Genomic DNA, 67890 nt, shown 5'->3' with positions numbered 1-67890 from the left:
GGGTGTCTGATGGGGGTGTGGTACATTGTGTACTGTCAGTGGTGTGCGGTGTGCTGGGTGTCTGATGGGGGTGTGGTTCATAGTGTACTGTCAGTGGTGTGCGGTGTGCTGGGTGTCTGAAAGGGGTGTGGTACATTGTGTACTGTCAGTGGTGTGCGGTGTGCTGGGTGTCTGATGGGGGTGTGGTACATTGTGTACTGTCAGTGGTGTGCAGTGTGCTGGGTGTCTGATGGGGGTGTGGTACATTGTGTACTGTCAGTGGTGTGCGGTGTGCTGGGTGCCTGATGGGGGTGTGGTACATTGTGTACTGTCAGTGGTGTGCGGTGTGCTGGGTGTCTGATGGGGGTGTGGTACATTGTGTACTGTCAGTGGTGTGCGGTGTGCCGGGTGTCTGATGGGGGTGAGGTACATTGTGTACTGTCAGTGGTGTGCGGTGCGCTGGGTGTCTGATGGGGGTGTGGTACATTGTGTACTGTCAGTGGTGTGCGGTGTGCTGGGTGCCTGATGGGGCTGTGGTACATTGTGTACTGTCAGTGGTGTGTGGTGTGCTGGGTGTCTGATGGGGCTGTGGTACATTGTGTACTGTCAGTGGTGTGTGGTGTGCTGGGTGCCTGATGGGGGTGTGGTACATAGTGTACTGTCAGTGGTGTGTGGTGAGCTGGGTGCCTGATGGGGCTGTGGTACATTGTGTACTGTCAGTGGTGTGTGGTGTGCTGGGTGTCTGATGGGTGTGTGGTACATTGTGTACTGTCAGTGGTGGGCGGTGTGCTGTGTGTCAGATGGGGGTGTGGTACATTGTGTACTGTCAGTGGTGTGTGGTGTGCTGGGATTCTGATGGGGGTGCGGTACATTGTGTACTGTCAGTGGTGTGTGGTGTGCTGGGTGTCTGATGGGGGTGAGGTACATTGTGTACTGTCAGTGGTGTGCGGTGTGCTGGGTGCCTGATGGGGGTGTGGTACATTGTGTACTGTCAGTGGTGTGTGGTGTGCTGGGTGTCTGATGGGGGTGTGGTACATTGTGTACTGTCAGTGGTGTGTGGTGTGCGGGGTGCCTGATGGGGCTGTGGTACATTGTGTACTGTCAGTGGTGTGTGGTGTGCTGGATGCCTGATGGGGGTGTGGTACATTGTGTACTGTCAGTGGTGTGCGGTATGCTGGGCGCCGGATGGGGGTGTGGTACATTGTGTACTGTCAGTGGTGTGCGGTGTGCTGGGTGTCTGATGGGGGTGTGGTACATTGTGAACTGTCAGTGGTGTGCAGTGTGCTGGGTGTCTGATGGGTCTGTGGTACATTGTGTACTGTCAGTGGTGTGCGGTGTGCTGGGCGCCGGATGGGGGTGTGGTACATTGTGTACTGTCAGTGGTGTGCGGTGTGCTGGGTGCCTGATGGGGGTGTGGTACATTGTGTACTGGCAGTGGTGTGTGGTCTGCTGGGTGTCTGTTGGGGGTGTGGTACATTGTGTACTGTCAGTGGTGTGCAGTGTGCTGGGTGCCTGATGGGGGTGTGGTACATTGTGTGCTGTCAGTGGTGTGTGGTGTGCTGGGTGCCTGATGGGGCTGTGGTACACTGTGTGCTGTCAGTGGTGTGTGGTGTGCTGGGTGCCTGATGGGGCTGTGGTACCTTGTGTACTGTCAGTGGTGTGCGGTGTGCTGGGTGCCTGATGGGGGTGTGGTACATTGTGTACTGGCAGTGGTGTGTGGTCTGCTGGGTGTCTGATGGGGGTGTGGTACATTGTGTACTGTCAGTGGTGTGTAGTGTGCTGGGTGTCTGATGGGGCTGTGGTACATTGTGTACTGTCAGTGGTGTGTGGTGTGCTGGGTGTCTGCTGGGGGTGTCGGACATTGTGTACTGTCAGTGGTGTGTGGTGTGCTGGGTGTCTGATGTGGGTGTGGTACATTGTGTACTGTCAGTGGTGCGCGGTGTGCTTGGTGTCTGATGGGGGTGTGGTACATTGTGTACTGTCAGTGGTGTGTGGTGTGCTGGGTGCCTGATGGGGCTGTGGTACACTGTGTACTGTCAGTGGTGTGCGGTGTACTGAGTGTCTGATGGGGCAGTGGTACATTGTGTACTGTCAGTGGTGTGCGGTGTGCTGGGTGTCGGATGGGGGTGTGGTACATTGTGTACTGTCAGTGGTGTGCGGTATGCTGGGTGTCTGATGGGGCTGTGGTACATTGTGCACTGTCAGCGATGTGTGGTGTGCTGGGTGCCTGATGGGGGTGTGGTACATTGTGTCCTGTCAGCGGTGTGCGGTGTGCTGGGTGTCTGATGGGGGTGTGGTACATTGTGTACTGTCAGTGGTGTGCGGTGTGCTGGGTGTCTGATGGAGTTGTGGTACATTGTGTACTGTCAGTGGTGTGTGGTGTGCTGGGTGTCTGATGGGTGTGTGGTACATTGTGTACTGTCAGTGGTGTGTGGTGAGCTGGGTGCCTGATGGGGGTGTGGTACATTGTGTACTGTCAGTGGTGTGCAGTGTGCTGGGTGTCTGATGGGGGTGTGGTACATTGTGTACTGTCAGTGGTGTGTGGTGTGCTGGGTGTCTGCTGGGGGTGCGGTACATTGTGTACTGTCAGTGGTGTTTGGTGTGCTGGGTGTCTGATGGGGGTGTGGTACATTGTGTACTGTCAGTGGTGTGTGGTGAGCTGGGTGCCTAATGGGGGTGTGGTACATTGTGTGCTGTCAGTGGTGTGCGGTGTGCTGGGTGCCTGATGGGGCTGTGGTACATTGTGTACTCTCAATGGTGTGCGGTGTGCTGGGTGTCTGATGGGGGTGTGGTACATTGTGTACAGTCAGTGGTGTGCGGTGTGCTGCTTGCCTGATGGGGGTGTGGTACATTGTGTACTGTCAGTGGTGTGCGGTGTGCTGGGTGTCTGATGGGGGTGTGGTACATTGCGCACTGGCAGTGGTGTATGGTCTGCTGGGTGTCTGATGGGGGTGTGGTACATTGTGTACTGTCAGTGGTGTGTGGTGAGCTGGGTGCCTGATGGGGCTGTGGTACATTGTGTACTGTCAGTAGTGTGTGGTGTGCTGGGTGTCTGATGGCGGTGTGGTACATTGTGTACTGTCAGTGGTGTGTGGTGTGCTGGGTGTCTGCTGGGGGTGCGGTACATTGTGTACTGTCAGTGGTGTTTGGTGTGCTGGGTGTCTGATGGGGGTGTGGTACATTGTGTACTGTCAGTGGTGTGTGGTGTGCTGGGTGCCTGATGGGCGTGTGGGACATTGTGTACTGTCAGTGGTGTGCGGTGTGCTGGGTGTCTGATGTGGGTGTGGTACATTGTGTACTGTCAGTGGTGTGTGGTGAGCTGGGTGCCTGATGGGGCTGTGGTACATTGTGTACTGTCAGTAGTGTGTGGTGTGCTGGGTGTCTGATGGCGGTGTGGTACATTGTGTACTGTCAGTGGTGTGTGGTGTGGTGGGTGCCTGATGGGGCTGTGGTACACTGTGTACTGTCAGTGGTGTTTGGTGTGCTGGGTGTCTGATGGGGGTGTGGTACATTGTGTACTGTCAGTGGTGTGTGGTGTGCTGGGTGCCTGATGGGGGTGTGGGACATTGTGTACTGTCAGTGGTGTGCGGTGTGCTGGGTGTCTGATGTGGGTGTGGTACATTGTGTACTGTCAGTGGTGCGCGGTGTGCTGGGTGTCTGATGGGGATGTGGTACATTGTGCACTGTCAGTGGTGTGCGGTGTGCTGGGTGTCTGATGGGGCTGTGGTACATTGTGTACTGTCAGTGGTGTGCGGTGTGCTGGGTGTCGATGGGGGTGTGGTACATTGTGTACTGTCAGTGGTGTGCGGAATGCTGGGTGCCTGATGGGGGTGTGGTACATTGTGTACTGTCAGTGGTGTGCGGTGTGCTGGGTGTCTGATGGGGGTGTGGTACATTGTGTGCTGTCAGTGGTGTGCGGTGTGCTGGGTGTCTGATGGGGGTGTGGTACACTGTGTACTGTCAGTGGTGTATGGTGTGCTGGGTGTCTGATGGGGGTGTGGTACATTGTGTACTGTCAGTGGTGTGCGGTGTGCTGGGTGTCTGATGGGGGTGTGGTACATTGTGAACTGTCAGTTGTGTGCGGTTTGCTGGGTGTCTGATGGGGGTGTGGTACATTGTGTACTGTCAGTGGTGTGCGTTGTGCTGGGTGTCTGATGGGGCTGTGGTACATTGTGTGCTGTCAGTGGTGTGTGTTGTGCTGGGTGTCTGATGGGGGTGTGGTACATTGTGTGCTGTCAGTGGTGTGCGGTGTGCTGGGTGTCTGATGGGGGTGTGGTACATTGTGTACTGTCAGTGGTGTGCGGTGTGCTGAGTGCCTGATGGGGGTGTGGCACATTGTGTACTGGCAGTGGTGTGTGGTCTGCTGGGAGTCTGATGGGGGTGTGGTACATTGTGTACTGTCAGTGGTGTGTGGTGAGCTAGGTGCCTGATGGGGCTGTGGTACATTGTGTACTGTCAGTAGTGTGTGGTGTGCTGGGTGTCTGATGGCGGTGTGGTACATTGTGTACTGTCAGTGGTGTGTGGTGTGCTGGGTGTCTGCTGGGGGTGCGGTACATTGTGTACTGTCAGTGGTGTTTGGTGTGCTGGGTGTCTGATGGGGGTGTGGTACATTGTGTACTGTCAGTGGTGTGCGGTGTGCTGGGTGTCTGATGTGGGTGTGGTACATTGTGTACTGTCAGTGGTGTGTGGTGAGCTGGGTGCCTGATGGGGCTGTGGTACATTGTGTACTGTCAGTAGTGTGTGGTGTGCTGGGTGTCTGATGGCGGTGTGGTACATTGTGTACTGTCAGTGGTGTGTGGTGTGGTGGGTGCCTGATGGGGCTGTGGTACACTGTGTACTGTCAGTGGTGTTTGGTGTGCTGGGTGTCTGATGGGGGTGTGGTACATTGTGTACTGTCAGTGGTGTGTGGTGTGCTGGGTGCCTGATGGGGCTGTGGTACATTGTGTACTGGCAGTGGTGTGTGGTCTGCTGGGTGTCTGATGGGGGTGTGGTACATTGTGTACTGTCAGTGGTGCGTAGTGTGCTGGGTGTCTGATGGGGCTGTGGTACATTGTGTACTGTCAGTGGTGTGTGGTGTGCTGGGTGTCTGCTGGGGGTGTCGGACATTGTGTACTGTCAGTGGTGTGTGGTGTGCTGGGTGTCTGATGTGGGTGTGGCACATTGTGTACTGTCAGTGGTGCGCGGTGTGCTGGGTGTCTGATGGGTGTGTGGTACATTGTGTACTGTCAGTGGTGTGTGGTGTGCTGGGTGCCTGATGGGGCTGTGGTACACTGTGTACTGTCAGTGGTGTGCGGTGTACTGAGTGTCTGATGGGGCAGTGGTACATTGTGTACTGTCAGTGGTGTGCGGTGTGCTGGGTGTCGGATGGGGGTGTGGTACATTGTGTACTGTCAGTGGTGTGCGGTATGCTGGGTGTCTGATGGGGGTGTGGTATATTGTGTACTGTCAGTGCTGTGTGGTATGATGGGTGTCTGATGGGGCTGTGGTACATTGTGCACTGTCAGCGATGTGTGGTGTGCTGGGTGCCTGATGGGGGTGTGGTACATTGTGTCCTGTCAGTGGTGTGCAGTGTGCTGGGTGTCTGATGGGGCTGTGGTACATTGTGTACTGTCAGTGGTGTGCGGTGTGCTGGGTGTCTGATGGAGTTGTGGTACATTGTGTACTGTCAGTGGTGTGTGGTGTGCTGGGTGTCTGATGGGTGTGTTGTACATTGTGTACTGTCAGTGGTGTGTGGTGAGCTGGGTGCCTGATGGGGGTGTGGTACATTGTGTACTGTCAGTGGTGTGCAGTGTGCTGGGTGTCTGATGGGGGTGTGGTACATTGTGTACTGTCAGTGGTGTGTGGTGTGCTGGGTGTCTGATGGGGGTGTGGTACATCGTGTACTGTCAGTGGTGTGTGGTGAGCTGGGTGCCTAATGGGGGTGTGGTACATTGTGTGCTGTCAGTGGTGTGCGGTGTGCTGGGTGCCTGATGGGGCTGTGGTACATTGTGTACTGTCAATGGTGTGCGGTGTGCTGGGTGTCTGATGGGGGTGTGGTACATTGTGTACAGTCAGTGGTGTGCGGTGTGCTGCTTGCCTGATGGGGGTGTGGTACATTGTGTACTGTCAGTGGTGTGCGGTGTGCTGGGTGTCTGATGGGGGTGTGGTACATTGCGCACTGGCAGTGGTGTATGGTCTGCTGGGTGTCTGATGGGGGTGTGGTACATTGCGTACTGTCAGTGGTGTGTGGTGAGCTGGGTGCCTGATGGTGCTGTGGTACATTGTGTACTGTCAGTAGTGTGTGGTGTGTTGGGTGTCTGATGGCGGTGTGTAACATTGTGTACTGTCAGTGGTGTGTGGTGTGCTGGGTGTCTGCTGGGGGTGCGGTACATTGTGTACTGTCAGTGGTGTGTGGTGTGGTGGGTGCCTGATGGGGCTGTGGTACACTGTGTACTGTCAGTGGTGTTTGGTGTGCTGGGTGTCTGATGGGGGTGTGGTACATTGTGTACTGTCAGTGGTGTGTGGTGTGCTGGGTGCCTGATGGGGGTGTGGGACATTGTGTACTGTCAGTGGTGTGCGTTGTGGGTGTGGTACATTGTGTACTGTCAGTGGTGCGCGGTGTGCTGGGTGTCTGATGGGGCTGTGGTACATTGTGCACTGTCAGTGGTGTGCGGTGTGCTGGGTGTCGATGCGGGTGTGGTACATTGTGTACTGTCAGTGGTGTGCGGTGAGCTGGGTGCCTGATGGGGGTGTGGTACATTGTGTACTGTCAGTGGTGTGCGGAATGCTGGGTGTCTGATGGGGGTGTGGTATATTGTGTACTGTCAGTGCTGTGTGGTGTGCTGGGTGTCTGATGGGGGTGTGGTACATTGTGTGCTGTCAGTGGTGTGCGGTGTGCTGGGTGTCTGATGGGGGTGTGGTACATTGTGTACTGTCAGTGGTGTGCGGTGTGCTGGGTGCCTGATGGGGGTGTGGTACATTGTGTACTGTCAGTGGTGTGTGGTGTGCTGGGTGTCTGATGGGGGTGTGGTACATTGTGTACTGTCAGTGGTGTGCGGTGTGCTGGGTGTCTGATGGGGGTGTGGTACATTGTGTACTGTCAGTTGTGTGCGGTGTGCTGGGTGCCTGATGGGGGTGTGGTACATTGTGTACTGTCAGTGGTGTGCGGTGTGCTGGGTCCCTGATGGGTGTGTGGTACATTCTGTACTGTCAGTGGTGTGCGGTGTGCTGGGTGTCTGATGGGGGTGCGGTATATTGTGTACTGTCAGTGGTGTGCGGTGTGCTGGGTGTCTGATGGGAGTGTGGTACATTGTGTACTGTCAGTGGTGTGCGGTTAGCTGGGTGCCTGATGGGGGTGTGGTACATTGTGTACTGTCAGTGGTGTGTGGTGTGCTGGGTGTCTGAAGGGGTGTGGTACATTGTGTACTGTCAGTGGTGTGTGGTGTGCTGGGTGTCTGATGGGGCTGTGGTACATTGTGTACTGTCAGTGGTGTGTGGTGTGCTGGGTGTCTGATGGGGCTGTGGTACATTGTGTACTGTCAGTGCTGTGCGGTGTGCTGGGTGCCTGATGGGGCTGTGGAACATTGTGTACTGTCAGTGGTGTGTGGTGTGCTGGGTGTCTGATGGGGCTGTGGTACATTGTGTACTGTCAGTGCTGTGCGGTGTGCTGGGTGCCTGATGGGGCTGTGGTACACTGTGTACTGTCAGTGGTGTTTGGTGTGCTGAGTGCCTGATGGGGGTGTGGTACATTGTGTACTGTCAGTGGTGTGCGGTATGCTGGGTGTCTGATGGGGTTGTGGTACATTGTGTACTGTCAGTGGTGTGTGGTGTGCTGGGAGTCTGATGGGGCTGTGGTACACTGTGTACTGTCAGTGGTGTGTGGTGTGCTGGGTGCCTGATGGGGGTGTGGTACATTGTGTACTGTCAGTGGTGTGTAGTCTGCTGGGTGCCTGATGGGGCTGTGGTACACTGTGTACTGTCAGTGGTGTGTGGTGTGCTGGGTGTCTGATGGGCCTGTGGTACTTTGAGTACTGTCAGTGGTGTGCGGTGTTCTGGGTGTCTGATGGGGGTGTGGTACATTGTGTACTGTCAGTGGTGTGCGGTGTGCTGGGTGTCTGATGGGGGTGTGGTACATTGTGTACTGTCAGTGGTGTGCGGTGTGCTGGGTGCCTGATGGGGGTGTGGTACATTGTGTACCGTCAGTGGTGTGTGGTGTGCTGGGTGCCTGATGGGGGCGTGGTACATTGTGTACTGTCAGTGGTGTGCGGTGTGCTGAGTGCCTGATGGGGGTGTGGTACATTGTGTACTGGCAGTGGTGTGCGGTGTGCTGGGTGCCTGATGGGGGTGTGATACATTGTGTACTGGCAGTGGTGTGTGGTCTGCTGGGTGTCTAATGGGGGTGTGGTACATTGTGTACTGGCAATGGTGTGTGGTCTGCTGGGTGTCTGATGGGGGTGTGGTACATTGTGTACTGGCAGTGGTGTGCGGTGTGCTGTGTGTCTGATGGGGGTGTGGTACATTGTGTACTGTCAGTGGTGTGCGGTCTGCTGGGTGTCTGATGGGGGTGTGGTACATTGTGTACTGTCAGTGGTGTGCTGTGTGCTGGGTGTCTGATGGGGGTGTGGTACATTGTGTACTGTCAGTGGTGTGTGATGTGCTGGGTGCCTGATGGGGGTGTGGTACATTGTGTACTGTCAGTGGTGTGTAGTGTGCTGAGTGTCTGATGGGGCTGTGGTACATTGTGTACTGTAAGTGGTGTGTGGTGTGCTGGGTGCCTGATGGGGGTGTGGTACATTGTGTACTGTCAGTGGTGTGTGGTGTGCTGGGTGCCTGATGGGGGTGTGGTACATTGTGTACTGTCAGTGGTGTGCGGTGTGCTGGGTGTCTGATGGGAGTGTGGTACATTGTGTACTGTCAGTGGTATGCGGTGTGCTGGGTGTCTGATGGGGCTGTGGTACATTGTGTACTGTCAGTGGTGTGCGGTGTGCTGGGTGCCTGATGGGGGTGAGGTACATTGTGTACTGTCAGTGGTGTGCGGTGTGCTGGGTGCCTGATGGGGGTGTGGTACATTGTGTACTGTCAGTGGTATGTGGTGTGCTGGGTGTGGTACATTGTGTACTGTCAGTGGTGTGCGGTGTGCTGGGTGTCTGATGGGGGTGTGGTACATTGTGTACTGTCAGTGGTGTGTGGTGTGCTGGGTGTCTGATGGGGGTGAGGTACATTGTGTACTGTCAGTGGTGTGCGGTGTGCTGGGTGTCTGATGGGGCTGTGGTACATTGTGTACTGCCAGTGGTGTGCGGTGAGCTGGGTGTCTGATGGGGGCTGTGCTACATTGTGTACTGTCAGTGGTGTGCGGTGTGCTGGGTGTCTGATGGGGGTGTAGTACATTATGTACTGTCAGTGGTGTGTGGTGTGCTGTGTCCCTGATGGGGGTGTGGTACATTGTGTGCTGTCAGTGGTGTGTGGTGTGCTAGGTGTCTAATAGGGGTGTGGTACATTGTGTACTGTCAGTAGTGTGCGGTGTGCTGGGTATCTGATGGGGGTGTGGCACATTGTGTACTGTCAGTGGTGTGTGGTGTGCTGGGTGTCTGATGGGGGTGTGGTACATTGTGCACTGTCAGTGGTGTGCGGTGTGCTGGGTGTCTGATGGGGGTGTGGTACATTGTGTACTGTCAGTGGTGTGCGGTGTGCTGGGTGTCTAATGGGGGTGTGGTACATTGTGTACTTTCAGTGGTGTGCAGTGTGCTGGGTGCCTGATGGGGGTGTGGTACATTGTGTACTGTCAGTGGTGTGCGGTGTGCTGGGTGTCTGATGGGGGTGTGGTACATTGTGTACTGTCAGTGGTGTGCGGTGTGCTGGGTGTCTGATGGGGGTGTGGTACATTGTGTACTGTCAGTGGTGTGCGGTGTGCCGGGTGTCTGATGGGGGTGAGGTACATTGTGCACTGTCAGTGGTGTGCGGTGCGCTGGGTGTCTGATGGGGGTGTGGTACATTGTGTACTGTCAGTGGTGTGCGGTGTGCTGGGTGCCTGATGGGGCTGTGGTACATTGTGTACTGTCAGTGGTGTGGGGTGTGCTGGGTGCCTGATGGGGGTGTGGTACATTGTGTACTGTCAGTGGTGTGCGGTGTGCTGGGTGTCTGATGGGGGTGTGGTACATTGTGTACTGTCAGTGGTGTGCAGTGTGCTGGGTGTCTGATGGGTCTGTGGTACATTGTGTACTGTCAGTGGTGTGCTGTGTGCTGGGTGTCTGATGGGGGTGTGGTACATTGTGTACTGTCAGTGGTGTGCAGTGTGCTGGGTGTCTGATGGGTCTGTGGTACATTGTGTACTGTCAGTGGTGTGCTGTGTGCTGGGTGCCTGATGGGGGTTTGGTACATTGTGTACTGGCAGTGGTGTGTGGTCTGCTGGGTGTCTGATGGGGGTGTGGTACATTGTGTACTGTCAGTGGTGTGTTGTGAGCTGGGTGCCTGATGGGGCTGTGGGACATTGTGTACTGTCAGTGGTGTGTGGTGTGCTGGGTGTCTGATGGGTGTGTGGTACATTGTGTACTGTCAGTGGTGTGTGGTGTGCTGGGTGTCTGCTGGGGGTGTGGCACATCGTGTACTGTCAGTGGTTTGTGGTGTGCTGGGTGTCTGCTGGGGGTGTGGTACATTGTGTACTGTCAGTGGTGTGTGGTGTGCTGGGAGCCTGATGGGGCTGTGGAACACTGTGTACTGTCAGTGGTGTGTGGTGTGCTGGGTGCCTGATGGGGCTGTGGTAAATTGTGTACTGTCAGTGGTGTGCGGTGTGCTGGGTGCCTGATGTGGGTGTGGTACATTGTGTACTGGCAGTGGTGTGTGGTCTGCTGGGTGTCTGATGGGGGTGTGGTACATTGTGTACTGTCAGTGGTGTGTGGTGTGCTGGGTGTCTGATGGGGGTGTGGTACATTGTGTACTGTCAGTGGTGTGTGGTGTGCTGGGTGCCTGATGGGGGTGTGGTACATTGTGTACTGTCAGTGGTGTGTGGTGTGCTGGGTGTCTGCTGGGGGTGTGGGACATTGTGTACTGTCAGTGGTGTGCGGTGTGCTGGGTGTCTGATGTGGCTGAGGTACATTGTGTACTGTCAGTGGTGTGCGGTGTGCTGGGTGTCTGATGGGGCTGTGGTACATTGTGTACTGTCAGTGGTGTGCGGTGTGCTGGGTGTCTGATGGGGGTGTGGTACATTGTGTACTGTCAGTGGTGTGCGGTATGCTGGGTGTCTGATGGGGGTGTGGTATATTGTGTACTTTCAGTGCTGTGTGGTGTGCTGGGTGTCTGATGGGGGTGTGGTACATTGTGTACTGTCAGTGGTGTGCGGTGTGCTGGGTGTCTGATGGAGTTGTGGTACATTGTGTACTGTCAGTGGTTGTGGTGTGCTGAGTGTCTGATGGGGGTGTGGTACATTGTGTACTGTCAGTGGTGTGTGGTGAGCTGGGTGCCTGATGGGGGTGTGGTACATTGTGTACTGTCAGTGGTGTGCGGTGTGCTGCTTGCCTGATGGGGCTGTGGTACATTGTGTACTGTCAGTGGTGTGCGGTGTGCTGGGTGTCTGATGGGGGTGTGGTACATTGTGTACTGTCAGTGGTGTGCGGTGTGCTGGGTGTCTGATGGGGCTGTGGTACATTGTGTACTGTCAGTGGTGTGCGGTGTGCTGGGTGTCTGATGGGGGTGTGGTACATTGTGTACTGTCAGTGGTGTGCGGTGTGCTGGGTGTCTGATGGGGGTGTGGTACATTGTGTACTGTCAGTGGTGTGCGGTGTGCTGGGTGCCTGATGGGGCTGTGGTACATTGTGTACTGTCAGTGATGTGCGGTGTGCTGGGTGTCTGATGGGGGTGTGGTACATTGTGTACTGCCAGTGGTGTGCGGTGTGCTGCTTGCCTGATGGGGGTGTGGTACATTGTGTACTGTCAGTGGTGTGCGGTGTGCTGGGTGTCTGATTGGGGTGTGGTACATTGTGTACTGTCAGTGGTGTGCGGTGTGCTGGGTGTCTGATGGGGCTGTGGTACATTGTGTACTGTCAGTGGTGTGTGGTGTGCTGGGTGTCTGATGGGGCTGTGGTACATTGTACTGTCAGTGGTGTGCGGTGTGCTGGGTGTCTGATGGGGTGCGGTACGTTGTGTACTGTCAGTGGTGTGTGGTGTGCTGGGTGTCTGATGGGGCTGTGGTTCATTGTGTACTATCAGTGGTGTGCGGTGTGCTGGGTGTCTGACGGGGCTGTGGTACATTGTGTACTGTCAGTGGTGTGTGGTGTGCTGGGTGTCTGATGGGACTGTGGTACATTGTGTACTGTCAGTGGTGTGTGGTGTGCTGGGTGTCTGATGGGGCTGTGGTACATTGTGTACTGTCAGTGGTGTGCGGTGTGCTGGGTGTCTGATGGGGTGCGGTACGTTGTGTACTGTCAGTGGTGTGCGGTGTGCTGGGTGTCTGATGGGGGTGTGGTACATTGTGTACTGTCAGTGGTGTGCGGTGTGCTGGGTGTCTGATGGGGATGTGGTACATTGTGTACTGTCAGTGGTGTGCGGTGTGCTGGGTGTCTGATGGGGGTGTGGTACATTGTGTACTGTCAGTGGTGTGCGGTGTGCTGGGTTTCTGATGGGGGTGCGGTACATTGTGTACTGTCAGTGGTGTGTGGTGTGCTGGGTGTCTGATGGGGGTGAGGTACATTGTGTACTGTCAGTGGTGTGCGGTGTGCTGGGTGCCTGATGGGGGTGTGGAACATTGTGTACTGTCAGTGGTGTGTGGTGTGCTGGGTGTCTGATGGGGGTGTGGTACATTGTGTACTGTCAGTGGTGTGTGGTGTGCTGGGTGCCTAATGGGGCTGTGGTACATTGTGTACTGTCAGTGGTGTGCGGTGTGCTGGGTGTCTGATGGGGGTGTGGTACATTGTGTACTGTCAGTGGTGTGTGGTGTGCTGGATGCCTGATGGGGGTGTGGTACATTGTGTACTGTCAGTGGTGTGCGGTGTGCTGGGTGCCGGATGGGGTTGTGGTACACTGTGTACTGTCAGTGGTGTGTGGTGTGCTGGGTGCCTGATGGGGCTGTGGTACCTTGTGTACTGGCAGTGGTGTGTGGTCTGCTGGGAGTCTGATGGGGGTGTGGTACATTGTGTACTGGCAGTGGTGTGTGGTCTGCTGGGTGTCTGATGGGGGTGTGGTACATTGTGTACTGTCAGTGGTGTGCGGTCTGCTGGGTGTCTGATGGGGGTGTGGTACATTGTGTACTGTCAGTGGTGTGCGGTGAGCTGGGTGCCTGATGGGGGTGTGATACATTGTGTACTGGCAGTGGTGTGCGGTGTGCTGGGTGTCTGATGGGGGTGTTGTACATTGTGTTCTGTCAGTGGTGTGCAGTGTGCTGTGTGTCTGATGGGGGTGTGGTACATTGTGTACTGTCAGTGGTGTGCGGTGTGCTGGGTGCCTGATGGGGGTGTTGTACATTGTGTACTGGCAGTGGTGTGTGGTCTGCTGGGTGTCTGATGGGGGTGTGGTACATTGTGTACTGGCAGTGGTGTGCGGTGTGCTGTGTGTCTGATGGGGGTGTGGTACATTGTGTACTGTCAGTGGTGTGCGGTCTGCTGGGTGTCTGATGGGGGTGTGGTACATTGTGTACTGTCAGTGGTGTGCGGTGAGCTGGGTGCCTGATGGGGGTGTGTACATTGTGTACTGTCAGTGGTGTGTGGTGTGCTGGGTGCCTGATGGGGCTGTGGTACATTGTGTACTGGCAGTGGTGTGTGGTGTGCTGGGTGTCTGACGGGGGTGTGGTACATTGTGTACTGTCAGTGGTGTGCGGTGAGCTGGGTGTCTGATGGGGGTGTGGTACATTGTGTACTGTCAGTGGTGTGCGGTGTGCTGGGTGTCTGATGGGGGTGTGGTGCATTTTGTACTGTCAGTGGTGTGCTGTGTGCTGGGTGTCTGATGGGGGTGTGGTACATTGTGTACTGTCAGTGGTGTGTGATGTGCTGGGTGCCTGATGGGGGTGTGGTACATTATGTACTGTCAGTGGTGTGCGGATCGCTGGGTGCCTGATGGGGGTGTGGTACATTGTGTACTGTCAGTGGTGTGTGGTGTGCTGGGTGTCTGCTGGGGGTGTGGGACATTGTGTACTGTCAATGGTGTGTGGTGTGCTGGGTGTCTGATGGGGGTGTGGAACATTGTGTACTGTCAGTGGTGTGTAGTGTGCTGAGTGTCTGATGGGGCTGTGGTACATTGTGTACTGTCAGTGGTGTGTGGTGTGCTGGGTGCCTGATGGGGGTGTGGTACATTGTGTACTGTCAGTGGTGTGTGGTGTGCTGGGTGCCTGATGGGGGTGTGGTACATTGTGTACTGTCAGTGGTATGTGGTGTGCTGGGTGTCTGATGTGGGTGTGGTACATTGTGTACTGTCAGTGGTGTGCGGTGTGCTGGGTGTCTGATGGGGGTGTGGTACATTGTGTACTGTCAGTGGTGTGTGGTGTGCTGGGTGTCTGATGGGGGTGAGGTACATTGTGTACTGTCAGTGGTGTGCGGTGTGCTGGGTGTCTGATGGGGCTGTGGTACATTGTGTACTGTCAGTGGTGTGCGGTGTGCTGTGTCCCTGATGGGGGTGTGGTACATTGTGTGCTGTCAGTGGTGTGTGGTGTGCTAGGTGTCTAATAGGGGTGTGGTACATTGTGTACTGTCAGTGGTGTGTGGTGTGCTGGGTGTCTGATGGGGGTGTGGCACATTGTGTACTGTCAGTGGTGTGTGGTGTGCTGGGTGTCTGATGGGGGTGTGGTACATTGTGTACTGTCAGTGGTGTGCAGTGTGCTGGGCGCCTGATGGGGCTGTGGTACATTGTGTACTCTCAGCGGTGTGCAGTGTGCTGCTTGCCTGATGGGGGTGTGGTACATTGTGAACTGTCAGTCGTGTGCGGTGTGCTGGGTGTCTGATGGGGGTGTGGTACATAGTGTACTGTCAGTGGTGTGCGGTGTGCTGGGTGTCTGAAAGGGGTGTGGTACATTGTGTACTGTCAGTGGTGTGCGGTGTGCTGGGTGTCTGATGGGGGTGTGGTACATTGTGTACTGTCAGTGGTGTGCAGTGTGCTGGGTGTCTGATGGGGGTGTGGTACATTGTGTACTGTCAGTGGTGTGCGGTGTGCTGGGTGTCTGATGGGGCAGTGGTACATTGTGTACTGTCAGTGGTGTGCAGTGTGCTGGGTGTCTGATGGGGGTGTGGTACATTGTGTACTGTCAGTGGTGTGCGCTGTGCTGGGTGTCTGATGGGGGTGTGGTACATTGTGTACTGTCAGTGGTGTGCGGTGTGCTGGGTGCCTGATGGGGCTGTGGTACATTGTGTACTGTCAGTGGTGTGTGGTGTGCTGGGTGCCTGATGGGGGTGTGGTACATTGTGTACTGTCAGTGGTGTGCGGTGTGCTGGGTATCTGATGGGGCTGTGGTACATTGTGTACTGTCAGTGGTGTGCGGTGTGCTGGGTGTCTGATGGGGGTGTGGTACATTGTGTACTGTCAGTGGTGTGCAGTGTGCTGGGTGTCTGATGGGGGTGTGGTACATTGTGTACTGTCAGTGGTGTGATGTGAGCTGGGTGCCTGATGGGGCTGTGGGACATTGTGTACTGTCAGTGGTGTGAGGTGTGCTGGGTGTCTGATGGGTGTGTGGTACATTGTGTACTGTCAGTGGTGTGTGGTGTGCTGGGTGTCTGCTGGGGGTGTGGCACATTGTGTACTGTCAGTGGTTTGTGGTGTGCTGGGTGTCTGCTGGGGGTGTGGTACATTGTGTACTGTCAGTGGTGTGTGGTGTGCTGGGAGCCTGATGGGGCTGTGGAACACTGTGTACTGTCAGTGGTGTGTGGTGTGCTGGGTGCCTGATGGGGCTGTGGTAAATTGTGTACTGTCAGTGGTGTGCGGTGTGCTGGGTGCCTGATGTGGGTGTGGTACATTGTGTACTGGCAGTGGTGTGTGGTCTGCTGGGTGTCTGATGGGGGTGTGGTACATTGTGTACTGTCAGTGGTGTGCGGTGTGCTGGGTGTCTGATGGGGGTGTGGTACATTGTGTACTGTCAGTGGTGTGCGGTGTGCTGGGTGTCTGATGGGGCTGTGGTACATTGTGTACTGTCAGTGGTGTGCGGTGTGCTGGGTGTCTGATGGGGGTGTGGTACATTGTGTACTGTCAGTGGTGTGCGGTATGCTGGGTGTCTGATGGGGGTGTGGTATATTGTGTACTTTCAGTGCTGTGTGGTGTGCTGGGTGTCTGATGGAGTTGTGGTACATTGTGTACTGTCAGTGGTGTGTGGTGTGCTGGGTGTCTGATGGGGGTGTGGTACATTGTGTACTGTCAGTGGTGTGTGGTGAGCTGGGTGCCTGATGGGTGTGTGGTACATTGTGTACTGTCAGTGGTGTGCGGTGTGCTGCTTGCCTGATGGGGCTGTGGTACATTGTGTACTGTCAGTGGTGTGCAGTGTGCTGGGTGTCTGATGGGGCTGTGGTACTTTGTGTACTGTCAGTGGTGTGCGGTGTGCTGGGTGTCTGATGGGGGTGTGGTACATTGTGTACTGTCAGTGGTGTGCGGTGTGCTGGGTGTCTGATGGAGTTGTGGTACATTGTGTACTGTCAGTGGTGTGTGGTGTGCTGGGTGTCTGATGGGGGTGTGGTACATTGTGTACTGTCAGTGGTGTGTGGTGAGCTGGGTGCCTGATGGGGGTGTGGTACATTGTGTACTGTCAGTGGTGTGCGGTGTGCTGCTTGCCTGATGGGGCTGTGGTACATTGTGTACTGTCAGTGGTGTGCAGTGTGCTGGGTGTCTGATGGGGCTGTGGTACATTGTGTACTGCCAGTGGTGTGCGGTGTGCTGCTTGCCTGATGGGGGTGTGGTACATTGTGTACTGTCAGTGGTGTGCGGTGTGCTGGGTGTCTGATGGGGGTGTGGTACATTGTGTACTGTCAGTGGTGTGCGGTGTGCTGGGTGTCTGATGGGGCTGTAGTACATTGTGTACTGTCAGTGGTGTGTGGTGTGCTGGGTGTCTGATGGGGCTGTGGTACATTGTGTACTGTCAGTGGTGTGCGGTGTGCTGGGTGTCTGATGGGGTGCGGTACGTTGTGTACTGTCAGTGGTGTGTGGTGTGCTGGGTGTCTGATGGGGCTGTGGTTCATTGTGTACTGTCAGTGGTGTGCGGTGTGCTGGGTGTCTGATGGGGGTGTGGTACATTGTGTACTGTCAGTGGTGTGCGGTGTGCTGGGTGTCTGATGGGGATGTGGTACATTGTGTACTGTCAGTGGTGTGCGGTGTGCTGGGTGTCTGATGGGGGTGTGGTACATTGTGTACTGTCAGTGGTGTGCGGTGTGCTGGGTTTCTGATGGGGGTGCGGTACATTGTGTACTGTCAGTGGTGTGTGGTGTGCTGGGTGTCTGATGGGGGTGAGGTACATTGTGTACTGTCAGTGGTGTGCGGTGTGCTGGGTGCCTGATGGGGGTGTGGTACATTGTGTACTGTCAGTGGTGTGTGGTGTGCTGGGTGTCTGATGGGGGTGTGGTACATTGTGTACTGTCAGTGGTGTGTGGTGTGCTGGGTGCCTGATGGGGCTGTGGTACATTGTGTACTGTCAGTGGTGTGCGGTGTGCTGGGTGCCGGATGGGGTTGTGGTACATTGTGTACTGTCAGTGGTGTGCGGTGTGCTGGGTGCCGGATGGGGTTGTGGTACATTGTGTACTGTCAGTGGTGTGTGGTGAGCTGGGTGCCTGATGGGGGTGTGGTACATTGTGTACTGTCAGTGGTGTGCAGTGTGCTGGGTGTCTGATGGGGGTGTGGTACATTGTGTACTGTCAGTGGTGTGTGGTGTGCTGGGTGTCTGATGGGGCTGTGGTACATTGTGTACTGTCAGTGGTGTGCGGTGAGCTGGGTGCCTGATGGGGGTGTGGTACATTGTGTACTGTCAGTGGTGCGCGGTGTGCTGGGTGCCTGATGGGGCTGTGGTACATTGTGTACTGTCAGTGGTGTGCAGTGTGCTGGGTGTCTGATGGGGGTGTGGTACATTGTGTACTGTCAGTGGTGAGCGGTATGCTGGGTGTCTGATGGGGGTGTGGTATATTGTGTACTGTCAGTGCTGTGTGGTGTGCTGGGTTTCTGATGGGGGTGTGGTACATTGTGTACTGTCAGTGGTGTGCGGTGTGCTGGGTGTCTGATGGAGTTGTGGTACATTGTGTACTGTCAGTGGTGTGTGGTGTGCTGGGTGTCTGATGGGGGTGTGGTACTTTGTGTACTGTCAGTGGTGTGTGGTGAGCTGGGTGCCTGATGGGGGTGTGGTACATTGTGTACTGTCAGTGGTGTGCAGTGTGCTGGGTGTCTGATGGGGGTGTGGTACATTGTGTACTGTCAGTGGTGTGTGGTGAGCTGGGTGCCTCATGGGGGTGTGGTACATTGTGTACTGTCAGTGGTGTGCAGTGTGCTGGGTGTCTGATGGGGGTGTGGTACATTGTGTACTGTCAGTGGTGTGCGGTGTGCTGGGTGTCTGATGTGGCTGTGGTACATTGTGTACTGTCAGTGGTGCGCGGTGTGCTGGGTGTCTGATGGGGGTGTGGTACATTGTGCACTGTCAGTGGTGTGCAGTGTGCTGGGTGTCTGATGGGGCTGTGGTACATTGTGTACTGTCAGTGGTGTGCGGTATGCTGGGTGTCTGATGGGGGTGTGGTACATTGTGTACTGTCAGTGGTGTGTGGTGTGCTGGGTGACTGATGGGGGTGTGGTACATTGTGTACTGTCAGTGGTGTGCGGTGTGCTGGGTGTCTGAGGGGGTGTGGTACATTGTGTACTGTCAGTGGTGTGCGGTGTGCTGCTTGCCTGATGGGGGTGTGGTACATTGTGTACTGTCAGTGGTGTGCGGTGTGCTGGGTGTCTGATGGGGGTGTGGTACATTGTGTACTGTCAGTGGTGTGCGGTGTGCTGGGTGTCTGATGGGGCTGTGGTACATTGTGTACTGTCAGTGGTGTGCGGTGTGCTGGGTGTCTGAGGGGGTGTGGTACATTGTGTACTGTCAGTGGTGTGCGGTGTGCTGCTTGCCTGATGGGGGTGTGGTACATTGTGTACTGTCAGTGGTGTGCGGTGTGCTGGGTGTCTGAGGGGGTGTGGTACATTGTGTACTGTCAGTGGTGTGCGGTGTGCTGCTTGCCTGATGGGGGTGTGGTACATTGTGTACTGTCAGTGGTGTGCGGTGTGCTGGGTGTCTGATGGGGGTGTGGTACATTGTGTACTGTCAGTGGTGTGCGGTGTGCTGGGTGTCTGATGGGGCTGTGGTACATTGTGTACTGTCAGTGGTGTGCGGTGTGCTGGGTGTCTGATGGGGGTGTGGTACATTGTGTTCTGTCAGTGGTGTGCGGTGTGCTGGGTGTCTGATGGGGGTGTGGTACATTGTGTGCTGTCAGTGGTGTGCGGTGAGCTGGGTGTCTGATGGGGGTGTGGTACATTGTGTACTGTCAGTGGTGTGCGGTGTGCTGAGTGCCTGATGGGGGTGTGGTACATTGTGTACTGTCAGTGGTGTGTGGTGTGCTGGGTGTCTGATGGGGCTGTGGTACATTGTGTACTGTCAGTGGTGTGCGGTGTGCTGGGTGTCTGATGGGGGTGCCGTACTTGTGTACTGTCAGTGGTGTGCGGTGTGCTGGGTGCCTTATGGGGGTGTGGTACATTGTGTACTGACAGTGGTGTGTGGTGTGCTGAGTGCCTGATGGGGGTGTGGTACATTGTGTACTGTCAGTGGTGTGTGGTGTGCTGGGTGTCTGATGGGGCTGTGGTACATTGTGTACTGTCAGTGGTGTGCGGTGTGCTGTGTGTCTGATGGGGGTGTGGTACATTGTGTACTGTCAGTGGTGTGCAGTGTGCTTGGTTTCTGATGGTGGTGCGGTACATTGTGTACTGTCAGTGGTGTGTGGTGTGCTGGGTGTCTGATGGGGGTGAGGTACATTGTGTACTGTCAGTGGTGTGCGGTGTGCTGGGTGCCTGATGGGGGTGTGGTACATTGTGTACTGTCAGTGGTGTGTGGTGTGCTGGGTGTCTGATGGGGGTGTGGTACATTGTGTACTGTCAGTGGTGTGTGGTGTGCTGGGTGCCTGATGGGGCTGTGGTACATTGTGTACTGTCAATGGTGTGTGGTGTGCTGGATGCCTGATGGGGGTGTGGTACATTGTGTACTGTCAGTGGTGTGCGGTGTGCTGGGCGCCGGATGGGGGTGTGGTACATTGTGTACTGTCAGTGGTGTGCGGTGTGCTGGGTGTCTGATGGGGGTGTGGTACATTGTGTACTGTCAGTGGTGTGCGGTGTGCTGGGTGCCTGATGGGGGTGTGGTACATTGTGTACTGGCAGTGGTGTGTGGTCTGCTGGGTGTCTGATGGGGGTGTGGTACATTGTGTACTGTCAGTTGTGTGTGGTGAGCAGGGTGCCTGATGGGGCTGTGGTACATTGTGTACTGTCAGTGGTGTGTGGTGTGCTGGGTGTCTGATGGCGTTGTGGTACATTGTGTACTGTCAGTGGTGTGTGGTGTGCTGGGTGTCTGCTGGGGGTGTGGTACATTGTGTACTGTCAGTGGTGTGTGGTGTGCTGGGTGCCTGATGGGGGTGTGGTACACTGTGTACTATCAGTGGTGTGTGGTGTGCTGGGTGCCTGATGGGGGTGTGGTACATTGTGTCCTGTCAGTGGTGTGCGGTGTGCTGGGTGTCTGATGGGGGTGTGGTACATTGTGTACTGTCAGTGGTGTGCGGTGTGCTGGGTGTCTGATGGAGTTGTGGTACATTGTGTACTGTCAGTGGTGTGTGGTGTGCTGGGTGTCTGATGGGTGTGTGGTACATTGTGTACTGTCAGTGCTGTGTGGTGATCTGGGTGCCTGATGGGGGTGTGGTACATTGTGTACTGTCAGTGGTGTGTGGTGAGCTGGGTGCCTAATGGGGGTGTGGTACATTGTGTACTGTCAGTGGTGTGCGGTGTGCTGGGTGCCTGATGGGGCTGTGGTACATTGTGTACTGTCAGTGGTGTGCGGTGTGCTGGGTGTCTGATGGGGGTGTGGTACATTGTGTACTGTCAGTGGTGTGTGGTGTGCTGGGTGTCTGATGGGGGTGTGGTACATTGTGTACTGTCAGTGGTGTGTGGTGAGCTGGGTGCCTAATGGGGGTGTGGTACATTGTGTACTGTCAGTGGTGTGCGGTGTGCTGGGTGCCTGATGGGGTTGTGGTACATTGTGTACTGTCAGTGGTGTGCGGTGTGCTGGGTGTCTGATGGGGCTGTGGTACATGGTGTACAGTCAGTGGTGTGCGGTGTGCTGCTTGCCTGATGGGGGTGTGGTACATTGTGTACTGTCAGTGGTGTGCGGTGTGCTGGGTGTCTGATGGGGGTGTGGTACATTGCGCACTGGCAGTGGTGTGTGGTCTGCTGGGTGTCTGATGGGGGTGTGGTACATTGTGTACTGTCAGTGGTGTGTGGTGAGCTGGGTGCCTGATGGGGCTGTGGTACACTGTGTACTGTCAGTGGTGTGCGGTGTGCTGGGTGTTTGATGGGGGTGTGGTACATTGTGTACTGTCAGTGGTGTGCGGAATGCTGGGTGTCTGATGGGGGTGTGGTATATTGTGTACTGTCAGTGCTGTGTGGTGTGCTGGGTGTCTGATGGGGGTGTGGTACATTGTGTACTATCAGTGGTGTGTGGTGTGCTGGGTGCCTGATGGGGGTGTGGTACATTGTGTCCTGTCAGTGGTGTGCGGTGTGCTGGGTGTCTGATGGGGGTGTGGTACATTGTGTACTGTCAGTGGTGTGCGGTGTGCTGTGTGTCTGATGGAGTTGTGGTACATTGTGTACTGTCAGTGGTGTGTGGTGTGCTGGGTGTCTGATGGGTGTGTGGTACATTGTGTACTGTCAGTGGTGTGTGGTGATCTGGGTGCCTGATGGGGGTGTGGTACATTGTGTACTGTCAGTGGTGTGCAGTGTGCTGGGTGTCTGATGGGGGTGTGGTACATTGTGTACTGTCAGTGGTGTGTGGTGTGCTGGGTGTCTGATGGGGGTGTGGTACATTGTGTACTGTCAGTGGTGTGCGGTGTGCTGGGTGCCTGATGGGGGTGTGGTACATTGTGTACTGTCAGTGGTGTGCAGTGTGCTGGGTGTCTGATGGGGGTGTGGTACATTGTGTACTGTCAGTGGTGTGTGGTGAGCTGAGTGCCTAATGGGGGTGTGGTACATTGTGTACTGTCAGTGGTGTGCGGTGTGCTGGGTGCCTGATGGGGCTGTGGTACATTGTGTACTGTCAGTGGTGTGCGGTGTGCTGGGTGTCTGATGGGGGTGTGGTACATTGTGTACTGTCAGTGGTGTGTGGTGTGCTGGGTGTCTGATGGGGGTGTGGTACATTGTGTACTGTCAGTGGTGTGTGGTGAGCTGGGTGCCTAATGGGGGTGTGGTACATTGTGTACTGTCAGTGGTGTGCGGTGTGCTGGGTGCCTGATGGGGCTGTGGTACATTGTGTACTGTCAGTGGTGTGCGGTGTGCTGGGTGTCTGATGGGGGTGTGGTACATTGTGTACAGTCAGTGGTGTGCGGTGTGCTGCTTGCCTGATGAGGGTGTCGTACATTGTGTACTGTCAGTGGTGTGCGGTGTGCTGGGTGTCTGATGGGGGTGTGGTACATTGCGCACTGGCAGTGGTGTGTGGTCTGCTGGGTGTCTGATGGGGGTGTGGTACATTGTGTACTGTCAGTGGTGTGTGGTGAGCTGGGTGCCTGATGGGGCTGTGGTACATTGTGTACTGTCAGTAGTGTGTGGTGTGCTGGGTGTCTGATGGCGGTGTGGTACATTGTGTACTGTCAGTGGTGTGTGGTGTGCTGGGTGTCTGCTGGGGGTGCGGTACATTGTGTACTATCAGTGGTGTGTGGTGTGGTGGGTGCCTGATGGGGCTGTGGTACACTGTGTACTGTCAGTGGTGTGCGGTGTGCTGGGTGTCTGATGGGGGTGTGGTACATTGTGTACTGTCAGTGGTGTGCGGTGTGCTGGGTGTCTGATGGGGCTGTGGTACATTGTGTACTGTCAGTGGTGTGCGGTGTGCTGGGTGTCTGATGGGGGTGTGGTACACTGTGTACTGTCAGTGGTGTGCGGTGTGCTGGGTGTCTGATGGGGGTGTGGTATATTGTGTACTGTCAGTGGTGTGTGGTGAGCTGGGTGCCTGATGGGGGTGTGGTACATTGTGTACTGTCAGTGGTGTGCGGTGTGCTGGGTGTCTGATGGGGCTGTGGTACATTGTGTACTGTCAGTGGTGTGCGGTGTGCTGGGTGTCTGATGGGGTTGTGGTACACTGTGTACTGTCAGTGGTGTGCGGTGTGCTGGGTGTCTGATGGGACTGTGGTACATTGTGTACTGTCAGTGCTGTGCGGTGTGCTGGGTGTCTGATGGGGGTGTGGTACACTGTGTACTGTCAGTGGTGTGCGGTGTGCTGGGTGTCTGATGGGGCTGTGGTACATTGTGTACTGTCAGTGGTGTGTGGTGTGCTGGGTGCCTGATGGGGTTGTGGTACATTGTGTACTGTCAGTGGTGTGCGGTGTGCTGGGTGTCTGATGGGGCTGTGGTACATTGTGTACTGTCAGTGGTGTGCGGTGTGCTGGGTGCCTGATGGGGTTGTGGTACATTGTGTACTGTCAGTGGTGTGCGGTGTGCTGGGTGCCTGATGGGGATGTGGTACATTGTGTACTGTCAGTGGTGTGCGGTGTGCTGGGTCCCTGATGGGTGTGTGGTACATTGTGTACTGTCAGTGGTGTGCGGTGTGCTGGGTGTCTGATGGGGATGTGGTACATTGTGTACTGTTAGTGGTGTGCGGTGTGCTGGGTGCTTGATGGGGCTGTGGTACATTGTGTACTGTCAGTGGTGTGCGGTGTGCTGGGTGCCTGATGGGGGTGTGGTACATTGTGTACTGGCAGTGGTGTGTGGTCTGCTGGGTGTCTGATGGGGGTGTGGTACATTGTGTACTGTCAGTGGTGTGTGGTGTGCTGGGTGTCTGATGGGGCTGTGGTACATTGTGTACTGTCAGTGGTGTGTGGTGTGCTGGGTGTCTGCTGGGGGTGTGGGACATTGTGTACTGTCAGTGGTGTGTGGTGTGCTGGGTGTCTGATGTGGGTGTGGTACATTGTGTACTGTCAGTGGTGCGCGGTGTGCTGGGTGCCTGATGGGGCTGTGGTACATTGTGTACTGTCAGTGGTGTGCGGTGTGCTGGGTGTCTGATGGGGGTGTGGTACATTGTGTACTGTCAGTGGTGTGCGGTATGCTGGGTGTCTGATGGGGGTGTGGTATATTGTGTACTGTCAGTGCTGTGTGGTGTGCTGGGTTTCTGATGGGAGTGTGGTACATTGTGTACGGTCAGTGGTGTGCGGTGTGCTGGGTGTCTGATGGAGTTGTGGTACATTGTGTACTGTCAGTGGTGTGCGGTGTGCTGGGTGTCTGATGTGGGTGTGGTACATTGTGTACTGTCAGTGGTGTGCGGTGTGCTGGGTGTCTGATGGAGTTGTGGTACATTGTGTACTGTCAGTGGTGTGTGGTGTGCTGGGTGTCTGATGTGGGTGTGGTACATTGTGTACTGTCAGTGGTGTGTGGTGAGCTGGGTGCCTGATGGCGGTGTGGTACATTGTGTACTGTCAGTGGTGTGCAGTGTGCTGGGTGTCTGATGGGGGTGTTGTACATTGTGTTCTGTCAGTGGTGTGTGGTGTGCTGGGTGTCTGATGGGGCTGTGGTACATTGTGTACTGTCAGTGGTGTGCGGTGTGCTGGGTGTCTGATGGGGGTGTGGTACATTGTGTACTGTCAGTGGTGTGTGGTGTGCTGGGTGTCTGATGGGGCTGTGGTACATTGTGTACTGTCAGTGGCGTGTGGTGTGCTGGGTGTCTGCTGGGGGTGTGGGACATTGTGTACTGTCAGTGGTGTGCGGTGTGCTGGGTGTCTGATGTGGGTGTGGTACATTGTGTACTGTCAGTGGTGCGCGGTGTGCTGGGTGCCTGATGGGGCTGTGGTACATTGTGTACTGTCAGTGGTGTGCGGTATGCTGGGTGTCTGATGGGGGTGTGGTATATTGTGTACTGTCAGTGGTGTGTGGTGTGCTGGGTGCCTGATGGAGGTGTGGTACATTGTGTACTGTCAGTGGTGTGCGGTGTGCTGGGTGTCTGATGGGGCTGTGGTACATTGTGTACTGTCAGTGGTGTGTGGTGTGCTGGGTGTCTGATGTGGCTGTGGTACATTGTGTACTGTCAGTGGTGCGCGGTGTGCTGGGTGTCTGATGGGGGTGTGGTACATTGTGCACTGTCAGTGGTGTGCAGTGTGCTGGGTGTCTGATGGGGCTGTGGTACATTGTGTACTGTCAGTGGTGTGCGGTGTGCTGTGTGTCTGATGGGGGTGTGGTACATTGTGTACTGTCAGTGGTGTGCGGTGTGCTGGGTGTCTGATGGGGGTGTGGTACATTGTGTACTGTCAGTGGTGTGCGGTGTGCTGGGTGTCTGATGGGGGTGTGGTACATTGTGTGGTGTGTGGTGTGCTGGGTGTCTGATGGGGGTGAGGTACATTGTGTACTGGCAGTGGTGTGCGGTGTGCTGGGTGTCTGATCGGGGTGTGGTACATTGTGTACTGTCAGTGGTGTGCGGTGTGCTGGGTGTCTGATGGAGTTGTGGTACATTGTGTACTGTCAGTGGTGTGCGGTGTGCTGGGTGTCTGATGGGGGTGTGGTACATTGTGTACTGTCAGTGGTGTGTGGTGTGCTGCTTGCCAGATGGGGGTGTGGTACATTGTGTACTGTCAGTGGTGTGCGGTGTGCTGCTTGCCAGATGGGGGTGTGGTACATTGTGTACTGTCAGTGGTGTGTGGTGTGCTGGGTGTCTGATGGGGCTGTGGAACATTGTGTACTGTCAGTGGTGTGCGGTGTGCTGTGTGTCTGATGGGGGTGTGGTACATTGTGTACTGTCAGTGGTGTGCGGTGTGCTTGGTTTCTGATGGGGGTTCGGTACATTGTGGACTGTCAGTGGTGTGTGGTGTGCTGGGTGTCTGATGGGGGTGAGGTACATTGTGTACTGTCAGTGGTGTGCGGTGTGCTGGGTGCCTGATGGGGGTGTGGTACATTGTGTACTGTCAGTGGTGTGTGGTGTGCTGGGTGTCTGATGGGGGTGTGGTACATTGTGTACTGTCAGTGGTGTGTGGTGTGCTGGGTGCCTGATGGGGCTGTGGTACATTGTGTACTGTCAGTGGTGTGTGGTGTGCTGGATGCCTGATGGGGGTGTGGTACATTGTGTACTGTCAGTGGTGTGCGGTGTGCTGGGCGCCGGATGGGGGTGTGGTACATTGTGTACTGTCAGTGGTGTGCGGTGTGCTGGGTGTCTGATGGGGGTGTGGTACATTGTGAACTGTCAGTGGTGTGCAGTGTGCTGGGTGTCTGATGGGTCTGTGGTACATTGTGCACTGTCAGTGGTGTGCGGTGTGCTGGGTGCCTGATGGGGGTGTGGTACATTGTGTACTGGCAGTGGTGTGTGGTCTGCTGGGTGTCTGATGGGGGTGTGGTACATTGTGTACTGTCAGTTGTGTGTGGTGAGCTGGGTGCCTGATGGGGCTGTGGTACATTGTGTACTGTCAGTGGTGTGTGGTGTGCTGGGTGTCTTATGGCGTTGTGGTACATTGTGTACTGTCAGTGGTGTTTGGTGTGCTGGGTGTCTGCTGGGGGTGTGGTACATTGTGTACTGTCAGTGGTGTGTGGTGTGCTGGGTGACTGATGGGGCTGTGGTACACTGTGTGCTGTCAGTGGTGTGTGGTGTGCTGGGTGCCTGATGGGGCTGTGGTACCTTGTGTACTGTCAGTGGTGTGCGGTGTGCTGGGTGCCTGATGGGGGTGTGGTACATTGTGTACTGGCAGTGGTGTGTGGTCTACTGGGTGTCTGATGGGGGTGTGGTACATTGTGTACTGTCAGTGGTGTGTGGTGTGCTGGGTGTCTGCTGGGGGTGTCGGACATTGTGTACTGTCAGTGGTTTGTGGTGTGCTGGGTGTCTGAGGTGGGTGTGGTACATTGTGTACTGTCAGTGGTGCGCGTGTGCTGGGTGTCTGATGGGGGTGTGGTACATTGTGTACTGTCAGTGGTGTGTGGTGTGCTGGGTGTCTGATGGGGCTGTGGTACATTGTGTACTGTCAGTGGTGTGCGGTGTACTGAGTGTCTGATGGGGCAGTGGTACATTGTGTACTGTCAGTGGTGTGCGGTGTGCTGGGTGTCGGATGGGGGTGTGGTACATTGTGTACTGTCAGTGGTGTGCGGTATGCTGGGTGTCTGATGGGGGTGTGGTATATTGTGTACTGTCAGTGCTGTGTGGTGTGCTGGGTGTCTGATGGGGGTGTGGTACATTGTGTACTGTCAGTGGTGTGTGGTGTGCTGGGTGCCTGATGGGGGTGTGGTACATTGTGTCCTGTCAGTGGTGTGCGGTGTGCTGGGTGTCTGATGGGGGTGTGGTACATTGTGTACTGTCAGTGGTGTGCGGTGTGCTGGGTGTCTGATGAAGTTGTGGCACATTGTGTACTGTCAGTTGTGTGTGGTGTGCTGGGTGTCTGATGGGGGTGTGGTACATTGTGTAATGTCAGTGGTGTGCGGTGTGCTGGGTGTCTGATGGGGCGGTGGTACATTGTGTACTGTCAGTGGTGTGCGGTGTGCTGTGTGTCTGATGGGTGTGTGGTACATTGTGTACTGTCAGTGGTGTGTGGTGATCTGGGTGCCTGATGGGGGTGTGGTACATTGTGTACTGTCAGTGGTGTGCAGTGTGCTGGGTGCCTGATGGAGGTGTGGTACATTGTGTACTGTCAGTGGTGTGCAGTGTGCTGGGTGTCTGATGGAGGTGTGGTACATTGTGTACTGTCAGTGGTGTGCGGTGTGCTGGGTGCCTGATGGGGGTGTGGTACATTGTGTACTGTCAGTGGTGTGTGGTGAGCTGGGTGCCTAATGGGGGTGTGGTACATTGTGTACTGTCAGTGGTGTGCGGTGTGCTGGGTGTCTGATGGGGGTGTGGTACATTGTGTACTGTCAGTGGTGTGCGGTGTGCTGGGTGTCTGATGGGGGTGTGGTACATTGTGTACTGTCAGTGGTGTGTGGTGTGCTGGGTGTCTGATGGGGGTGTGGTACATTGTGTACTGTCAGTTGTGTGCGGTTTGCTGGGTTTCTGATGGGGGTGTGGTACATTGTGTGCTGTCAGTGGTGTGTGTTGTGCTGGGTGCCTGATGGGGTTGTGGTACATTGTGTACTGTCAGTGGTGTGCGGTGTGCTGGGTGTCTGATGGGGCTGTGGTACATTGTGTACTGTCAGTGGTGCGTGGTGTGCTGGGTGTCTGATGGGGCTTTGGTACATTGTGTACTGTCAGTGGTGTGCGATGTGCTGTGTGCCTGATGGGGCTGTGGTACATTGTGTACTGTCAGTGGTGTGCGGTGTGCTGGGTGCCTGATGGGGTTGTGGTACATTGTGTACTGTCAGTGGTGTGCGGTGTGCTGGGTGCCTGATGGGGGTGTGGTACATTGTGTACTGTCAGTGGTGTGCGGTGTGCTGGGTCCCTGATGGGTGTGTGGTACATTCTGTACTGTCAGTGGTGTGCGGTGTGCTGGGTGTCTGATGGGGCTGTGGTACATTGTGTACTGTCAGTGGTGTGTGGTGTGCTGGGTGTCTGATGGGGCTCTGGTACATTGTGTACTGTCAGTGCTGTGCGGTGTGCTGGGTGTCTGATGGGGCTGTGGAACATTGTGTACTGTCAGTGGTGTGCGGTGTGCTGGGTGTCTGAAGGGGCTGTGGTACATTGTGTACTGTCAGTGCTGTGCGGTGTGCTGGGTGCCTGATGGGGCTGTGGTACATTGTGTACTGTCAGTGGTGTGCGGTGTGCTGGGTGTCTGATGGGGGTGCGGTACATTGTGTACTGTCAGTGGTGTGTGGTGTGCTGGGTGTCTGATGGGGTTGTGGTACATTGTGTACTGTCAGTGGTGTGCGGTGTGCTGGGTGTCTGATGGGGGTGTGGCACATTGTGTACTGTCAGTGCTGTGCGGTGTGCTGGGTGCCTGATGGGGCTGTGGTACATTGTGTACTGTCAGTGGTGTGCGGTGTGCTGGGTGTCTGATGGGGGTGCGGTACATTGTGTACTGTCAGTGGCGTGTGGTGTGCTGGATGTCTGATGGGGTTGTGGTACATTGTGTACTGTCAGTGGTGTGCAGTGTGCTGGGTGTCTGATGGGTCTGTGGTACATTGTGCACTGTCAGTGGTGTGCGGTGTGCTGGGTGCCTGATGGGGGTGTGGTACATTGTGTACTGGCAGTGGTGTGTGGTCTGCTGGGTGTCTGATGGGGGTGTGGTACATTGTGTACTGTCAGTTGTGTGTGGTGAGCTGGGTGCCTGATGGGGCTGTGGTACATTGTGTACTGTCAGTGGTGTGTGGTGTGCTGGGTGTCTTATGGCGTTGTGGTACATTGTGTACTGTCAGTGGTGTTTGGTGTGCTGGGTGTCTGCTGGGGGTGTGGTACATTGTGTACTGTCAGTGGTGTGTGGTGTGCTGGGTGACTGATGGGGCTGTGGTACACTGTGTGCTGTCAGTGGTGTGTGGTGTGCTGGGTGCCTGATGGGGCTGTGGTACCTTGTGTACTGTCAGTGGTGTGCGGTGTGCTGGGTGCCTGATGGGGGTGTGGTACATTGTGTACTGTCAGTGGTGTGCGATGTGCTGTGTGCCTGATGGGGCTGTGGTACATTGTGTACTGTCAGTGGTGTGCGGTGTGCTGGGTGCCTGATGGGGTTGTGGTACATTGTGTACTGTCAGTGGTGTGCGGTGTGCTGGGTGCCTGATGGGGGTGTGGTACATTGTGTACTGTCAGTGGTGTGCGGTGTGCTGGGTCCCTGATGGGTGTGTGGTACATTCTGTACTGTCAGTGGTGTGCGGTGTGCTGGGTGTCTGATGGGGCTGTGGTACATTGTGTACTGTCAGTGGTGTGTGGTGTGCTGGGTGTCTGATGGGGCTCTGGTACATTGTGTACTGTCAGTGCTGTGCGGTGTGCTGGGTGTCTGATGGGGCTGTGGAACATTGTGTACTGTCAGTGGTGTGCGGTGTGCTGGGTGTCTGAAGGGGCTGTGGTACATTGTGTACTGTCAGTGCTGTGCGGTGTGCTGGGTGCCTGATGGGGCTGTGGTACATTGTGTACTGTCAGTGGTGTGCGGTGTGCTGGGTGTCTGATGGGGGTGCGGTACATTGTGTACTGTCAGTGGTGTGTGGTGTGCTGGGTGTCTGATGGGGTTGTGGTACATTGTGTACTGTCAGTGGTGTGCGGTGTGCTGGGTGTCTGATGGGGGTGTGGCACATTGTGTACTGTCAGTGCTGTGCGGTGTGCTGGGTGCCTGATGGGGCTGTGGTACATTGTGTACTGTCAGTGGTGTGCGGTGTGCTGGGTGTCTGATGGGGGTGCGGTACATTGTGTACTGTCAGTGGCGTGTGGTGTGCTGGATGTCTGATGGGGTTGTGGTACATTGTGTACTGTCAGTGGTGTGCAGTGTGCTGGGTGTCTGATGGGTCTGTGGTACATTGTGCACTGTCAGTGGTGTGCGGTGTGCTGGGTGCCTGATGGGGGTGTGGTACATTGTGTACTGGCAGTGGTGTGTGGTCTGCTGGGTGTCTGATGGGGGTGTGGTACATTGTGTACTGTCAGTTGTGTGTGGTGAGCTGGGTGCCTGATGGGGCTGTGGTACATTGTGTACTGTCAGTGGTGTGTGGTGTGCTGGGTGTCTTATGGCGTTGTGGTACATTGTGTACTGTCAGTGGTGTTTGGTGTGCTGGGTGTCTGCTGGGGGTGTGGTACATTGTGTACTGTCAGTGGTGTGTGGTGTGCTGGGTGACTGATGGGGCTGTGGTACACTGTGTGCTGTCAGTGGTGTGTGGTGTGCTGGGTGCCTGATGGGGCTGTGGTACCTTGTGTACTGTCAGTGGTGTGCGGTGTGCTGGGTGCCTGATGGGGGTGTGGTACATTGTGTACTGGCAGTGGTGTGTGGTCTACTGGGTGTCTGATGGGGGTGTGGTACATTGTGTACTGTCAGTGGTGTGTGGTGTGCTGGGTGTCTGCTGGGGGTGTCGGACATTGTGTACTGTCAGTGGTTTGTGGTGTGCTGGGTGTCTGAGGTGGGTGTGGTACATTGTGTACTGTCAGTGGTGCGCGTGTGCTGGGTGTCTGATGGGGGTGTGGTACATTGTGTACTGTCAGTGGTGTGTGGTGTGCTGGGTGTCTGATGGGGCTGTGGTACATTGTGTACTGTCAGTGGTGTGCGGTGTACTGAGTGTCTGATGGGGCAGTGGTACATTGTGTACTGTCAGTGGTGTGCGGTGTGCTGGGTGTCGGATGGGGGTGTGGTACATTGTGTACTGTCAGTGGTGTGCGGTATGCTGGGTGTCTGATGGGGGTGTGGTATATTGTGTACTGTCAGTGCTGTGTGGTGTGCTGGGTGTCTGATGGGGGTGTGGTACATTGTGTACTGTCAGTGGTGTGTGGTGTGCTGGGTGCCTGATGGGGGTGTGGTACATTGTGTCCTGTCAGTGGTGTGCGGTGTGCTGGGTGTCTGATGGGGGTGTGGTACATTGTGTACTGTCAGTGGTGTGCGGTGTGCTGGGTGTCTGATGAAGTTGTGGCACATTGTGTACTGTCAGTTGTGTGTGGTGTGCTGGGTGTCTGATGGGGGTGTGGTACATTGTGTAATGTCAGTGGTGTGCGGTGTGCTGGGTGTCTGATGGGTGTGTGGTACATTGTGTACTGTCAGTGGTGTGTGGTGATCTGGGTGCCTGATGGGGGTGTGGTACATTGTGTACTGTCAGTGGTGTGCAGTGTGCTGGGTGCCTGATGGAGGTGTGGTACATTGTGTACTGTCAGTGGTGTGCAGTGTGCTGGGTGTCTGATGGAGGTGTGGTACATTGTGTACTGTCAGTGGTGTGCGGTGTGCTGGGTGCCTGATGGGGGTGTGGTACATTGTGTACTGTCAGTGGTGTGTGGTGAGCTGGGTGCCTAATGGGGGTGTGGTACATTGTGTACTGTCAGTGGTGTGCGGTGTGCTGGGTGTCTGATGGGGGTGTGGTACATTGTGTACTGTCAGTGGTGTGCGGTGTGCTGGGTGTCTGATGGGGGTGTGGTACATTGTGTACTGTCAGTGGTGTGTGGTGTGCTGGGTGTCTGATGGGGGTGTGGTACATTGTGTACTGTCAGTTGTGTGCGGTTTGCTGGGTTTCTGATGGGGGTGTGGTACATTGTGTGCTGTCAGTGGTGTGTGTTGTGCTGGGTGCCTGATGGGGTTGTGGTACATTGTGTACTGTCAGTGGTGTGCGGTGTGCTGGGTGTCTGATGGGGCTGTGGTACATTGTGTACTGTCAGTGGTGCGTGGTGTGCTGGGTGTCTGATGGGGCTTTGGTACATTGTGTACTGTCAGTGGTGTGCGATGTGCTGTGTGCCTGATGGGGCTGTGGTACATTGTGTACTGTCAGTGGTGTGCGGTGTGCTGGGTGCCTGATGGGGTTGTGGTACATTGTGTACTGTCAGTGGTGTGCGGTGTGCTGGGTGCCTGATGGGGGTGTGGTACATTGTGTACTGTCAGTGGTGTGCGGTGTGCTGGGTCCCTGATGGGTGTGTGGTACATTCTGTACTGTCAGTGGTGTGCGGTGTGCTGGGTGTCTGATGGGGCTGTGGTACATTGTGTACTGTCAGTGGTGTGTGGTGTGCTGGGTGTCTGATGGGGCTCTGGTACATTGTGTACTGTCAGTGCTGTGCGGTGTGCTGGGTGTCTGATGGGGCTGTGGAACATTGTGTACTGTCAGTGGTGTGCGGTGTGCTGGGTGTCTGAAGGGGCTGTGGTACATTGTGTACTGTCAGTGCTGTGCGGTGTGCTGGGTGCCTGATGGGGCTGTGGTACATTGTGTACTGTCAGTGGTGTGCGGTGTGCTGGGTGTCTGATGGGGGTGCGGTACATTGTGTACTGTCAGTGGTGTGTGGTGTGCTGGGTGTCTGATGGGGTTGTGGTACATTGTGTACTGTCAGTGGTGTGCGGTGTGCTGGGTGTCTGATGGGGGTGTGGCACATTGTGTACTGTCAGTGCTGTGCGGTGTGCTGGGTGCCTGATGGGGCTGTGGTACATTGTGTACTGTCAGTGGTGTGCGGTGTGCTGGGTGTCTGATGGGGGTGCGGTACATTGTGTACTGTCAGTGGCGTGTGGTGTGCTGGATGTCTGATGGGGTTGTGGTACATTGTGTACTGTCAGTGGTGTGTGGTGTGCTGGGTGCCTGATGGGGGTGTGGTACATTGTGTACTGTCAGTGGTGTGCGGTGTGCTGAGTGCCTGATGGGGGTGTGGTACATTGTGTACTGGCAGTGGTGTGTGGTCTGCTGGGAGTCTGATGGGGGTGTGGTACATTGTGTACTGTCAGTGGTGTGCGGTGTGCTGGGTGCCTGATGGGGGTGTGGTACATTGTGTACTGGCAGTGTTGTGTGGTCTGCTGGGTGTCTGATGGGGGTGTGGTACATTGTGTACTGGCAGTGGTGTGCGGTGTGCTGTGTGTCTGATGGGGCTGTGGTACATTGTGTACTGTCAGTGGTGTGCGGTGTGCTGGGTGCCTGATGGGAGTGTGGTACATTGTGTACTGTCAGTGGTGTGCGGTCTGCTGGGTGTCTGATGGGGGTGTGATACATTGTGTACTGTCAGTGGTGTGTGGTCTGCTAGGTGTCTGATGGGGGTGTGGTACATTGTGTACTGGCAGTGGTGTGTGGTCTGCTGGGTGTCTAATGGGGGTGTGGTACATTGTGTACTGTCAGTGGTGTGCGGTGAGCTGGGTGCCTGATGGGGGTGTGTACATTGTGTACTGTCAGTGGTGTGCGGTGTGCTGGTGTCTGATGGGGGTGTGGTACATTGTGTACTGTCAGTGGTGTGTGGTCTGTTGGGTGTCGAATGGGGGTGTGGTACATTGTGTACTGGCAGTGGTGTGTGGTGTGCTGGGTGTCTGATGGGGGTGTGGTACATTGTGTACTGTCAGTGGTGTGCGGTGAGCTGGGTCTCTGATGGGGGTGTGGTACATTGTGTACTGTCAGTGGTGTGCGGTGTGCTGGGTGTCTGATGGGGGTGTGGTACATTGTGTACTGTCAGTGGTGTGCTGTGTGCTGGGTGTCTGATGGGGGTGTGGTACATTGTGTACTGTCAGTGGTGTGTGATGTGCTGGGTGCCTGATGGGGGTGTGGTACATTATGTACTGTCAGTGGTGTGCGGATCGCTGGGTGCCTGATGGGGATGTGGTACATTGTGTACTGTCAGTGGTGTGTGGTGTGCTGGGTGTCTGCTGGGGGTGTGGGACATTGTGTACTGTCAATGGTGTGTGGTGTGCTGGGTGTGTGATGGGGGTGTGGAACATTGTGTACTGTCAGTGGTGTGTGGTGTGCTGAGTGTCTGATGGGGCTGTGGTACATTGTGTACTGTCAGTGGTGTGTGGTGTGCTGGGTGTCTGATGGGGGTGTGGTACATTGTGTACTGTCAGTGGTGTGTGGTGTACTGTGTCCCTGATGGGGGTGTGGTACATTGTGTACTGTCAGTGGTGTGTGGTGAGCTGGGTGTCTGATGAGGGTGTGGTACATTGTGTACTGTCAGTGGTGTGTGGTGTGCTGGGTGCCTGATGGGGCTGTGGTACATTGTGTACTGTCAGTGGTGTGTGGTGTGCTGGGTGTCTGATGGGAGTGTGGTACATTGTGTACTGTCAGTGGTGTGCGGTGTGCTGGGTGTCTGATGGGGGTGTGGTACATTGTGTACTGTCAGTGGTGTGCGGTGTGCTGGGTGCCTGATGGGGGTGTGGTACGTTGCGTACTGTCAGTGGTGTGTGGTGAGCTGGGTGTCTGATGAGGGTGTGGTACATTGTGTACTGTCAGTGGTGTGCGGTGTGCTGGGTGCCTGATGGGGGTGTGGTACATTGTTTACTGGCAGTGGTGTGTGGTCTGCTGGGTGTCTGATGGGGGTGTGGTACATTGTGTACTGTCAGTGGTGTGCGGTGTGCTGTGTGCCTGATGGGGGTGTGGTACATTGTGTACTGTCAGTGGTGTGATTTAAGCTGGGTGCCTGATGGGACTGTGGTACATTGTGTATCATAGATCATAGAATTTACAGTGCAGAAGGAGGCCATTCGGCCCATCGAGTCTGCACTGGCGCTTGGAAAGAGCACCCTGCCCAAGGTCAACATCTCCACTCTATCCCCATAACGCGGTAACCCCACCCAACCCGAAGGGCAATTTTGGACACTTAGGGCAATTTATCACGGCCAATCCACCTAATCCGCACATCTTTGGACTGTGGGAGGAAACCGGAGCACCCGGAGGAAACCAACGCAGACACGGGGAGGATGTGCAGACTCCGCACAGACAGTGACCCAAGCAGGAATCGAACCTGGGACCCTGGAGCTGTGAAGCAATTATGCTATCCACAATGCTACTGTGCTGGGTGCCTAAAGGGGCTGTGAGAGTCGCGGAGGTTTAATAATTGCGGGACCTGAGAGTCGCAGAGGTTTGAAAAGAGCGGGACCTGAGAGTCGGGGAGGTTTGAAAAGAGCGGGAGCTGAGAGTCGCGGAGGTTTGAAAAGAGCGGGAACTGAGAGTCGCGGATGTGTGAAAAGAGCGGGAGCTGAGAGTCGCGGAGGTTTGAAAAGAGCGGGAGCTGAGAGTCGCGGAGGTTTGAAAAGAGCGGGAGCTGAGAGTCGTGGAGGTTTGAAAAGAGCGGAAACTGAGAGTCGCGGAGGTTTGAAAAGAGCGGGAGCTGAGAGTCGCGGAGATTTGAAAAGAGCGGGAGCTGAGAGTCGCGGAGGTTTGAAAAGAGCGGGACCTGAGAGTCGGGGAGGTTTGAAAAGAGCGGGAGCTGAGAGTCGTGGAGGTTTGAAAAGAGCGGAAACTGAGAGTCGCGGAGGTTTGAAAAGAGCGGGAGCTGAGAGTCGCGGAGATTTGAAAAGAGCGGGAGCTGAGAGTCGCGGAGGTTTGAAAAGAGCGGGAACTGAGAGTCGCGGATGTGTGAAAAGAACGGGAACTGAGAGTCGCGGAGGTTTGAAAAGAGCGGGAGCTGAGAGTCGCGGAGGTTTGAAAAGAGCAGGAGCTGAGAGTCGCGGAGGTTTGAAAAGAGAGGGAGCAGAGAGTCGCGGAGGTTTGAAAAGAGCGGGAGCTGAGAGTCGCGGTGGTTTGAAAAGAGCGGGAGCTGAGTGTCGCGGAGGTTTGAAAAGAGCGGGAGCTGAGAGTCGCAGAGGTTTGAAAAGAGCGGGAGCTGAGACTCGCGGAGGTTTGAAAAGAGCGGGACCTGAGTGTCGCGGAGGTTTGAAAAGAGCGGGACCTGAGAGTCGCGGAGGTTTGAAAAGAGCGGGAGCTGAGATTCGCAGAGGTTTGAAAAGAGCGGGAGCTGAGAGTCGCAGAGATTTGAAAAGAGCGGGAGCTGAGGGTCGCGGAGATTTGAAAAGAGCGGGACCTGAGAGTAGCGGAGATTTGAAAAGAGCGGGACCCGAGATTGCCGGTGGTTTGAAACGAGCGGGAGCTGAGATTCGCGGAGGTTTGAAAAGAGCGGGAGCTGAGAGTCGCGGAGGTTTGAAAAGAGCGGGAACTGAGAGTCGGGGAGGTTTGAAAAGAGCGGGCCTGAGAGTCGCGGAGGTTTGAAAAGAGCGGGAGCTGAGAGTCGCGGAGGTTTGAAAAGAGCGGGAGCTGAGAGTCGCAGAGGTTTGAAAAGAGCTGGAGCTGAGAGTGGCGGAGGTTTGAAAAGAGCGGGAGCTGAGAGTCGTGGAGGTTTGAAAAGAGCGGGAGTTGAGAGTCGTGGATGTTTGAAAAGAGCGGGAGCTGAGAGTCGCAGAGGTTTGAAAAGAGCGGGAGCTGAGAGTCGCAGAGGTTTGAAAAGAGCGGGACCTGAGAGTCGCGGAGGTTTGAAAAGAGCGGGAGCTGAGAGTCGCGGAGGTTTGAAAAGAGCGGGAGCTGAGAGTCGGGGAGGTTTGAAAAGAGCGGGAGCTGAGAGTCGCAGAGGTTTGAAAAGAGCGGGACCTGAGAGTCGCGGAGGTTTGAAAAGAGCGGGAGCTGAGAGTCGCGGAGGTTTGAAAAGAGCGGGAGCTGAGAGTCGGGGAGGTTTGAAAAGAGCGGGAGCTGAGAGTCGCGGAAGTTTGAAAAGAGCGGGACCTGAGAGTCGCGGAGGTTTGAAAAGAGCGGGAGCTGAGAGTCGCGAAGGTTTGAAAAGAGCGGGAGCTGAGAGTCGCGGAGGTCTGAAAAGAGCGGGAGCTGAGAGTCGCGGAGGTTGGATAAGAACGGTAGCTGAGAGTCGCGGAGGTTTGAAAAGAGCGGGAACTGAGAGTCGCGGATGTTTGAAAAGAGCGGGAACTGAGAGTCGCGGATGTTTGAAAAGAGCGGGAGCTGAGTGTCGCGGAGGTTTGAAAAGAGCGGGAGCTGAGAGTCGCGGAGGTTTGAAAGAGCGGGAGCTGAGAGTCGCGGAGGTTTGAAAAGAGCAGGAGCTGAGAGTCGCGGAGGTTTGAAAAGAGCGGGAGCAGAGAGTCGCGGAGGTTTGAAAAGAGCGGGAGCTGAGAGTCGCGGTGGTTTGAAAAGAGCGGGAGCTGAGTGTCGCGGAGGTTTGAAAAGAGCGGGAGCTGAGAGTCGCAGAGGTTTGAAAAGAGCGGGATCTGAGACTCGCGGAGGTTTGAAAAGAGCGGGACCTGAGAGTCGCGGAGGTTTGAAAAGAGCGGTACCTGAGAGTCGCGGAGGTTTGAAAAGAGCGGGAGCTGAGAGTCGCAGAGGTTTGAAAAGAACGGGAGCTGAGAGTCGCAGAGATTTGTAAAGAGCGGGAGCTGAGGGTCGCGGAGGTTTGAAAAGAGCGGGACCTGAGAGTAGCGGAGATTTGAAAAGAGCGGGACCCGAGATTGCCGGTGGTTTGAAAAGAGCAGGAGCTGAGATTCGCGGAGGTTTGAAAAGAGCGGGAGCTGAGAGTCGCGGAGGTTTGAAAAGAGCGGGACCTGAGAGTCGGGGAGGTTTGAAAAGAGCGGGAGCTGAGAGTCGCGGAGGTTTGAAAAGAGCGGGAGCTGAGAGTCGCGGAGGTTTGAAAAGAGCGGGAGCTGAGAGTCGCAGAGGTTTGAAAAGAGCGGGAGCTGAGAGTCGCGGAGGTTTGAAAAGAGCGGGACCTGAGAGTCCTGGAGGTTTGAAAAGAGCGGGAGTTGAGAGTCGTGGATGTTTGAAAAGAGCGGGAGCTGAGAGTCGCAGAGGTTTGAAAAGAGCGGGACCTGAGAGTCGCGGAGGTTTGAAAAGAGCGGGAGCTGAGAGTCGCGGAGGTTTGAAAAGAGCGGGAGCTGAGAGTCGGGGAGGTTTGAAAAGAGCGGGAGCTGAGAGTCGCGGAAGTTTGAAAAGAGCGGGACCTGAGAGTCGCGGAGGTTTGAAAAGAGCGGGAGCTGAGAGTCGCGGAGGTTTGAAAAGAGCGGGAGCTGAGAGTCGCGGAGGTTTGAAAAGAGCGGGAGCTGAGAGTCGCGGAGGTTGGATAAGAGCGGTAGCTGAGAGTCGCGGAGGTTTGAAAAGAGCGGGAGCTGAGAGTCGCGGAGGTTTGAAAAGAGCGGGAGCTGAGAGTCGCGGAGTTTTGAAAAGCGCGGGAGCTGAGAGTCGCGGAGATTTGAAAAGAGCGGGAGCTGAGAGTCGCGGAGGTTTGAAAAGAGCGGGAGCTGTGAGTCGCGGAGGTTTGAAAAGAGCGGAAACTGAGGGTCGCGGAGGTTTGAAAATAGCGGGAGCTGAGAATCTCGGAGGCTTGAAAAGAGCGGGAGCTGAGAGTCGCGGAGATTTGAAAAGAGCGGGAGCTGAGAGTCGTGGAGGTTTTAATAGAGCGGGAGCTGAGAGTCACGGAGGTTTGAAAAGAGCGGGAGCTGAGAGTCGCGGAGGTTTGAAAAGAGCGGGAGCTGAGAGTCGTGGAGGTTTGAAAAGAGCGGGAGCTGAGAGTCGCGGAGGTTTGAAAAGCTCGGGAACTGAGAGTCGCCGAGGTTTGAAAAGACCGGGAGCTGAGAGTCGCGGAGGTTTGAAAAGAGCGGGAGCTGAGAGTCGCGGAGGTTTGAAAAGAGCGGGAGCTGAGAGTCGCGGAGATTTGAAAAGAGCGGGAGCTGCGAGTCGCGGATGTTTGAAAAGAGCGGGAGCTGAGTGTCGCGGAGGTTTGAAAAGAGCGGGAGCTGAGAGTCGCGGAGGTTTGAAAGAGCGGGAGCTGAGAGTCGCGGATGTTTGAAAAGAGCGGGAACTGGGAGTCGCGGAGGTTTGAAAAGAGCGGGAGCTGAGTGTCGCGTAGGTTTGAAAAGAGCGGGAGCTGAGAGTTGCGGAGGTTTGAAAAGAGCGGGAGCTGAGAGTCGCGGATGTTTGAAAAGAGCGGGAACTGAGAATCGTGGAGGTTTGAAAAGAGCGGGAGCTGAGAGTTGCTGAGGTTTGAAAAGAGCGGGAGCTGAGAGTCGCGGAGGTTTAAAAAGAGCGGGAGCTGAGAGTCGCGGAGGTTTGAAAAGAGCGGGAGCTGAGAGTCGCGGAGGTTTGAAAAGAGCGGGAGCTGAGAGTCGCGGAGGTTTGAAAAGAGCGGGAACTGAGAGTCGCGGAGGTTTGAAAAGAGCGGGAGCTGAGAGTCGCGGAGGTTTGAAAAGAGCGGGAGCTGAGAGTCGCGGAGGTTTGAAAAGAGCGGGCCCTGAGAGTCGCGGAGGTTTGAAAAGAGCGGGACTTGAGAGTCGGGGAGGTTTGAAAAGAGCGGGAGCTGAGAGTCGCGGATGTTTGAAAAGAGCGGGAGCTGAGAGTTGCGGAGGTTTGAAAAGAGCGGGAGCTGAGAGTCGCGCAGGTTTGAAAAGAGCGGGAGCTGAGATTCGCGGAGGTTTGAAAAGAGCGGGAGCAGAGAGTTGCGGAGGTTTGAAAAGAGCGGGAGCTGAGAGTCGCGGAGGTTTGAAAAGAGCGGGAGCTGAGAGTCGCGGAGGTTTGAAAAGAGCGGGAGCTGAGAGTCGCGGAGGTTTGAAAAGAGCGGGAGCTGAGAGTCGCGGAGGTTTGAAAAGAGCGGGAGCTGAGAGTAGCGGAGGTTTGAAAAGAGCGGGAGCTGAGAGTCGCGGAGGTTTGAAAATAGCGGGAGCTGAGAATTTCGGAGGCTTGAAAAGAGCGGGAGCTGAGAGTCGCGGAGATTTGAAAAGAGCGGGAGCTGAGAGTCGTGGAGGTTTGAATAGAGCGGGAGCTGAGAGTCACGGAGGTTTGAAAAGTGCGGGAGCTGAGAGTCGCGGAGGTTTGAAAAGAGTGGGAGCTGAGAGTCGTGGAGGTTTGAATAGAGCGGGAGCTGGGAGTCACGGAGGTTTGAAAAGAGCGGGAGCTGAGAGTCGCGGAGGTTTGAAAAGTGCGGGAGCTGAGAGACGTGGAGGTTTGAAAAGACCGGGAGCTGAGAGTCGCGGAGGTTTGAAAAGCGCGGGAACTGAGAGTCGCCGAGGTTTGAAAAGAGCGGGAGCTTAGAGTCGCGGAGGTTTGAAAAGAGAGGGAGCTGAGAGTCGGGGAGGTTTGAAAAGAGCGGGAGCTGAGAGTCGCGGAAGTTTGAAAAGAGCGGGACCTGAGAGTCGCGGAGGTTTGAAAAGAGCGGGAGCTGAGAGTCGCGGAGGTTTGAAAAGAGCGGGAGCTGAGAGTCGCGGAGGTTTGAAAAGAGCGGGAGCTGAGAGTCGCGGAGGTTTGAAAAGAGCGGGAGCTGAGAGTCGCGGAGGTTTGAAAAGAGCGGGAGCTGAGAGTCGCGGAGGTTTGAAAAGAGCGGGAGCTGAGAGTCGCGGAGGTTGGATAAGAGCGGTAGCTGAGAGTCGCGGAGGTTTGAAAAGAGCGGGAGCTGAGAGTCGCGGAGGTTTGAAAAGAGCGGGAGCTGAGAGTCGCGGAGGTTTGAAAAGCGCGGGAGCTGTGAGTCGCGGAGGTTTGAAAAGAGCGGGAGCTGTGAGTCGCGGAGGTTTGAAAAGAGCGGAACCTGAGGGTCGCGGAGGTTTGAAAATAGCGGGAGCTGAGAATCTCGGAGGCTTGAATAGAGCGGGAGCTGAGAGTCGCGGAGATTTGAAAACAGCGGGAGCTGAGAGTCGCGGAGGTTTGAAAAGAGCGGGAGCTGAGAGTCGTGGAGGTTTTAATAGAGCGGGAGCTGAGAGTCACGGAGGTTTGAAAAGAGCGGGAGCTGAGAGTCGCGGAGGTTTGAAAAGAGCGGGAGCTGAGAGTCGTGGAGGTTTGAAAAGAGCGGGAGCTGAGAGTCGCGGAGGTTTGAAAAGCGCGGGAACTGAGAGTCGCCGAGGTTTGAAAAGACCGGGAGCTGAGAGTCGCGGAGGTTTGAAAAGAGCGGGAGCTGAGAGTCGCGGAGGTTTGAAAAGAGCGGGAGCTGAGAGTCGCGGAGATTTGAAAAGAGCGGGAGCTGCGAGTCGCGGATGTTTGAAAAGAGCGGGAGCTGAGTGTCGCGGAGGTTTGAAAAGAGCGGGAGCTGAGAGTCGCGGAGGTTTGAAAGAGCGGGAGCTGAGAGTCGCGGATGTTTGAAAAGAGCGGGAACTGAGAGTCGCGGAGGTTTGAAAAGAGCGGGAGCTGAGTGTCGCGTAGGTTTGAAAAGAGCGGGAGCTGAGAGTTGCGGAGGTTTGAAAAGAGCGGGAGCTGAGAGTCGCGGAAGTTTGAAAAGAGCGGGAACTGAGAATCGCGGAGGTTTGAAAAGAGCGGGAGCTGAGAGTTGCTGAGGTTTGAAAAGAGCGGGAGCTGAGAGTCGCGGAGGTTTAAAAAGAGCGGGAGCTGAGAGTCGCGGAGGTTTGAAAAGAGCGGGAGCTGAGAGTCGCGGAGGTTTGAAAAGAGCGGGAGCTGAGAGTCGTGGAGGTTTGAAAAGAGCGGGAACTGAGAGTCGCGGAGGTTTGAAAAGAGCGGGAGCTGAGAGTCGCGGAGGTTTGAAAAGAGCGGGAGCTGAGAGTCGCGGAGGTTTGAAAAGAGCGGGCCCTGAGAGTCGCGGAGGTTTGAAAAGAGCGGGACTTGAGAGTCGGGGAGGTTTGAAAAGAGCGGGAGCTGAGAGTCGCGGATGTTTGAAAAGAGCGGGAGCTGAGAGTTGCGGAGGTTTGAAAAGAGCGGGAGCTGAGAGTCGCGCAGGTTTGAAAAGAGCGGGAGCTGAGATTCACGGAGGTTTGAAAAGAGCGGGAGCTGAGAGTTGCGGAGGTTTGAAAAGAGCGGGAGCTGAGAGTCGCGGCGGTTTGAAAAGAGCGGGAGCTGAGAGTCGCGGAGGTTTGAAAAGAGCGGGAGCTGAGAGTCGCGGAGGGTTGAAAAAAGCGGGACCTGAGAGTCGCGGAGGTTTGAAAAGGGCGGGAGCTGAGAGTAGCGGAGGTTTGAAAAGAGCGGGACCTGAGAGTAGCGGAGGTTTGAAAATAGCGGGAGCTGAGAATTTCGGAGGCTTGAAAAGAGCGGGAGCTGAGAGTCGCGGAGATTTGAAAAGAGCGGGAGCTGAGAGTCGTGGAGGTTTGAATAGAGCGGGAGCTGAGAGTCACGGAGGTTTGAAAAGTGCGGGAGCTGAGAGTCGCGGAGGTTTGAAAAGAGTGGGAGCTGAGAGTCGTGGAGGTTTGAATAGAGCAGGAGCTGGGAGTCACGGAGGTTTGAAAAGAGCGGGAGCTGAGAGTCGCGGAGGTTTGAAAAGAGCGGGAGCTGAGAGACGTGGAGGTTTGAAAAGACCGGGAGCTGAGAGTCGCGGAGGTTTGAAAAGCGCGGGAACTGAGAGTCGCCGAGGTTTGAAAAGAGCGGGAGCTTAGAGTCGCGGAGGTTTGAAAAGAGAGGGAGCTGAGAGTCGGGGAGGTTTGAAAAGAGCGGGAGCTGAGAGTCGCGGAAGTTTGAAAAGAGCGGGACCTGAGAGTCGCGGAGGTTTGAAAAGAGCGGGAGCTGAGAGTCGCGGAGGTTTGAAAAGAGCGGGAGCTGAGAGTCGCGGAGGTTTGAAAAGAGCGGGAGCTGAGAGTCGCGGAAGTTTGAAAAGAGCGGGAGCTGAGAGTCGCGCAGGTTTGATAAGAGCGGGAGCTGAGAGTCGCGGAGGTTTGAAAAGAGCGGGAGCTGAGAGTCGCGGAAGTTTGAAAAGAGCGGGACCTGAGAGTCGCGGAGGTTTGAAAAGAGCGGGAGCTGAGAGTCTCGGAGGTTTGAAAAGAGCGGGAGCTGAGAGTCGCGGAGGTTTGAAAAGAGCGGGAGCTGAGAGTCGCGGAGGTTTGATAAGAGCGGGAGCTGAGAGTCGCGCAGGTTTGAAAAGAGCGGGAGCTGAGAGTCGCGGAGGTTTGAAAAGAGCGGGAGCTGAGAGTCGCGGAGGTTTGAAAACAGCGGGAGCTGAGAGTCGCGGAGGTTTGAAAAGAGCGGGAGCTGAGAGTCGCGGAGGTTTGAAAAGAGCGGGAGCTGTGAGTCGCGGAGGTTTGAAAAGAGCGGGACCTGAGAGTCGCGGAGGTTTGAAAATAGCGGGAGCTGAGAATCTCGGAGGCTTGAAAAGAGCGGGAGCTGAGAGTCGCGGAGGTTTGAAAATAGCGGGAGCTGAGAGTCACGGAGGTTTGAAAAGAGCGGGAGCTGAGAGTCGCGGAGATTTGAAAAGAGCGGGAGCTGAGAGTCGCGGAGGTTTGAAAATAGCGGGAGCTGAGAGTCGTGGATGTTTGAATAGAGCGGGAGCTGAGAGTCACGGAGGTTTGAAAAGAGCGGGAGCTGAGAGTCGCGGAGGTTTGAAAAGAGCGGGAGCTGAGAGTCGTGGAGGTTTGAAAAGAGCGGGAGCTGAGAGTCGCAGAGGTTTTAAAAGCGCGGGAACTGAGAGTCGCCGAGGTTTGAAAAGAGCGGGAGCTGAGAGTCGCGGAGGTTTGAAAAGAGCGGGAGCTGAGAGTCGCGGAGGTTTGAAAAGAGTGGGAGCAGAGAGTCGCGGAGATTTGAAAAGAGCGGAGCTGCGAGTCGCGGATGTTTGAAAAGAGCGGGAACTGAGAATCGCGGAGGTTTGAAAAGAGCGGGAGCTGAGAGTCGCTGAGGTTTGAAAAGAGCGGGAGTTGAGAGTCGCGGAGGTTTGAAAAGAGCAGGAGCTGAGAGTCGCGGAGCTTTGAAAAGAGCGGGAGCTGAGAGTCGCGGAGGTTTGAAAAGAGCGGGAGCTGAGAGTCGCGGAGGTTTGAAAAGCGCGGGAACTGAGAGTCGCGGAGGTTTGAAAAGAGCGGGAGCTGAGAGTCGCGGAGGTTTGAAAAGAGCGGGAGCTGAGAGTCGCGGAGGTTTGAAAAGAGCGGGAACTGAGAGTCGCGGAGGTTGGAAAAAAGCGGGACTTGAGAGTCGGGGAGGTTTGAAAAGCGCGGGAACTGAGAGTCGCCGAGGTTTGAAAAGAGCGGGAGCTTAGAGTCGCGGAGGTTTGAAAAGAGCGGGAGCTGAGAGTCGGGGAGGTTTGAAAAGAGCGGGAGCTGAGAGTCGCGGAAGTTTGAAAAGAGCGGGACCTGAGAGTCGCGGAGGTTTGAAAAGAGCGGGAGCTGAGAGTCGCGGAGGTTTGAAAAGAGCGGGAGCTGAGAGTCGCGGAGGTTTGAAAAGAGCGGGAGCTGAGAGTCGCGCAGGTTTGATAAGAGCGGGAGCTGAGAGTCGCGGAGGTTTGAAAAGAGCGGGAGCTGAGAGTCGCGGAAGTTTGAAAAGAGCGGGAGCTGAGAGTCGCGGAGGTTTGAAAAGAGCGGGAGCTAAGAGTCGCGGAGGTTTGAAAAGAGAGGGAGCTGAGAGTCACGGAGGTTTGAAAAGAGCGGGAGCTGAGAGTCGCGGAGATTTGAAAAGAGCGGGAGCTGAGAGTCGCGGAGGTTTGAAAAGAGCGGGAGCTGAGAGTCGCGGAGGTTTGATAAGAGCGGGAGCTGAGAGTCGCGCAGGATTGAAAAGAGCGGGAGCTGAGAGTCGCGGAGGTTTGAAAAGAGCGGGAGCTGAGAGTCGCGGAGGTTTGAAAAGAGCGGGAGCTGAGAGTGCGGAGGTTGGAAAAGAGCGGGAGCTGAGAGTCGCGGATGTTTGAAAAGAGCGGGAGCTGTGAGTCGCGGAGGTTTGAAAAGAGCGGGACCTGAGAGTCGCGGAGGTTTGAAAATAGCGGGAGCTGAGAATCTCGGAGGCTTGAAAAGAGCGGGAGCTGAGAGTCGCGGAGGTTTGAAAAGAGCGGGAGCTGAGAGTCACGGAGGTTTGAAAAGAGCGGGAGCTGAGAGTCGCGGAGATTTGAAAAGAGCGGGAGCTGAGAGTCGCGGAGGTTTGAAAAGTGCGGGAGCTGAGAGTCGTGGAGGTTTGAATAGAGCGAGAGCTGAGAGTCACGGAGGTTTGAAAAGAGCGGGACCCGAGATTGCCGGTGGTTTGAAAAGAGCAGGAGCTGAGATTCGCGGAGGTTTGAAAAGAGCGGGAGCTGAGAGTCGCGGAGGTTTGAAAAGAGCGGGACCTGAGAGTCGGGGAGGTTTGAAAAGAGCGGGAGCTGAGAGTCGCGGAGGTTTGAAAAGAGCGGGAGCTGAGAGTCGCGGAGGTTTGAAAAGAGCGGGAGCTGAGAGTCGCAGAGGTTTGAAAAGAGCGGGAGCTGAGAGTCGCGGAAGTTTGAAAAGAGCGGGATCTGAGAGTCCTGGAGGTTTGAAAAGAGCGGGAGTTGAGAGTCGTGGATGTTTGAAAAGAGCGGGAGCTGAGAGTCGCAGAGGTTTGAAAAGAGCGGGAGCTGAGAGTCGCAGAGGTTTGAAAAGAGCGGGACTTGAGAGTAGCGGAGGTTTGAAAAGAGCGGGAGCTGAGAGTCGCGGAGGTTTGAAAAGAGCGGGAGCTGAGAGTCGGGGAGGTTTGAAAAGAGCGGGAGCTGAGAGTCGCGGAAGTTTGAAAAGAGCGGGACCTGAGAGTCGCGGAGGTTTGAAAAGAGCGGGAGCTGAGAGTCGCGGAGGTTTGAAAAGAGCGGGAGCTGAGAGTCGCGGAGGTTTGAAAAGAGCGGGAGCTGAGAGTCGCGGAGGTTGGATAAGAGCGGTAGCTGAGAGTCGCGGAGGTTTGAAAAGAGCGGGAGCTGAGAGTCGCGGAGGTTTGAAAAGAGCGGGAGCTGAGAGTCGTGGAGGTTTGAAAAGCGCGGGAGCTGAGAGTCGCGGAGATTTGAAAAGAGCGGGAGCTGAGAGTCGCGGAGGTTTGAAAAGAGCGGGAGCTGTGAGTCGCGGGAGTTTGAAAAGAGCGGGACCTGAGGGTCGCGGAGGTTTGAAAATAGCGGGAGCTGAGAATCTCGGAGGCTTGAAAAGAGCGGGAGCTGAGAGTCGCGGAGATTTAAAAAGAACGGGAGCTGAGAGTCGCGGAGGTTTGAAAAGAGCGGGTTCTGAGAGTCGTGGAGGTTTTAATAGAGCGGGAGCTGAGAGTCACGGAGGTTTGAAAAGAGCGGGAGCTGAGAGTCGCGGAGGTTTGAAAAGAGCGGGAGCTGAGAGTCGTGGAGGTTTGAAAAGAGCGGGAGCTGAGAGTCGCGGAGGTTTGAAAAGCGCGGGAACTGAGAGTCGCCGAGGTTTGAAAAGACCGGGAGCTGAGAGTCGCGGAGGTTTGAAAAGAGCGGGAGCTGAGAGTCGCGGAGGTTTGAAAAGAGCGGGAGCTGAGAGTCGCGGAGATTTGAAAAGAGCGGGAGCTGCGAGTCGCGGAGATTTGAAAAGAGCGGGAGCTGCGAGTCGCGGATGTTTGAAAAGAGCGGGAGCTGAGAGTTGCTGAGGTTTGAAAAGAGCGGGAGCTGAGAGTCGCGGAGGTTTAAAAAGAGCGGGAGCTGAGAGTCGCGGAGGTTTGAAAAGAGCGGGAGCTGAGAGTCGCGGAGGTTTGAAAAGAGCGGGAGCTGAGAGTCGTGGAGGTTTGAAAAGAGCGGGAACTGAGAGTCGCGGAGGTTTGAAAAGAGCGGGAGCTGAGAGTCGCGGAGGTTTGAAAAGAGCGGGAGCTGAGAGTCGCGGAGGTTTGAAAAGAGCGGGCCCTGAGAGTCGCGGAGGTTTGAAAAGAGCGGGACTTGAGAGTCGGGGAGGTTTGAAAAGAGCGGGAGCTGAGAGTCGCGGATGTTTGAAAAGAGCGGGAGCTGAGAGCTGCGGAGGTTTGAAAAGAGCGGGAGCTGAGAGTCGCGCAGGTTTGAAAAGAGCGGGAGCTGAGATTCGCGGAGGTTTGAAAAGAGCGGGAGCTGAGAGTTGCGGAGGTTTGAAAAGAGCGGGAGCTGAGAGTCGCGGAGGTTTGAAAAGAGCGGGAGCTGAGAGTCGCGGAGGTTTGAAAAGAGCGGGAGCTGAGAGTCGCGGAGGTTTGAAAAAAGCGGGACCTGAGAGTCGCGGAGGTTTGAAAAGGGCGGGAGCTGAGAGTAGCGGAGGTTTGAAAAGAGCGGGACCTGAGAGTCGTGGAGGTTTGAAAATAGCGGGAGCTGAGAATTTCGGAGGCTTGAAAAGAGCGGGAGCTGAGAGTCGCGGAGATTTGAAAAGAGCGGGAGCTGAGAGTCGTGGAGGTTTGAATAGAGCGGGAGCTGAGAGTCACGGAGGGTTGAAAAGTGCGGGAGCTGAGAGTCGCGGAGGTTTGAAAAGAGTGGGAGCTGAGAGTCGTGGAGGTTTGAATAGAGCGGGAGCTGGGAGTCACGGAGGTTTGAAAAGAGCGGGAGCTGAGAGTCGCGGAGGTTTGAAAAGAGCGGGAGCTGAGAGACGTGGAGGTTTGAAAAGACCGGGAGCTGAGAGTCGCGGAGGTTTGAAAAGCGCGGGAACTGAGAGTCGCCGAGGTTTGAAAAGAGCGGGAGCTTAGAGTCGCGGAGGTTTGAAAAGAGAGGGAGCTGAGAGTCGGGGAGGTTTGAAAAGAGCGGGAGCTGAGAGTCGCGGAAGTTTGAAAAGAGCGGGACCTGAGAGTCGCGGAGGTTTGAAAAGAGCGGGAGCTGAGAGTCGCGGAGGTTTGAAAAGAGCGGGAGCTGAGAGTCGCGGAGGTTTGAAAAGAGCGGGAGCTGAGAGTCGCGGAAGTTTGAAAAGAGCGGGAGCTGAGAGTCACGCAGGTTTGATAAGAGCGGGAGCTGAGAGTCGCGGAGGTTTGAAAAGAGCGGGAGCTGAGAGTCGCGGAAGTTTGAAAAGAGCGGGACCTGAGAGTCGCGGAGGTTTGAAAAGAGCGGGAGCTGAGAGTCTCGGAGGTTTGAAAAGAGCGGGAGCTGAGAGTCGCGGAGGTTTGAAAAGAGCGGGAGCTGAGAGTCGCGGAGGTTTGATAAGAGCGGGAGCTGAGAGTCGCGGAGGTTTGAAAAGAGCGGGAGCTGAGAGTCGCGGAGGTTTGAAAACAGCGGGAGCTGAGAGTCGCGGAGGTTTGAAAAGAGCGGGAGCTGAGAGTCGCGGAGGTTTGAAAAGAGCGGGAGCTGTGAGTCGCGGAGGTTTGAAAAGAGCGGGACCTGAGAGTCGCGGAGGTTTGAAAATAGCGGGAGCTGAGAATCTCGGAGGCTTGAAAAGAGCGGGAGCTGAGAGTCGCGGAGGTTTGAAAATAGCGGGAGCTGAGAGTCACGGAGGTTTGAAAAGAGTGGGAGCTGAGAGTCGCGGAGATTTGAAAAGAGCGGGAGCTGAGAGTCGCGGAGGTTTGAAAAGAGCGGGAGCTGAGAGTCGTGGAGGTTTGAATAGAGCGGGAGCTGAGAGTCACGGAGGTTTTAAAAGAGCGGGAGCTGAGAGTCGCGGAGGTTTGAAAAGAGCGGGAGCTGAGAGTCGTGGAGGTTTGAAAAGAGCGGGAGCTGAGAGTCGCGGAGGTTTTAAAAGCGCGGGAACTGAGAGTCGCCGAGGTTTGAAAAGAGCGGGAGCTGAGAGTCGCGGAGGTTTGAAAAGAGCGGGAGCTGAGAGTCGCGGAGGTTTGAAAAGAGTGGGAGCTGAGAGTCACGGAGATTTGAAAAGAGCGGAGCTGCGAGTCGCGGATGTTTGAAAAGAGCGGGAACTGAGAATCGCGGAGGTTTGAAAAGAGCGGGAGCTGAGAGTCGCTGAGGTTTGAAAAGAGCGGGAGTTGAGAGTCGCGGAGGTTTGAAAAGAGCAGGAGCTGAGAGTCGCGGAGCTTTGAAAAGAGCGGGAGCTGAGAGTCGCGGAGGTTTGAAAAGAGCGGGAGCTGAGAGTCGCGGCGGTTTGAAAAGCGCGGGAACTGAGAGTCGCGGAGGTTTGAAAAGAGCGGGAGCTGAGAGTTGCGGAGGTTTGAAAAGAGCGGGAGCTGAGAGTCGCGGAGGTTTGAAAAGAGCGGGACCTGAGAGTCGCGGAGGTTGGAAAAAAGCGGGACTTGAGAGTCGGGGAGGTTTGAAAAGCGCGGGAACTGAGAGTCGCCGAGGTTTGAAAAGAGCGGGAGCTTAGAGTCGCGGAGGTTTGAAAAGAGCGGGAGCTGAGAGTCGGGGAGGTTTGAAAAGAGCGGGAGCTGAGAGTCGCGGAAGTTTGAAAAGAGCGGGAGCTGAGAGTCGCGGAGGTTTGAAAAGAGCGGGAGCTGAGAGACGCGGAGGTTTGAAAAGAGCGGGAGCTCAGAGTCGCGGAGGTTTGAAAAGAGCGGGAGCTGAGAGTCGCGCAGGTTTGATAAGAGCGGGAGCTGAGAGTCGCGGAGGTTTGAAAAGAGCGGGAGCTGAGAGTCGCGGAAGTTTGAAAAGAGCGGGAGCTGAGAGTCGCGGAGCTTTGAAAAGAGCGGGAGCTGAGAGTCGCGGAGGTTTGAAAAGAGCGGGAGCTGAGAGTCACGTCGGTTTGAAAAGAGCGGGAGCTGAGAGTCGCGGAGATTTGAAAAGAGCGGGAGCTGAGAGTCGCGGAGGTTTGAAAAGAGCGGGAGCTGAGATTCGCGGAGGTTTGATAAGAGCGGGAGCTGAGAGTCGCGCAGGTTTGAAAAGAGCGGGAGCTGAGAGTCGCGGAGGTTTGAAAAGAGCGGGAGCTGAGAGTCGCGGAGGTTTGAAAAGAGCAGGAGCTGAGAGTCGCGGAGGTTTGAAAAGAGCGGGAGCTGAGAATCTCGGAGGCTTGAAAAGAGCTGAGAGTCGCGGAGGTTTGAAAAGAGCGGGAGCTGAGAGTCACGGAGGTTTGAAAAGAGCGGGAGCTGAGAGTCGCGGAGATTTGAAAAGAGCGGGAGCTGAGAGTCGCGGAGGTTTGAAAAGTGCGGGAGCTGAGAGTCGTGGAGGTTTGAATAGAGCGAGAGCTGAGAGTCACGGAGGTTTGAAAAGAGCGGGAGCTGAGAGTCGCGGAGGTTTGAAAAGAGCGGGAGCTGAGAGTCGCGGAGGTTTGAAAATCGCGGGAATTGAGAGTCGCGGAGGTTTGAAAAGAGCGGGAGCTGAGAGTCGCGGAGGTTTGAAAAGAGCGGGAGCTGAGAGACGCGGAGGTTTGAAAAGAGCGGGAGCTGAGAGTCGCGGAGGTTTGAAATGAGCGGGAGCTGCGAGTCGCGGATGTTTGAAAATAGCGGGAGCTGAGTGTCACGGAGGTTTGAAAAGAGCGGGAGCTGAGAGTCGCGGAGGTTTGAAAAGAGCGGGAGCTGAGAGTCGTGGAGGTTTGAAAAGACCGGGAGCTGAGAGTCGCGGAGGTTTGAAAAGCGCGGGAACTGAGAGTCACCGAGGTTTGAAAAGAGCGGGAGCTTAGGGTCGCGGAGGTTTGAAAAGAGCGGGAGCTGAGAGTCGTGGAGGTTTGAATAGAGCGAGAGCTGAGAGTCACGGAGGTTTGAAAAGAGCGGGAGCTGAGAGTCACGGAGGTTTGAAAAGAGCGGGAGCTGAGAGTCGTGGAGGTTTGAAAAGAGCGGGAGCTGAGAGTCGCGGAGGTTTGAAAAGCGCGGGAACTGAGAGTCGCCGAGGTTTGAAAAGAGCGGGAGCTGAGAGTCGCGGAGGTTTGAAAAGAGCGGGAGCTGAGAGTCGCGGAGGTTTGAAAAGAGTGGGAGCTGAGAGTCGCGGAGATTTGAAAAGAGCGGGAGCTGCGAGTCGCGGATGTTTGAAAAGAGCGGGAACTGAGAATCGCGGAGGTTGGATAAGAGCGGTAGCTGAGAGTCGCGGAGGTTTGAAAAGAGCGGGAGCTGAGAGTCGCGGAGGTTTGAAAAGAGCGGGAGCTGAGAGTCGTGGAGGTTTGAAAAGCGCGGGAGCTGAGAGTCGCGGAGATTTGAAAAGAGCGGGAGCTGAGAGTCGCGGAGGTTTGAAAAGAGCGGGAGCTGTGAGTCGCGGAAGTTTGAAAAGAGCGGGACCTGAGGGTCGCGGAGGTTTGAAAATAGCGGGATCTGAGAATCTCGGAGGCTTGAAAAGAGCGGGAGCTGAGAGTCGCGGAGATTTAAAAAGAACGGGAGCTGAGAGTCGCGGAGGTTTGAAAAGAGCGGGTTCTGAGAGTCGTGGAGGTTTTAATAGAGCGGGAGCTGAGAGTCACGGAGGTTTGAAAACAGCGGGAGCTGAGAGTCGCGGAGGTTTGAAAAGAGCGGGAGCTGAGAGTCGTGGAGGTTTGAAAAGAGCGGGAGCTGAGAGTCGCGGAGGTTTGAAAAGCGCGGGAACTGAGAGTCGCCGAGGTTGAAAAGACCGGGAGCTGAGAGTCGCGGAGGTTTGAAAAGAGCGGGAGCTGAGAGTCGCGGAGGTTTGAAAAGAGCGGGAGCTGAGAGTCGCGGAGATTTGAAAAGAGCGGGAGCTGCGAGTCGCGGAGATTTGAAAAGAGCGGGAGCTGCGAGTCGCGGATGTTTGAAAAGAGCGGGAGCTGAGAGTTGCTGAGGTTTGAAAAGAGCGGGAGCTGAGAGTCGCGGAGGTTTAAAAAGAGCGGGAGCTGAGAGTCGCGGAGGTTTGAAAAGAGCGGGAGCTGAGAGTCGCGGAGGTTTGAAAAGAGCGGGAGCTGAGAGTCGTGGAGGTTTGAAAAGAGCGGGAACTGAGAGTCGCGGAGGTTTGAAAAGAGCGGGAGCTGAGAGTCGCGGAGGTTTGAAAAGAGCGGGAGCTGAGAGTCGCGGAGGTTTGAAAAGAGCGGGCCCTGAGAGTCGCGGAGGTTTGAAAAGAGCGGGACTTGAGAGTCGGGGAGGTTTGAAAAGAGCGGGAGCTGAGAGTCGCGGATGTTTGAAAAGAGCGGGAGCTGAGAGTTGCGGAGGTTTGAAAAGAGCGGGAGCTGAGAGTCGCGCAGGTTTGAAAAGAGCGGGAGCTGAGATTCGCGGAGGTTTGAAAAGAGCGGGAGCTGAGAGTTGCGGAGGTTTGAAAAGAGCGGGAGCTGAGAGTCGCGGAGGTTTGAAAAGAGCGGGAGCTGAGAGTCGCGGAGGTTTGAAAAGAGCGGGAGCTGAGAGTCGCGGAGGTTTGAAAAAAGCGGGACCTGAGAGTCGCGGAGGTTTGAAAAGGGCGGGAGCTGAGAGTAGCGGAGGTTTGAAAAGAGCGGGACCTGAGAGTCGCGGAGGTTTGAAAATAGCGGGAGCTGAGAATTTCGGAGGCTTGAAAAGAGCGGGAGCTGAGAGTCGCGGAGATTTGAAAAGAGCGGGAGCTGAGAGTCGTGGAGGTTTGAATAGAGCGGGAGCTGAGAGTCACGGAGGTTTGAAAAGTGCGGGAGCTGAGAGTCGCGGAGGTTTGAAAAGAGTGGGAGCTGAGAGTCGTGGAGGTTTGAATAGAGCGAGAGCTGGGAGTCACGGAGGTTTGAAAAGAGCGGGAGCTGAGAGTCGCGGAGGTTTGAAAAGAGCGGGAGCTGAGAGACGTGGAGGTTTGAAAAGACCGGGAGCTGAGAGTCGCGGAGGTTTGAAAAGCGCGGGAACTGAGAGTCGCCGAGGTTTGAAAAGAGCGGGAGCTTAGAGTCGCGGAGGTTTGAAAAGAGAGGGAGCTGAGAGTCGGGGAGGTTTGAAAAGAGCGGGAGCTGAGAGTCGCGGAAGTTTGAAAAGAGCGGGACCTGAGAGTCGCGGAGGTTTGAAAAGAGCGGGAGCTGAGAGTCGCGGAGGTTTGAAAAGAGCGGGAGCTGAGAGTCGCGGAGGTTTGAAAAGAGCGGGAGCTGAGAGTCGCGGAAGTTTGAAAAGAGCGGGAGCTGAGAGTCACGCAGGTTTGATAAGAGCGGGAGCTGAGAGTCGCGGAGGTTTGAAAAGAGCGGGAGCTGAGAGTCGCGGAAGTTTGAAAAGAGCGGGACCTGAGAGTCGCGGAGGTTTGAAAAGAGCGGGAGCTGAGAGTCTCGGAGGTTTGAAAAGAGCGAGAGCTGAGAGTCGCGGAGGTTTGAAAAGAGCGGGAGCTGAGAGACGCGGAGGTTTGATAAGAGCGGGAGCTGAGAGTCGCGGAGGTTTGAAAAGAGCGGGAGCTGAGAGTCGCGGAGGTTTGAAAACAGCGGGAGCTGAGAGTCGCGGAGGTTTGAAAAGAGCGGGAGCTGAGAGTCGCGGAGGTTTGAAAAGAGCGGGAGCTGTGAGTCGCGGAGGTTTGAAAAGAGCGGGACCTGAGAGTCGCGGAGGTTTGAAAATAGCGGGAGCTGAGAATCTCGGAGGCTTGAAAAGAGCGGGAGCTGAGAGTCGCGGAGGTTTGAAAATAGCGGGAGCTGAGAGTCACGGAGGTTTGAAAAGAGTGGGAGCTGAGAGTCGCGGAGATTTGAAAAGAGCGGGAGCTGAGAGTCGCGGAGGTTTGAAAAGAGCGGGAGCTGAGAGTCGTGGAGGTTTGAATAGAGCGGGAGCTGAGAGTCACGGAGGTTTTAAAAGAGCGGGAGCTGAGAGTCGCGGAGGTTTGAAAAGAGCGGGAGCTGAGAGTCGTGGAGGTTTGAAAAGAGCGGGAGCTGAGAGTCGCGGAGGTTTTAAAAGCGCGGGAACTGAGAGTCGCCGAGGTTTGAAAAGAGCGGGAGCTGAGAGTCGCGGAGGTTTGAAAAGAGCGGGAGCTGAGAGTCGCGGAGGTTTGAAAAGAGTGGGAGCTGAGAGTCGCGGAGATTTGAAAAGAGCGGAGCTGCGAGTCGCGGATGTTTGAAAAGAGCGGGAACTGAGAATCGCGGAGGTTTGAAAAGAGCGGGAGCTGAGAGTCGCTGAGGTTTGAAAAGAGCGCGAGTTGAGAGTCGCGGAGGTTTGAAAAGAGCAGGAGCTGAGAGTCGCGGAGCTTTGAAAAGAGCGGGAGCTGAGAGTCGCGGAGGTTTGAAAAGAGCGGGAGCTGAGAGTCGCGGCGGTTTGAAAAGCGCGGGAACTGAGAGTCGCGGAGGTTTGAAAAGAGCGGGAGCTGAGAGTTGCGGAGGTTTGAAAAGAGCGGGAGCTGAGAGTCGCGGAGGTTTGAAAAGAGCGGGAACTGAGAGTCGCGGAGGTTGGAAAAAAGCGGGACTTGAGAGTCGGGGAGGTTTGAAAAGCGCGGGAACTGAGAGTGGCCGAGGTTTGAAAAGAGCGGGAGCTTAGAGTCGCGGAGGTTTGAAAAGAGCGGGAGCTGAGAGTCGGGGAGGTTTGAAAAGAGCGGGAGCTGAGAGTCGCGGAAGTTTGAAAAGAGCGGGACCTGAGAGTCGCGGAGGTTTGAAAAGAGCGGGAGCTGAGAGACGCGGAGGTTTGAAAAGAGCGGGAGCTCAGAGTCGCGGAGGTTTGAAAAGAGCGGGAGCTGAGAGTCGCGCAGGTTTGATAAGAGCGGGAGCTGAGAGTCGCGGAGGTTTGAAAAGAGCGGGAGCTGAGAGTCGCGGAAGTTTGAAAAGAGCGGGAGCTGAGAGTCGCGGAGGTTTGAAAAGAGCGGGAGCTGAGAGTCGCGGAGGTTTGAAAAGAGCGGGAGCTGAGAGTCACGGAGGTTTGAAAAGAGCGGGAGCTGAGAGTCGCGGAGATTTGAAAAGAGCGGGAGCTGAGAGTCGCGGAGGTTTGAAAAGAGCGGGAGCTGAGATTCGCGGAGGTTTGATAAGAGCGGGAGCTGAGAGTCGCGCAGGTTTGAAAAGAGCGGGAGCTGAGAGTCGCGGAGGTTTGAAAAGAGCGGGAGCTGAGAGTCGCGGAGGTTTGAAAAGAGCGGGAGCTGAGAGTCGCGGAGGTTTGAAAAGAGCGGGAGCTGAGAATCTCGGAGGCTTGAAAAGAGCTGAGAGTCGCGGAGGTTTGAAAAGAGCGGGAGCTGAGAGTCACGGAGGTTTGAAAAGAGCGGGAGCTGAGAGTCGCGGAGATTTGAAAAGAGCGGGAGCTGAGAGTCGCGGAGGTTTGAAAAGTGCGGGAGCTGAGAGTCGTGGAGGTTTGAATAGAGCGAGAGCTGAGAGTCACGGAGGTTTGAAAAGAGCGGGAGCTGAGAGTCGCGGAGGTTTGAAAAGAGCGGGAGCTGAGAGTCGCGGAGGTTTGAAAATCGCGGGAATTGAGAGTCGCCGAGGTTTGAAAAGAGCGGGAGCTGAGAGTCGCGGAGGTTTGAAAAGAGCGGGAGCTGAGAGTCGCGGAGGTTTGAAAAGAGCGGGAGCTGAGAGTCGCGGAGGTTTGAAATGAGCGGGAGCTGCGAGTCGCGGATGTTTGAAAAGAGCGGGAGCTGAGTGTCGCGGAGGTTTGAAAAGAGCGGGAGCTGAGAGTCGCGGAGGTTTGAAAAGAGCGGGAGCTGAGAGTCGTGGAGGTTTGAAAAGACCGGGAGCTGAGAGTCGCGGAGGTTTGAAAAGCGCGGGAACTGAGAGTCACCGAGGTTTGAAAAGAGCGGGAGCTTAGGGTCGCGGAGGTTTGAAAAGAGCGGGAGCTGAGAGTCGTGGAGGTTTGAATAGAGCGAGAGCTGAGAGTCACGGAGGTTTGAAAAGAGCGGGAGCTGAGAGTCACGGAGGTTTGAAAAGAGCGGGAGCTGAGAGTCGTGGAGGTTTGAAAAGAGCGGGAGCTGAGAGTCGCGGAGGTTTGAAAAGCGCGGGAACTGAGAGTCGCCGAGGTTTGAAAAGAGCGGGAGCTGAGAGTCGCGGAGGTTTGAAAAGAGCGGGAGCTGAGAGTCGCGGAGGTTTGAAAAGAGTGGGAGCTGAGAGTCGCGGAGATTTGAAAAGAGCGGGAGCTGCGAGTCGCGGATGTTTGAAAAGAGCGGGAACTGAGAATCGCGGAGGTTTGAAAAGAGCGGGAGCTGAGAGTCGCTGAGGTTTGAAAAGAGCGGGAGTTGAGAGTCGCGGAGGTTTGAAAAGAGCAGGAGCTGAGAGTCGCGGAGCTTTGAAAAGAGCGGGAGCTGAGAGTCGCGGAGGTTTGAAAAGAGCGGGAGCTGAGAGTCGCGGAGGTTTGAAAAGCGCGGGAACTGAGAGTCGCGGAGGTTTGAAAAGAGCGGGAGCTGAGAGTCGCGGAAGTTTGAAAAGAGCGGGAGCTGAGAGTCGCGGAGGTTTGAAAAGAGCGGGACCTGAGAGTAGCGGAGGTTTGAAAAAAGCGGGACTTGAGAGTCGGGGAGGTTTCTAAAGCGCGGGAACTGAGAGTCGCCGAGGTTTGAAAAGAGCGTGAGCTTAGAGTCGCGGAGGTTTGAAAAGAGCGGGAGCTGAGAGTCGGGGAGGTTTGAAAAGAGCGGGAGCTGAGAGTCGCGGAAGTTTGAAAAAAGCGGGACCTGAGAGTCGCGGAGGTTTGAAAAGAGCGGGAGCTGAGAGTCGCGGAGGTTTGAAAAGAGCGGGAGCTGAGAGTCGCGGAGGTTTGAAAAGAGCGGGAGCTGAGAGTCGCGCAGGTTTGATAAGAGCGGGAGCTGAGAGTCGTGGAGGTTTGAAAAGAGCGGGACCTGAGAGTTGCGGAGGTTTGAAAAGAGCGGGAGCTGAGAGTCGCGGAGGTTTGAAAAGAGCGGGAGCTGAGAGTCACGGAGGTTTGAAAAGAGCGGGAGCTGAGAGTCGCGGAGATTTGAAAAGAGCGGGAGCTGAGAGTCGCGGAGGTTTGAAAAGAGCGGGAGCTGAGAGTCGCGGAGGTTTGATAAAAGCGGGAGCTGAGAGTCGCGCAGGTTTGAAAAGAGCGGGAGCTGAGAGTCGCGGAGGTTTGAAAAGAGCGGGAGCTGAGAGTCGCGGAGGTTTGAAAAGAGCGGGAGCTGAGAGTCGCGGATGTTTGAAAAGAGCGGGAGCTGTGAGTCGCGGAGGTTTGAAAAGAGCGGGACCTGAGAGTCGCGGAGGTTTGAAAATAGCGGGAGCTGAGAATCTCGGAGGCTTGAAAAGAGCGGGAGCTGAGAGTCGCGGAGGTTTGAAAAGAGCGGGAGCTGAGAGTCACGGAGGTTTGAAAAGAGCGGGAGCTGAGAGTCGCGAAGATTTGAAAAGAGCGGGAGCTGAGAGTCGCGGAGGTTTGAAAAGTGCGGGAGCTGAGAGTCGTGGAGGTTTGAATAGAGCGAGAGCTGAGAGTCACGGAGGTTTGAAAAGAGCGGGAGCTGAGAGTCGCGGAGGTTTGAAAAGAGCGGGAGCTGAGAGTCGTGGAGGTTTGAAAAGAGCGGGAGCTGAGAGTCGCGGAGGTTTGAAAAGCGCGGGAACTGAGAGTCGCGGATGATTGAAAAGAGCGGGAGCTGAGTGTCGCGGAGGTTTGAAAAGAGCGGGAGCTGAGAGTCGCGGAGATTTGAAAAGAGCGGGAGCTGAGAGTCGCGGAGGTTTGATAAAAGCGGGAGCTGAGAGTCGCGCAGGTTTGAAAAGAGCGGGAGCTGAGAGTCGCGCAGGTTTGAAAAGAGCGGGAGCTGAGAGTCGCGGAGGTTTTAAAAGAGCGGGAGCTGAGAGTCGCGGAGGTTTGAAAAGAGCGGGAGCTGAGAGTCGCGGAGGTTTGAAAAGAGCGGGAGCTGAGAGTCGCGGATGTTTGAAAAGAGCGGGAGCTGTGAGTCGCGGAGGTTTGAAAAGAGCGGGACCTGAGAGTCGCGGAGGTTTGAAAATAGCGGGAGCTGAGAATCTCGGAGGCTTGAAAAGAGCGGGAGCTGAGAGTCGCGGAGGTTTGAAAAGAGCGGGAGCTGAGAGTCACGGAGGTTTGAAAAGAGCGGGAGCTGAGAGTCGCGAAGATTTGAAAAGAGCGGGAGCTGAGAGTCGCGGAGGTTTGAAAAGTGCGGGAGCTGAGAGTCGTGGAGGTTTGAATAGAGCGAGAGCTGAGAGTCACGGAGGTTTGAAAAGAGCGGGAGCTGAGAGTCGCGGAGGTTTGAAAAGAGCGGGAGCTGAGAGTCGTGGAGGTTTGAAAAGAGCGGGAGCTGAGAGTCGCGGAGGTTTGAAAAGCGCGGGAACTGAGAGTTGCGGATGATTGAAAAGAGCGGGAGCTGAGTGTCGCGGAGGTTTGAAAAGAGCGGGAGCTGAGAGTCGCGGAGATTTGAAAAGAGCGGGAGCTGAGAGTCGCGGATGTTTGAAAAGAGCGGGAACTGAGAGTCGCGGAGGTTTGAAAAGAGCGGGAGCTGAGTGTCGCGGAGGTTTGTAAAGAGCGGGAGCTGAGAGTTGTGGAGGTTTGAAAAGAGCGGGAGCTGAGAGTCGCAGATGTTTGAAAAGAGCGGGAACTGAGAATCGCGGAGGTTTGAAAAGAGCGGGAGCTGAGAGTCGCTGAGGTTTGAAAAGAGCGGGGGTTGAGAGTCGCGGAGGTTTGAAAAGAGCGGGAGCTGAGAGTCGCGGAGCTTTGAAAAGAGCGGGAGCTGAGAGTCGCGGGGGTTTGAAAAGAGCGGGAGCTGAGAGTCGCGGAGGTTTGAAAAGAGCGGGAACTGGGAGTCGCGGAGGTTTGAAAAGAGCGGGTGCTGAGAGTCGCGGAGGTTTGAAAAGAGCGGGAGCTGAGAGTCGCGGAGGTTTGAAAAGAGCGGGAGCTGAGAGTCGCGGAGGTTTGAAAAGAGCGGGACTTGAGATTCGGGGAGGTTTGAAAAGAGCGGGAGCTGAGAGTCGCGGATGTTTGAAAAGAGCGGGAGCTGAGAGTTGCGGAGGTTTGAAAAGAGCGGGAGCGGAGAGTCGCGCAGGTTTGAAAAGAGCGGGAGCTGAGAGTCGCGGAGGTTTGAAAAGAGCGGGAGCTGAGAGTCGCGGAGGTATGAAAAGAGCGGGAGCTGAGAGTCGCGGTGGTTTGAAAAGAGCGGGAGCTGAAAGTCGCGGAGGTTTGAAAAGAGCGGGACCCGAGATTGCCGGTGGTTTGAAAAGAGCTGGACCTGAGAGTCGCGGAGATTTGAAAAGAGCAGGAGCTGAGAGTCGCGGAGGTTTGAAAAGAGCGGGAGCTGAGAGTCGCAGAGGTTTGAAAAGAGCGGGAGCTGAGAGTCGCGGAGGTTTGTAAAGAGCGGGACCTGAGAGTCCCGGAGGTTTGAAAAGAGCGGGAGCTGAGAGTCGCGGAGGTTTGAAAAGAGCGGGAGCTGAGAGTCGCGGAGGTTTGAAAAGCGCGGGAGCTGAGAGTCGCGGAGGTTTGAAAAGAGCGGGAGCTGAGAGTCGCGGAGGTTTGAAAAGAGCGGGAGCTGAGAGTCGCAGAGGTTTAAAAAGAACGGGAACTGAGAGTCGCGGAGGTTTGAAAAGAGCGGGAGCTGTGAGTCGCCGAGGTTTGAAAAGAGCTGGAGCTGAGAGTCGCGGAGGTTTTAAAAGAGCGGGAGCTGAGAGTTGCAGATGTTTGAAAAGAGCGGGAGCTGAGAGTCGCGGAGGTTTGAAAAGAGCGGGAGCTGAGAGTCGCGGAGGTTTGAAAAGAGCTGCAGCTGAGAGTCGCGGAGGTTTGAAAAGAGCGGGAGCTGAGAGTCACAGAGGTTTGAAAACAGCGGGAGCTGAGAGTCGCGGAGGTTTGAAAAGAGCGGGAGCTGAGAGTCGCGGAGGTTTGAAAAGAGCGGGAGCTGAGAGTTGCGGATGTTTGAAAAGAGCGGGAGCTGAGAGTCACAGAGGTTTGAAAAGAGCGGGAGCTGAGAGTCGCGGAGGTTTGAAAAGAGCGGGAGCTGAGAGTTGCTGAGGTTTGAAAAGAGCGGGAGCTGAGAGTTGCGGATGTATGAAAAGAGCGGGAGCTGAGAGTCACAGAGGTTTGAAAACAGCGGGAGCTGAGAGTCGCTGAGGTTTTAAAAGAGCGGGAGCTGAGAGTCGCGGAGGTTTGAACAGAGCGGGAGCTGAGAGTCGCGGAGGTTTGAAAAGAGCGGGAGCTGAGAGTCACGGAGGTTTGAACAGAGCGGGAGCTGAGAGTCGCGGAGGTTTGAAAATAGCAGGATCTGAGAGTCACGGAGGTTTGAACAGAGCGGGAGCTGAGAGTCGCGGAGGTTTAAAAAGAGCGGGAGCTGAGAGTCGCGGAGGTTTGAAAAGAGCAGGACCTGAGAGTCGCAGAGGTTTGAAAAAAGCGGGACCTGAGAGTCGGGGAGGTTTGAAAAGAGCGGGAGCTGAGAGTCGCGGATGTTTGAAAAGAGCAGGAGCTGAGAGTCGCGGAGGTTTGAAAAGAGCGGGAGCTGAGAGTCGCAGAGATTTGAAAAGAGCGGGACCTGAGAGTCGCGGAGATTTGAAAAGAACGGGACCCGAGATTGCCGGTGGTTTGAAAAGAGCGGGAGCTGAGAGTCACGGAGGTTTGAAAAGAGCGGGAGCTGAGAGTCGCGGATGTTTGAAAAGAGCGGGAGCTGAGAGTTGCGGAGGTTTGAAAAGAGCGGGAGCTGAGAGTCGCGCAGGTTAGAAAAGAGCGGGAGCTGAGAGTCGCGGAGGTTTGAAAAGAGCGGGAGCTTAGAGTTGCGGAGGTTTGAAAAGAGCGGGAGCTGAGAGTCGTGGAGGTTTGTAAAGAGCGGGAGCTGAGAGTCGCGGAGGTTTGAAAAGAGCGGGAGCTGAGAGTCGCGGAGGTTTGAAAAGAGAGGGAGCTGAGAGTCGCGGAGGTTTGAAAAGCGCGGGAGCTGAGAGTCGCGGAGGTTTGAAAAGAGCGGGAGCTGAGAGTCGCAGAGGTTTAAAAAGAACGGGAACTGAGAGTCGCGGAGGTTTGAAAAGAGCGGGAGCTGTGAGTCGCGGAGGTTTGAAAATAGCTGGAGCTGAGAGTCGCGGAGGTTTGAAACGAGCGGGAGCTGAGAGTCGCGGAGGTTTGAAAAGAGCGGGAGCTGAGAGTTGCGGATGTTTGAAAAGAGCGGGAGCTGAGAGTCACAGAGGTTTGAAAACAGCGGGAGCTGAGAGTCGCGGAGGTTTGAAAAGAGCGGGAGCTGAGAGTCGCGGAGGTTTGAAAAGAGCAGGAGCTGAGAGTTGCGGAGATTTGAAAAGAGCGGGAGCTGAGAGTCACAGAGGTTTGAAAACAGCGGGAGCTGAGAGTCGCGGAGGTTTGAAAAGAGCGGAGGCTGATAGTCGCGGAGGTTTGAAAAGAGCGGGAGCTGAGAGTCGCGGAGGTTTGAAAAGAGGGGGAGCTGAGAGTCGCGGAGGTTTGAAAACAGCGGGAGCTGAGAGTCGCGGAGGTTTGAAAAGAGCGGGAGCTGAGAGTTGCTGAGGTTTGAAAAGAGCGGGAGCTGAGAGTTGCGGATGTTTGAAAAGAGCGGGAGCTGAGAGCCACAGAGGTTTGAAAACAGCGTGAGCTGAGAGTCGCGGAGGTTTGAAAAGAGCGGGACCTGAGAGTCGCGGAGGTTTGAAAAGAGCGGGACCTGAGAGTCGCGGAGGTTTGAAAAGAGCGGAAGCTGAGAGTCGCGGAGGTTTGAAAAGAGCGGGAGCTGAGAGTCGCTGAGGTTTGAAAAGAGCGGGATCTGATAGTCACGGAGATTTGAACAGAGCGGGAGCTGAGAGTCGCGGAGGTTTGAAAAGCGCAGGAGCTGAGAGTCGCGGTGGTTTGAAAACAGCGGGAGCTGAGAGTCGGGGAGGTTTGAAAAGAGCGGGAGCTGAGAGTCGCGGCGGTTTGAAAAGAGCGGGAGCTGAGAGTCGCGGAGGTTTGAAAAGAGCGGGAGCTGAGAGTCGCGGAGGTTTAAAAAGAGCGGGAGCTGAGAGTCGCGGAGGTTTGAAAAGAGCAGGACCTGAGAGTCGCAGAGGTTTGAAAAGAGCGGGACCTGAGAGTCGGGGAGGTTTGAAAAGAGCGGGAGCTGAGAGTCGCGGATGTTTGAAAAGAGCAGGAGCTGAGAGTCGCGGAGGTTTGAAAAGAGCGGGAGCTGAGAGTCGCAGAGATTTGAAAAGAACGGGACCCGAGATTGCCGGTGGTTTGAAAAGAGCGGGAGCTGAGAGTCACGGAGGTTTGAAAAGAGCGGGAGCTGAGAGTCGCGGAGGTTTGAAAAGAGCGGGAGCTGAGAGTCGCGGAGGTTTGAAAAGAGCGGGAGCTGAGAGTCACGGAGGTTTGAAAAGAGCGGGAGCTGAGAGTCGCGGATGTTTGAAAAGTGCGGGAGCTGAGTGTCGCGGAGGTTTGAAAAGAGCGGGAGCTGAGAGTCGCAGAGGTTTGAAAAGAGCTGGAGCTGAGAGTCGCGGATGTTTGAAAAGAGCGGGAGCTGAGAGTCGCGGAGGTTTGAAAAGAGCGGGAGCTGAGAGTCCCGGTGGTTTGAAAAGAGCGGGACCTGAGAGTCCCGGAGGTTTGAAAAGAGCGGGACCTGAGAGTCGCGGAGGTTTGAAAAGAGCGGGAGCTGAGAGTCGCGGAGGTTTGAAAAGAGCGGGAGCTGAGAGTCACGGAGGTTTGAAAAGAGCGGGAGCTGAGAGTCGCAGAGGTTTGAAAAGAGCGGGAGCTGAGGGTCGCGGAGGTTTGAAAAGAGCGGGACCCGAGATTGCCGGTGGTTTGAAAAGAGCAGGAGCTGAGATTCGCGGAGGTTTGAAAAGAGCGGGAGCTGAGAGTCACGGAGGTTTGAAAAGAGCGGGAGCTGAGAGTCGCGCAGGTTTGAAAAGCGCGGGAGCTGAGAGCCGCGGAGGTTTGAAAAGAGCGGGAGCTGAGAGTCGCGGAGGTTTGAAAAGAGCGGGAGCTGAGAGCCGCGGAGGTTTGAAAAGAGCGGGAGCTGAGAGTCGCGGAGGTTTGAAAAGAGCGGGAGCTGAGAGTCGCGGAGGTTTGAAAAGAGCGGGAGCTGAGAGTCGCAGAGGTTTGAAAAGAGCGGGAGCTGAGAGTCGCGGAGGTTTGAAAAGAGCGGGAGCTGTGAGTCGCGGAGGTTTGAAAAGAGCGGGAGCTGAGAGCCGCGGAGGTTTGAAAAGAGCGGGAGCTGAGAGTCCTGGAGGTTTGAAAAGAGCAGGAGCTGAGAGTCGTGGATGTTTGAAAAGAGCGGGAGCTGAGAGTCGCAGAGGTTTGAAAAGAGCGGGAGCTGAGAGTCGCGGAGGTTTGAAAAGAGCGGGAGCTGAGAGTCGCAGAGGTTTGAAAAGAGCGGGACCTGAGAGTTGCGGAGGTTTGAAAAGAGCGGGAGCTGAGAGTCGCGGAGGTTTGAAAAGAGCGGGAGTTGAGAGTCGCGGAGGTTTGAAAAGAGCGGGAGCTGAGAGTCGCGGAGGTTTGAAAGAGCGGGAGCTGAGAGTCGCGGAGGTTTAAAAAGAGCGGGAGCTGAGAGTCGCGGAGGTTTGAAAAGAGCAGGACCTGAGAGTCGCAGAGGTTTGAAAAGAGCGGGACCTGAGAGTCGGGGAGGTTTGAAAAGAGCGTGAGCTGAGAGTCGCGGATGTTTGAAAAGAGCAGGAGCTGAGAGTCGCGGAGGTTTGAAAAGAGCGGGAGCTGAGAGTCGCAGAGATTTGAAAAGAGCGGGAGCTGAGAGTCGCGCAGGTTTGAAAAGAGCGGGAGCTGAGAGTCGCGGAGGTTTGAAAAGAGCGGGAGCTGAGAGTCACGGAGGTTTGAAAAGAGCGGGAGCTGAGAGTCGTGGAGGTTTGTAAAGAGCGGGAGCTGAGAGTCGCGGAGGTTTGAAAAGAGCGGGAGCTGAGAGTCGCGGAGGTTTGAAAAGAGAGGGAGCTGAGAGTCGCGGAGGTTTGAAAAGCGCGGGAGCTGAGAGTCGCGGAGGTTTGAAAAGAGCGGGAGCTGAGAGTCGCAGAGGTTTAAAAAGAACGGGAACTGAGAGTCGCGGAGGTTTGAAAAGAGCGGGAGCTGTGAGTCGCGGAGGTTTGAAAATAGCTGGAGCTGAGAGTCGCGGAGGTTTGAAACGAGCGGGAGCTGAGAGTCGCGGAGGTTTGAAAAGAGCGGGAGCTGAGAGTTGCGGATGTTTGAAAAGAGCGGGAGCTGAGAGTCACAGAGGTTTGAAAACAGCGGGAGCTGAGAGTCGCGGAGGTTTGAAAAGAGCGGGAGCTGAGAGTCGCGGAGGTTTGAAAAGAGCAGGAGCTGAGAGTTGCGGAGATTTGAAAAGAGCGGGAGCTGAGAGTCACAGAGGTTTGAAAACAGCGGGAGCTGAGAGTCGCGGAGGTTTGAAAAGAGCGGAGGCTGATAGTCGCGGAGGTTTGAAAAGAGCGGGAGCTGAGAGTCGCGGAGGTTTGAAAAGAGGGGGAGCTGAGAGTCGCGGAGGTTTGAAAACAGCGGGAGCTGAGAGTCGCGGAGGTTTGAAAAGAGCGGGAGCTGAGAGTTGCTGAGGTTTGAAAAGAGCGGGAGCTGAGAGTTGCGGATGTTTGAAAAGAGCGGGAGCTGAGAGCCACAGAGGTTTGAAAACAGCGTGAGCTGAGAGTCGCGGAGGTTTGAAAAGAGCGGGACCTGAGAGTCGCGGAGGTTTGAAAAGAGCGGGACCTGAGAGTCGCGGAGGTTTGAAAAGAGCGGAAGCTGAGAGTCGCGGAGGTTTGAAAAGAGCGGGAGCTGAGAGTCGCTGAGGTTTGAAAAGAGCGGGATCTGATAGTCACGGAGATTTGAACAGAGCGGGAGCTGAGAGTCGCGGAGGTTTGAAAAGAGCAGGAGCTGAGAGTCGCGGTGGTTTGAAAACAGCGGGAGCTGAGAGTCGGGGAGGTTTGAAAAGAGCGGGAGCTGAGAGTCGCGGCGGTTTGAAAAGAGCGGGAGCTGAGAGTCGCGGAGGTTTGAAAAGAGCGGGAGCTGAGAGTCGCGGAGGTTTAAAAAGAGCGGGAGCTGAGAGTCAAAGAACAAAGAACAAAGAAATGTACAGCACAGGAACAGGCCCTTCGGCCCTCCAAGCCCGTGCCGACCATACTGCCCGACTAAACTACAATCTTCTACACTTCCTGGGTCCGTATCCTTCTATTCCCATCCTATTCATATATTTGTCAAGATGCCCCTTAAATGTCCCTATCGTCCCTGCCTCCACTACCTCCTCCGGTAGTGAGTTCCAGGCACCCACTACCCTCTGCGTAAAAAACTTGCCTCGTACATCTACTCTAAACCTTGCCCCTCTCACCTTAAACCTATGCCCCCTAGTAATTGACCCCTCTACCCTGGGGAAAAGCCTCTGACTATCCACTCTGTCTATGCCCCTCATAATTTTGTATACCTCTATCAGGTCGCCCCTCAACCTCCTTCGTTCCAGTGAGAACAAACCGAGTTTATTCAATCGCTCCTCATAGCTTATGCCCTCCATACCAGGCAACATTCTGGTAAATCTCTTCTGCACCCTCTCTAAAGCCTCCACATCCTTCTGGTAGTGTGGCGACCAGAATTGAACACTATACTCCAAGTGTGGCCTAACTAAGGTTCTATACAGCTGCAACATGACTTGCCAATTCTTATACTCAATGCCCCGGCCAATGAAGGCAAGCATGCCGTATGCCTTCTTGACTACCTTCTCCACCTGTGTAGCCCCTTTCAGTGATCTGTGGACCTGTACTCCTAGATCTCTTTGACTTTCAATACTCTTGAGGGTTCTACCATTCACTGTATATTCCCTACCTGCATTAGCCCTTCCAAAATGCATTACCTCACATTTGTCCAGGTTAAACTCCATCTGCCATCTCTCCGCCCAAGTCTCCAGACAATCTAAATCCTGCTGTATCCTCAGACAGTCCTCATCACTATCCGCAATTCCACCAACCTTTGTGTCGTCTGCAAACTTACTAATCAGACCAGTTACATTTTCCTCCAAATCATTTATATATACTACAAAGAGCAAAGGTCCCAGCACTGATCCCTGTGGAACACCACTGGTCACAGCCCTCCAATTAGAAAAGCATCCCTCCATTGCTACCCTCTGCCTTCTATGGCCTAGCCAGTTCTGTATCCACCTTGCCAGTTCACCCCTGATCCCGTGTGACTTCACCTTTTGTACTAGTCTACCATGAGGGACCTTGTCAAAGGCCTTACTGAAGTCCATATAGACAACATCTACTGCCCTACCTGCATCAATCATCTTAGTGACCTCCTCGAAAAACTCTATCAAGTTAGTGAGACACGACCTCCCCTTCACAAAACCGTGCTGCCTCTCACTAATACGTCCATTTGCTTCCAAATGGGAGTAGATCCTGTCTCGAAGAATTCCCTCCAGTAATTTCCCTACCACTGAAGTAAGGCTCACCGGCCTGTAGTTCCCGGGATTATCCCTGCCACCCTTCTTAAACAGAGGAACAACATTGGCTATTCTCCAGTCCTCCGGGACATCCCCTGAAGACAGCGAGGATCCAAAGATTTCTGTCAAGGCCTCAGCAATTTCCTCTCCAGCCTCCTTCAGTATTCTGGGGTAGATCCCATCCGGCCCTGGGGACTTATCTACCTTAATATTTTTTAAGACACCCAACACCTCGTCTTTTTGGATCACAATGTGACCCAGGCTATCTACACCCCCTTCTCCAGACTCAACATCTACCAATTCCTTCTCTTTGGTGAATACTGATGCAAAGTATTCATTTAGTACCTCGCCCATTTCCTCTGGCTCCACACATAGATTCCCTTGCCTATCCTTCAGTGGGCCAACCCTTTCCCTGGCTACCCTCTTGCTTTTTATGTAAGTGTAAAAAGCCTTGGGATTTTCCTTAACCCTATTTGCCAATGACTTTTCATGACCCCTTCTAGCCCTCCTGACTCCCTGCTTAAGTTCCTTCCTACTTTCCTTATATGCCACACAGGCTTCGTCTGTTCCCAGCCTTTTAGCCCTGACAAATGCCTCCTTTTTCTTTTTGACGAGGCCTACAATATCATTCGTCATCCAAGGTTCCCGAAAATTGCCGTATTTGTCTTTCTTCCTCACAGGAACATGCCGGTCCTGTATTCCTATCAACTGACACTTGAAAGCCTCCCACATGTCAGATGTTGATTTGCCCTCAAACATCCGCCCCCAATCTATGCTCTTCAGTTCCCGCCTAATATTGTTATAATTAGCCTTCCCCCAATTTAGCACATTCATCCTCGGACCACTCTTATCCTTGTCCACCAGTACTTTAAAACTTACTGAATTGTGGTCACTGTTACCGAAATGCTCCCCTACTGAAACATCTACCACCTGGCCGGGCTCATTCCCCAATACCAGGTCCAGTACCGCCTCTTCCCTAGTTGGACTGTTTACATATTGTTTTAAGAAGCCCTCCTGGATGCTCCTTACAAACTCTGCCCCGTCTAAGCCCCTGGCACTAAGTGAGTCCCAGTCAATATTGGGGAAGTTGAAGTCTCCCATCACCACAACCCTGTTGTTTTTACTCTTTTCCAAAATCTGTCTACCTATCTGCTCCTCTATCTCCCGCTGGCTGTTGGGAGGCCTGTAGTATACCCCCAACATTGTGACTGCACCCTTCTTATTCCTGATCTCTACCCATATAGCCTCACTGCCCTCTGAGGTGTCCTCTCGCTGTATAGCTGTGATACTCTCCTGAACAAGTAGCGCAACTCCGCCTCCCCTTTTACATCCCCCTCTATCCCGCCTGAAACATCTAAATCCTGGAACGTTTAGCTGCCAATCCTGCCCTTCCCTCAACCAGGTCTCTGTAATGGCAACAACATCATAGTTCCAAGTACTAATCCAAGCTCTAAGTTCATCTGCCTTACCCGTAATGCTCCTTGCATTAAAACATATGCACTTCAGGCCACCAGACCCGCTGTGTTCAGCAACTTCTCCCCGTCTGCTCTGCCTCAGAGCCACACTGTCCATATTCCCTAGTTCTCCCTCAACGCTCTCACCTTCTGACCTATTGCTCCCGTGCCCACCCCCCTGCCATACTAGTTTAAACCCTCCCGTGTGACACTAGCAAATCTCGCGGCCAGGATATTTATGCCTCTCCGGTTTAGATGCAACCCGTCCATCTTATACAGGTCACACCTGCCCCGGAAGAGCTCCCAGTGGTCCAGATAACCGAAACCCTCCCTCCTACACCAGCTGTTTAGCCACGTGTTTGTCTGCTCTATCTTCCTATTTCTAGCCTCACTGGCACGTGGCACAGGGAGTAATCCCGAGATTACAACCCTCGAGGTCCTGTCTTTTAACTTTCTGCCTAGCTCCCTGAACTCCTGCTGCAGGACCTCATGCCTCTTCCTGCCTATGTCGTTAGTACCAATATGTACAACGACCTCTACCTGTTTGCCCTCCCCCTTCAGGAT

The sequence above is a fragment of the Scyliorhinus torazame genome, chromosome 5, assembly GCF_047496885.1.
Source record: "Scyliorhinus torazame isolate Kashiwa2021f chromosome 5, sScyTor2.1, whole genome shotgun sequence".
In the NCBI taxonomy this organism is placed as follows: Eukaryota; Metazoa; Chordata; class Chondrichthyes; order Carcharhiniformes; family Scyliorhinidae; genus Scyliorhinus; species Scyliorhinus torazame.
Note: the sequence above shows the minus strand (reverse complement) of the source record.